At 38.3% G+C, this 72,089-nt stretch overlaps 1 protein-coding gene across 4 annotated transcripts; it reads left to right on the plus strand.

The window, feature by feature from the left end:
- The first annotated feature begins 22,678 nt into the window (after positions 1-22,678).
- On the plus strand, positions 22,679-54,853 carry VRK1 (VRK serine/threonine kinase 1). 4 transcript variants are annotated; one of them, XM_052693366.1, is made up of 13 exons: positions 22,679-22,763; positions 28,353-28,514; positions 30,426-30,481; positions 34,942-35,011; positions 35,429-35,516; positions 36,623-36,731; positions 36,873-36,965; positions 37,945-38,077; positions 39,289-39,409; positions 40,481-40,539; positions 40,724-40,902; positions 46,242-46,335; positions 53,824-54,853. In XM_052693366.1, the coding sequence occupies exons 2-13, from the start codon at positions 28,358-28,360 to the stop codon at positions 53,904-53,906; spliced, it is 1,242 nt and encodes a 413-aa protein (XP_052549326.1). In that variant the 5' UTR covers positions 22,679-22,763; positions 28,353-28,357; the 3' UTR covers positions 53,907-54,853. The 4 variants fall into 4 exon arrangements, with proteins under 4 accessions (XP_052549326.1, XP_052549327.1, XP_052549324.1 ...); XM_052693367.1 differs by having other exon boundaries at positions 40,724-40,893; XM_052693364.1 differs by lacking the exons at positions 46,242-46,335; positions 53,824-54,853 and adding an exon at positions 41,436-41,970.
- Positions 54,854-72,089: the final 17,236 nt, after the last annotated feature.

Below are 72,089 nucleotides of genomic sequence, written 5' to 3' on the forward strand. Positions count from 1 at the left end.
TTCAGCTCCAGCAAGTCTGCCCAGCTTGCTGTGTGGCTGTTTCTGGAGCTCTTAGTGGCCGAGGATGTCTCCAGCTGAGGGGGAGCACTGGCAGTAAATGGCCTACGTGGGCTTCTGGGCAGGCATTGTCTGCAGGGCCCGTGTTCGGGCTCTTTGGGAAGCACGGCTCTCACATAATCACACCAGCAATTGCAATAGCTAGTTTGCAAGCAAGTCAAGAGCTAAAGTGTGTACGTGCAAATTAATCATCATATCACTTTAAATATCAATCAAAACAGAACTCGGAGTTTGTCGTTTGACAATCTGTGTACAACAAAAGAGGCAAAATAATCAAATAAATTAACTGGAGATGCGTAAGTATTCAGCTCCTCTTAATCCCTACAAGACCTGTTTTTGCTGCCTGTTTGCAACCTTTTAAAAATTTATTTAAATAGCATCTGCTAAATTCCACTTGCGATCACTCTCTTGTTTTAATCAGTTTAGTGTTAACTTTGCTAAACTCTTTTTTTATCAGCAGAGCTCTCCGGCTGCTCCCTTTTCAGTGTTCTACTGCTTCTTTTTAAAGCATTCAGATTACATTGTCTGAATTTGGATATCTCCTCCTGTTCAAGGAAGCCAGATTTCACCACCACCAGGACACCTTTGTGAACCAGCATAAAGCTGAGAAAGAATTTTTGTTGCTGGGATTTGTTCTGGGGCTGCCTAGTGACTTCTGCCTGCGGAGCTCGGAAGTAACTGTGTCATGATAGACGAGAGCTGTCCTCCTCCTTCCAGGCCCCTGTACTCTAAAATGCTTCCTGAGCAAGGTAATGACAAAATGGTTAATTTGGTTTGATGGGCAAAGGGACGTCTAATTCCAGGCAGATTTCAGCAGTTCAGCATGCTGAATATTGTCACAGCTGACTTGAATTTTGAGTTTGTTGTCTTAACCCTTTACTCATTTCTGCACTGGGATTTTACACATTGGAAGTTGAGCAAAGGGAAAAAATTGCTTCACATCTTGTAATTTATACATACATATACGTAGGCATCTACATATGCATTTGTAAAATAGAAGACTTTCTAGGATGTGTGTGGGCGATAACCTTTTTGCAGAAGATCTGCTTGCTGAACTGGTTTCAGTCCTTTCTCATTAAAATGATTGAAACAATGGGATTAGGATGTCCAGAAAAATCACTTGTAATGATAAATTATTTCAAGTCTTCTTTTTAGCTTATCTTGATTATCCCCACGTTTGTGGGTGATTTTTTGTTTGCTTTAATTTAAAAACTATGTCGATATCTAAGTTGGAACAATTTTAAAAGGAGAAACTGAAATTTAGGAATTGCACGGGATGGATTGCACACACATGCAACAATAGTTCAGGCAGGCAAGAAGATTATGTGCTTATAGGCACTCACCTACCTGTTTATCAGGAATACAACATTTGAATTTCATGTGATTTCTTTTGTCTTTTGAATTTTTTTTTGTATTTCTGTGCCAAAAAAATACGAACAGAATGTCATACTGCTCTCTTTTAAAAATATTGAAATATGCTTATGTGTCTCTCCTGGGTCTTTGCTTTGCAGCTTCTCTAACTGTTAAATTAACAGGGATTTTTTCAGCATGCACTTGTAGGATTTTAACACATTTCTCCACTGGAAAAGTTATTTCATGGAAATAAAATCTGAAGATAGCTGCACCTTTTTATCCGGTGCTGTGTTTTAAAGAACTTAATAGCCTCTCAGTATTTTTAATGCCTGTGATATTACACAGCTAACAAACAATTTCAGAATTCAGTTACCACAATTAGGAATTTGAAGCAGGTGGCACAATAATGGGGCTTTTTCATTTCATTTATTAGAAGGGGGAGGAAAAAGCCCAGCAACGCAGAGCTTCATTTATTTTCATCAGCTCCACAGTAAGAGCATGGCAATTTGCAACACCAGAATCATTTCAAGTACAGCTTTGCATACATCATTCATTTCTTTAGTTTTAAAAAGCTTCTTATCGCTCAACCAAAATTTGAAAAGATAATTTCCTGTCTAAAGTCCAATATGGTCTGTGCATCCCGCACACTTTTTAACACTGTGTTGGCTTCCTAAGGGAGTAGATGGAGTGCTGTCTTTGCATGACCTCAGGTGTGAGTGACTTTGCTGTGGTGCCCACCTGGAATTGCCCTGAGCAAGGGCTTGTCTTGGCAGCTCCCAGTTCCAAGTCTGCTTCGGCTTCCTGCTTGCTCGGAAGAGAGCTCAAGGTTAATTCTGCTTCAGTTCCAACCTCAATGCAGGAGCAGCACTCTCGTGGCAGGAGCACAAAGGGGATGCAGCAGTGCAGCCCTGAGCACAGCAGGTCCTATTCCTGCTCATGTATTGTGCCAGCTACATGCTACCCTTGCATGCAACCCTGCACAACTTGAATGAGGAGGCAAGGCTGTCTACAGGGTTTTCTATGCATTTTCTTCTATACAGTGTGCTTTCTGTTGTGCATGGCTATATGACTGCTTTGAGCCTTGCCATCTACTGGAACAAGTTGCTCAGAGAGGTGGTGGTTGTCCTGTGCCTTGAGACATTCAAGGTCAGGCTGCAGCAGACTCTGAAAACAACCTGATTTAACTGTGTAGGTGTCCCTGTTCATTGCAGTGGAATTGGACTAGATGGCCTTTATGGGTCCCTTCCAACTCAAAGGATTCTATGATACTCTCACTCAGCCCCAGGCATGGTACTGAACACAGGGTTCTAGAATACAGGAGCCATATTTGGTACCTTTGCTACCATGAGGTTTTTATGGTGCTTTGAGAGCAGCAAGGCTCCATTGCTCTTGTGCCAAAATACAGACATTTATTACACCAAGCAAATCTAGTAATGGAATCATAGAATCATAAATATTGGAAAAGACCTCTAAGGTCATTCAGTCCAACTCCAGCAGCATGGGGCCAAGAGACTTGTTTTCCTGTGTGTTGTGTTACAAGGATGCACAGTTTTAAGGAAAGCCTTAACACGGTGTCGTGGCACTGCTCATGCCCCAACTGACTGCCTCACAGCTCAGAAGTTAATTCAGCGCTTCAACAGCAATCCCTGTCACAGAGCATAAGCGAGCTGGATCTTCCCACTGTCCATTTGGAAGTGTGTAGCCACTTCTGCCCACTGGAAATTCTTGATAGGAGATGTATGCAGAGTCTTAGTATTCTGCTACAGTTCTGGCTGCACATTCAGCTGGTTTCAGCCTTCTCGGTATGACTTTGTACAAACATGTTCAACATCATGCACAAATTTGGTAATTCTTAATCTGCAATACTGAAAAGATTTTCTGTTTGCCCAGACCTTTTTACTTCTGAAGAAAGGAAGAAATACCGGTGATAATATAAAAAGGAGGACAAGTACAGGGTCCTTATCTTACCCTCAGAAGCCCTCTTGTGCAGAGGCACGGGAGGCTAACTCTCACAAATAGGAGTTGCCTATATAATAGGTATGTACAGCCGTGTATATTTATATCAAAATTCCCACCATTTTTCAATTTGCAAGTAGCTTCAGTGATTTCCCTGTCTTTTTGTGGCAATTCTTTAGAATCATGATAACATTCTAAAGACCCAAATGGATTCCTCCTCCAGAACACAGTACTGTGCAATTGCACAAGGACAGCAAGGAGGGTTGATGCCTTCCAGCAATGTGTCAGCTGCAGGCACCAGGCTCTGTAGGCAGAGATACGGTCATGGGTGAAGGAAAGCTGGGCTGTTATGATAAAGGGAACTGACACAGCAAGCTTCAGCCCTAAGCTGAAGGAAGACCCCAGGCCTCATTTCATTGCCCGTTTATAAGCAGAGACGATTTTACCAGCTATCTAATGTATTATTGAAATTAAGGGATATGTTTCTAAGACAGACGAATGGACAGATGGCTCACAGTGTCATCCTGCCCACCTGTTGCAGAACGTAACTGAGCTACTACAGTTGTGTTGAATTAGTTGCAAAGTATGAAAACTGCTGAGCCTACAAACCCCTGGTGAAAATGCAATGACACCAGTAATTAAGGTACCTCATGCATTTGCACAACAGTCATATTTCTGAGGAGCTGGCAACTATTTCAAAGAGCTGTAGGTATATTTCACTGATGGAAAATGAAAGCTCAGTTGTAAGAGCTTCTGAAACCCTGGCGTGCTCTTTGCCACCAGTCCCCTCAAAACCTCGATTGCCTCCATAAGAAAAAGCAGACTTCAGGATTGTATGTTGTGAGGTGTAGTACACCTACATCACCGTCTGCACATTGTATTGATTTGCTGCCTTCACTTTAGAAAGGGACTGTTGATTCAAGATTAACCAGTCCCCAAAACAGAACTATTTCTTTCTCTTTTGCATCTTTCACTCTTTATGATGCTCTGGTTACAGTGAGATTCTGCAATGCTCTGTCAACACTGAGCACTGAATCAGTATTGGCATCCCATAAAGTCTGAAATGGTTCTTAATTATTTATATGTTGAAGGCTTCTAGTGTTATTTATAGTGTTTGCAGTGATTGCCAAGATGAATTACAAAGTTTGATCGGACAAAGTAGATCCTAATGTTATTCAAAATTTGCTTTTTACAGTAAATGTTTTCCCTGAAACTAGTGAGCATTATGTTTTATCATAGAATAACTCCTTTTCATTATTCTGAAATTAAATCTATCCTCAATTTCTTGAAAAAATAAGTCTGGATAAGACAGGGCTTTACTCCCTTTGAAAAACACCTTCAGAAAAAATTAGGCCTATGTGTGTTTTAGGTACGGCTGATTGTACTTTCATATTCTCTCATATAATGTGTAGGTGAGCAGTACTTGTCAGTAAGGGTGGGCAAACTGTAACCACAGCTTTATCTTCTTCTAGAGGAATTTTACTAGAATGATAGATGACTTTCATTGTTTTTGTGATCAATGAAACATTTCCTTATTAACCACTGATACCAGATGCTTTTAGCCCTGTCCATTGCTAAGTTAGTGCAAAATACTGTTCCTTCATACATAGTTTTTCATAGCACTGTCAGTGCTTCTTTTCTGGCTGTTTTCTTATAAACTCTCAAAAAGTTTAGAGGAGGAGCATCATTGCAGCCTCATGTTTATCAGTGAGAGCTGATGCATGTTGATGCTATGCAGAGGGGCTGGTTTTATTTAGGCATTCAGAAGTGGATATTTAATTAAATTTTGAAATGAAATGTTAAAACCAGTGGGTGACAGACTGTCTGTAGGCGTGTCCCCTGAGGTGCTCCCTCTTTTATTTGCTAATGATCTGTCTTCTTTGCCCATGCTAAGCCAAGCTCTACTCACTACTGCTATAGCACCATTATTCAACAATTGATTTGCTCACAATCTTTTAAAATATAAAACCTACTCACACTATACTTAATTATTGCTCTCACTGGGGATGTGACAGTGACATTAAACCCATCATTGGTTGGATCTCTGCTTCTGTGTGTAGATACTTCTGCTATTTAAAATTCTTAAGTATTGTTTTGCAGTTGGAAGACCATAACACTGACAAAGGTAATCTGAAACAAATTAAGCAAACCATTATAGCAACAATTTGCAGAACATCAAGGACTGACATCTGATATTAACCAATGTAGGTAGAGAAGCATGGATGTGTAAAGAGATGGTTTAAGGGCAGATGCACGACCTAAACATTGAATTTGAAAATTGGGCTTCTTGGAATTTTTCATCCAAAATTTGCTTTATATCTATTATTGTGACAAAGATGTCACATCAGGAGTACTTACAGATTAATAAGTAGATGGGCATTGATGAAGCTTGGAAAACCCCTGAGTCTCTTTTCTGTAGGACTGACCTGAGGCCACAGCCCTGCTGAAGCTAGTGCAGATCTGGGTGGAGTAAGGGCACCCCATGCGAAGCAAAATTGCCATAGGGATTCACTTGATTGGAATCAGATTATGTGCAGACAACAGCAAAGACTTCTTGAAACTGTTCCTTGATCATATTATATTATGCTATTTCAACTTGTTTGTTTTTGCTTTAAATTATATTCAGTGCTACCATGATGAAAAAGGTAAGAGAATACTCTGTGGATAAGAACAAATGGGTGACTACAGGAAGTCAGATGAAAAAAAATTGCAAAATGAAGTTGAGATATGCTTCTCTGAAGTTAGAGAAGAAAATACTATTTAATTCCAGATGGGGTGAACCTCACAGACACACAGAAGAAAGACAAACTAAGTCAGAGGATTTCAGAATATTAGTTAAACCTAAATAAATTTTATTCTAGTCAGAGGTAACAGAATGGACCAGGATGCTGCCTGCTGCCATATCATGACTTAAAAGCCTATTTTCTTCCTTTTTTCCCAATCTTCTTCTCTATTAAATCAATGTCAGGAGACTACTGCTGTTCAACTGTAAATGATTAGAAATTTTTATTCCCTTCAGTTCAGGATACAGTAATCACTAGACTGATATTTTATTGTTGTGGTTATTTTTTTTTTCTTTTCATAGTCACTAATATAAATCTCATATAAGGAAACGACTGCAGAAATGTATTAACAAGCACATGTAGTAGTTTGTTTCAATCTGTGCCACTGGATGGCTCAATGTGTCAGAAAAGAAATCTCTGCTAGTAGTTTAAGTTAAGTGTAAGTGGGGTTGTGAGGAAGCTGTTCCTCAAGGAGGATTTGAATATATTCTGCTATGGATACGAAGTGGCCATGATGGTCATGCTATTGAGATGTGTGAAGGTTTCTCTGGATACAGTTCTGTAACATTGCTTTTAAAGACTCTGTAAAAGATGGAAGTAAATTGTTTGCTGTAGAGAGCAAAAATGGCTTTGAGCAGCTCCATGATGACTGTGAAACTGAAAACAGGGAAATGCAAATTTTGTCATTGCTACCTCAGAATCTGCATTATCTCTGATGTGTTAAGGAGCAGCTGAGGGCTGTGGCTACTCCTTACCACTAGCTTAACCAGATCAGGACGTGTGCATATGCTGGAGTAGTGTCTCTATGTGAAATTAAAACAAAAATAAGTAGATGCCTGAAATTTTTACCTGTTATAATTCTGTGCATGATGAAAAAGCAAGTCTTTGCTAATGGAGCTGGTTTGTGTTGGGTTCTGAGTCAAAAATGTTTGGGAACTGATATAATGGGCTGTGCCATGCTACAGGTGTGTCATAGTTCAGCACTGACTGAGCAGCTGCTCTAAAGAGAGGTGGCACTGTACAGTACTTCAAGACAAATTTAAAGTGCCTGCTTTTCTGTATAGACTTAATTGTATGAGTATGATTCACTTTTTTTTTTTTCAAGAAATTGCGGCTTCACCATATAACCTTCTAAATTAGATGCTGACCATAAGTGTCCCAAGATCATCTCATGCAGTGAGAAGGAAAGGAGTGCAGTTGTGAACCATCACAAATGGTCAGCTCAGCAGGTGCCAGCCATAGCATGCACAGCCATGCTAAACAAACTTGGCTGGGAGATTGAAGCTGGCAAGGATCTTCTGCCTGCTGCCTTGTCTGCTTTAGTTTCCCTCCTTCCTCAGCTGGAGAAATTCATACTTGCTAGAGTGGTGGAAGACCTCTGAGACAGCTACATCATACTCTTCTCCTCCTACTGTCTGTCCTTCTTTGATTTATGATGATTTGAAAAGGCTTTCCAGTTGGCCAGCCCTTCTCTCCAGCATTTTGAGCTCAATTCTCCTTGCCCTCTTCTGTCTGGATTCTCTGCCCTCACTCAATGCTTTACCTGCTTCCCACCAACATGAGTGCCCAGAAACACCAGGTGCAGTGCTTCTCTCCCTGCCACAAGACCAAACCTCTCAGCTGCCCACTCCTACCTGCTGTCACTGCTGTCACTCGTCTGTTAAATCCCCAGGATTCCTGTATTTCTAGGCAAATGTCCCTTCTGGTTCTTTCTTGGAACAACTTCAGTGGGTTTTGTGAATCTTTCTATGTGTTACTTTTCATGATAGTTTTAGTTTTTTGTGTGTGCTATTTCATCTGTTGGAATACAGTAGGAAGTTGAATTATTTTCATGTTCTATTTTGTTTAAACTCACAATTCACAGTGAATTGAAAGGGCATAAAATATTATTAGATTACACCTTTAATGATTTGTATTCACTCTGCATTCACATTGCCTTGGTAAAAATGACCACGTTAAAGACAGACAAATTGGTTTTTATGATGCTAGATTGTTAATTAAAAAAAAAAAAAAGCAACAAAAATCCAAACACCTAAATTTGGTGTTTTGTAAAAAGTTGTTCCTATGCCTTATAATACCTTGCAGCCTTCGTCTTACATTTAGATTTTCAGTGGTGGGATGGATGATGAAATTTATTTAATCTATCTGGCAGAAGTTCTGGTAATGTAAAGAAGCGAGAAAAAAACATTTGAATGAAAAGGTTTTATATCTTATTTGACAAAGTATACAAAAAGGAATGGCAAGATCTTGATGAAGATCTAGAAGCAAGGTAGCATCTATGTTTGATAGGCTCTCTGTGGCTAATGACTACAAGAAGTGAGATTTTCATGCTTGAATGAGGGTCTGGGTAATAGTCTGCATGAGAGACAGCAAGATCTGGTGTCTGCACTTGGGCTAGTTTAGCTATCCCTGCATGCAGTGTTGAGTAAATGGGGCCAACAAACCCATTCCTGAAGCAGGCAGACCTGGCCTCTTGCTCAGGAAACCATAGAAACACAAATCAACAGCAAACACTTAGGAAACATTTTCAGCTTTAAAGAAACTTAGTAAAAGGTGTTAAACACCTGATGAAGTAATCAAATCCATTAATAAGTTGTTCCCTCTTGAGTTTCCTGAACTAGAAATGCAGGCAAAGCAAGCTCTATTTTGGGGGCTTTGCAGATAAATTATGTATTAAAAATATGCTATTACTTTAATGATCATTCTCAAAAGACTCTTAGAAAATGAAGCAAAAGCAAAGTTTACAATTGTGAAGGACACAGGACACAATTCTAAGAAATATTTAAGAATGAGTTATGCAAGATTCATGAATCTGGAAGATTTACTCATTTACCCATCAATTTTGGTCCAGCTCCGTTACTTTCATCAAGAGCTGGAATGCTTTATACTTACAGCCTTTCTAGCAGTCAATATAGTATTGACTGTATTGCAGCCAAAGTAGCCAGTGTGGTGATGAGATACTGTACTTTTCACAAGCTTTCACTAAGTTTGCTGTGAAATGCCATGTTCTCATTTTAGTCATCCTCCCTGCTTTATATCTTAGAAGATGCATTTCAAACTGTTTTTAAAGTACATCATTATTCTGCTGTTCACAAAAAGTAGACCAATATACATTATAATATGTTTACGAGGTGGCAGTCTTACAATTCAACAATTTAAAAGTTACATTCCATCGAAGATAGCTACAAAATTGTTTCAAATGGCGGTGCTTACTTTCTGGAGCAAGTAGTTCTAAATGAAAAGGTCGATGGCTGCAATTTGATTATTAGCAAGTAAAAGAACACAGATAGAAAGATTGCAGTCAGTATGTTGATATTCCATTGAGAATGAAAAATGTTTAGTGGACAGTTTAGAATATTGTCAGTATATGGTGTCATAAAACTGCTGAACTTGCTTCTTTATTTATATCGAGGTAGGTTTAATACCATTTGAATATCTTCAAAGCCAGGTTTTTACTGATAAAATTAGCTGTTTCAACAATAGATAGCAAACACTTTTCTCCCAACATTTTATAATTTAATACAAGCTATAAGCAACTGGAGAATGACAAAGCTTGGCATCTCCTGCCAAAAAGCTGCCAGTCTGCAGTGAATGCAGAACATGGAACATGCACTGTGTCACAGAATCACAGAATCACAGAATCGTGGGGGTTGGAAGGGATCTCCAGAGATCATAGAGTCCAACTCCTCTGCCAAAGCAGGTTCCCTACACCAGCTCGCACAAGAAGGTGTCCAGGCAGGTTTTGAACATCTCCAGAGAAGGAGACTCCACCACCTCCCTGGGCAGCCTGTTCCAGTGCTCTGTCACCCTCACTGTAAAGTTCTTGAGCACATTTATGCAGAACTTCCTATACTGCAGTTTCTGGCTGTTTTCCCTTGTCCTGTCTCCATGCACTGCTGAAAACAGTCTGGCCTCGCCACTCTGCCCCCCACACCTTAGATATTTATAGACCTGGATCAGGTCCCCTCTCAGTCTTCTTTTCTCAAGGCTGAACAGACCCAGTTCACTCAGCCTTTCCTCATAGGGGAGATGCTCCAGGCCCTTCACCATCTTTGTGGCCCTCTGCTGGACTCTTTCCAAGAGATCCCTGTCTTTTTTGTACTGGGGTGCCCAGAACTGAACGCAGCACTCCAGTTGAGGCCTGACCAGGGCAGAGTAGAGGGGGAAGATCACCTCCCTCGACCTGCTGGCCACGCTCTTTTTAATGCATCCCAGGATGCCATTGGCCTTTTTGGCCACAAGGGCACACTGCTGGCTCATGGCCAACCTGTCGTCCACCAGGACACCCAGGTCCCTCTCCACAGAGCTCCTCTCCAGCAGCTCATCCCCCAATCTGTACTGGTGCATGCAATTATTCCTTCCTAGATGCAAGACACTACACTTGCTTTTGTTAAACCTCATCTGGTTTCTTACTGCTTACCAGCTCTCCAGCCTGTCCAGGTCTTGCTGAATGGCAGCACAGCCTTCAGGCGTGTCAGCCAATCCTCCCAACTTCGTATCATCAGCAAACTTGCTGAGGGTGGCCATTATCCCCTCATCAAGGTCATTGATGAAGATGTTGAACAAGGCTGGACCCAGCACAGACCCCTGAGGAACTCCACTAGTTACAGGTCTCCAACTGGACTCTGCACCGCCAACGACCCTCTCTGCTTTGCCAATCAGCCAGTTTTCAACCCACCTCAGTGTCCACTCGTCTGTCCCACACTTCTCAGCTTTGTTATAAGGATACAGATGCCTTGCTGAAATCAAGGTAGACTACATCCACTGCTCTCCCCCCGTCCACCCATCCAGAGACAACATCATTGAAGGCTACCAGGTTGGTCAAGCACGAACTCCCCCTGGTGAACCCATGCTGACTACTCTTGATAACCTCCTTCTCTTCCAGTTGTCTGGAGATGGCATCCAGCACCAGCTGTTCCATCACCTTTCCAGGGACAGATATGAGGCTGACTGGCCTGTAATTACCTGGATCTTCCTTCTTGACCTTTTTGAAGACTGGAGTGACATTGGCTATCCTCCAGTCTTCAAACACCTCCCCCATTCCCCAAGACCTCTCAAAGATGACAGAGGGTGGTTCAGCAATCACCTCTGCCAGCTCTCTCAGCACCGGTGGATGCATCCCATTGGGTCCCATGGATTTATGAACATTGTTGTTGCCTAGGCTATCTCGGATCACCTCTTGCCTGACTAAAGGAAAGTCTCCCATTCCCCAGATCCTCTCACTCACCTCCAGGGTCCGGGATTCCCGAGGGAGAGCTTTTTCTCTGAAGACGGAAGCAAAGAGGGCATTCAGTATCTCCGCCTTCTCAGCATCCCCCGTTACCAGAACACCCCCCTCACTTAGGGAGCCACATTCTCCCTAGTCTTCCTTTTACTGTTAACATACTTTAAAAAGCCTTTTTTATTATCCTTTATCACCTTTGCCACATTCAATTCCAGGTGGGCTTTAGCCTTCCTCGTCGCATCCATGCAGGCCCTGACAGCATTTCTATATTTTTCGCACGTGGTCAGACCCTTTTTCCACATTTCATGGACTTTTTTCTTTCCTTTGGGTTTGTGCACGAGCTTCTTGCTCATCCACACAGGTCTCCTGCCACCTTTTTCTGATTTCTTGCTCACAGGGACACACTGATCCTGAGCTTAGAAGAAGAGCTGCTTAAATGCTGACCAGCTTTCTCAGGCCCCCTTACCTTCTCACATCCTAGCCCAAGGGATAGCTCCAAATAGGTCCCAAAAGAGATCAAAGTTGGCTCTCCTAAAGTCCAGGGTAGCAATCCTGCTTTTCACTTTGCTTCTTCCACTCAAGATCATTAACTCCACCTTCTCGTGGTCACTACAACCCAAGCTGTCCCTGACTTTTACCTCATAGACAAGCCCCTCCTTATTAGTGAGAATAAGTGTCTTTCATACATGTACATGGAGCCAGGCTTAGGTGTTTAAAGGGAAAGAGTTAATGGGCTGAAAAGGAAGAAATAGAACATATTTTTAAGAGTGAGGCATAAAACAGAGAGAGAGACCGTATCAATTCAGCTTCTCTTAGTGCCCTGATAAGTTCATTGTGGCAGAGGACAAAGCTCATTAAACATATTTTCTTAGTTGCTACTAGTACATTAATTAATTCAATGCTTTCAACAGATGTCTGCATGAAAATACAGGAACTCGGCTAGAAAAAAAAAAACACAGATCTCATAAACAGAGATCTCAGGAGCTGTGATAATACCCAACTAAAACAGTACTTCTCTGAATAACAGGGCCAGTTCCAATTTATGTAAAATAAGCAAATGAGACCCTGAGGACAGATTGAATGTGGAGAGAAGGAGCACATTTGTAGTGTACCTCTTGAGGTCGAGGTTGGAAAAATGCTGGGATTTTGTGTGAAGTTACATGTGTGCTTCTATAACTTCTTAAAAGCCTTACATATGTCTCCACTGCAAAATTTGTTTGGAGTTAACCTCACCCATCATCAGAAAGGAAGAAATGCATTATCAACTTGCTATTGGATAAAAGATTGTCTTAAGCTATCTAAGTACAATTATATCAAATTACCCTAGTTTTGAAATATCCGAAAAAGTCGCTTTAAAACCAAAAATCACTGGTCATTTGAAAGATGCTCAAATTAACAGCTCTGTCCATGCTATAGCAAACCTCCCATCCTCAGCTCTCCCCTTAGTGCCAGTAGAACACTCTGCTGCTTCCAGCCCATTCATTCAGAGCCCTTGCTGCTGCCAGCATGTGTGACAACCATTGCCAATTGTGACAGTTGTTTTTGTGAAGGGAGACATCTGTCTACATCAAATCAGGCAGGGGTCTGTAAAGTCATCCACAGAGGCCATGAAATAGTCATCAGATGGTAAAAAATTACCTCCTTGGTTAAAAGACAAACCACTGTCCCAAAAGTAAGAGAAACCGTGTCATTTCTGTACTCACATAAGACAGACAGCAGCCTGTGTTGTGCAGTCAGGCGAGCCTTTGTAATTGCTGGCAGATTGGTGCCCATCTAAAGAGCTTTCAACCTCTATATGCATCTTGAGTGTTCTGAAGTGCTAACATCAAAAGTATTCTCCCCACCGTACACCAAAAAGTAAGAACATGGAATTAAAGCAGGAATATGGAATTTGGGAAGATGATGTCACTTTGTCCAATGGATGTCTCATCATAAATGTAAGCTGTTTGCAACCTTGAATGGGAGCCCTGGGGCTGTTCAGCCTGGGGAAGAGAAGGCTGAGAGGGGATCTCATGAATGCTTATAAATACCTAAAGGGTGGGAGGCAATTGGATGAGGCAGGACTCTTTTCAGTGGTGCGTAGTTATAGGTCAAGGGACAGTGGCCAAAAACTGGTATGTAGGAAGTTCCACGCAAATAAGCAGAACAGCTTCTTTACAGTGAGGGTGATGGAGCACTGGAACAGGCTACTCAGCGAGGCTGTGGAGACTCCATCTTTGGAGATATTCAAGACCTGTCTTGATCCCTACCCGTACAGCTTGCTTTGGGGAACCTGCATTAGCAGGGGGGTTGGACTTGATGATTTCTAGAGGTCCCTTCCAGCCCCTGTGATTCTGTGGTGCTGTGAATGCCCCAATAGTTTTGTAGACTCCCACAAATGGGACTGTCCACGAGCCCAGATGTATTCTTGGTATCTTATTTCTTTGCTGGTTGGTTCTCTAAATCACTTGTTTATCTTTCAGGCTGCACACCCAAAAGCTAAAAAAGCCCCTCACAGTTGACACCAACAAAGCAAATTAAAGATATAGGTTTTTAAACAAAAATAAAAATGACACGGACAACATTTAAGCATTTAAAACATGACAAGAATTAGTATGTTATTTAGTGAATGGGAAGGCAGTTCCATTAACTCTTGACATTCTAACTGATGCAATGTATTTGCAGAGTATATGCATTAGCAGTTCAGTGTTTCTTTAATTTTTGCACAGAAGCATATATTTTTTTTTTTGTCAGATCACATTCTGTAACAATATCAATCTTGCCATATCCATGTTCTAGACGGGCTTTCGGGATTCTGCTGTAATTATGTAAAAAAATGAAATATTTCAAAATCTGATTGACAGCTTGATTACAATAATGCATGTGATTAAATTCAGGGTGTGCTGGTGTAACGAAGGAGGGAATGTCAGTGGTAATTAACTGTATTTTTGTTAAATTTTGTCGAGCGTTTCTTGCTCTTGGGTTAGAGTATACTGAAACCAATGAGACACCTAGTGGTAGCAACTTTTTAGAGCTTCTCTACCATTAGGGACTAGGATAAAACAAGTTCTTATGCAAATCATATATTTTGTTACATGTCATGTAAATTTTATGTAGATTAGTGTGGTCATGAACACCAAGAGTATACTGTGCAGCAGCATGACAGGAAGAATTCCATACTATGTCTGCATACAGAAGAGCTGCAGTCAGTGTTTTTTCTTCTCCAGACAGCTAGTTCTGGATAAAACAGCTTGCCAGAAGACAGAAAAGTGTGGATTATAATAATATGCAATAGTTCATTTTTAATTTTTATGATATGGTACCTTCTCCTAAATTACTTTTGCCACTTCTCCTCACTTATCCTTAATGAAAGAATGTATGAGGCAATTAATCCATCAAATACTTATGTATGTGAATGGAGATTAAAATTTCATATGAAAAAGCATATAATACGCTGTTTTTGTTTTTAGTTTTGTTCTTGTTTTGCTTTTTTTTTTTTCTCCAAACAATAAACTTTTTGGATAAAAACAGTAAAAACTTGTGTCCAATCTTATGAAAGATCTCGGGTATTTAGGATGTTGTTTGGATGTAAAAGAAAAGGGTTACCTATAAGTTAAATCTTCTCCTTGTAGCTCTACTCTTCCTCCATGTTTCAGATAAAAGTAGAGATAGGAATCTGTTATTTCCTTGATCCAAACAATTCCAGGTTCTGTGCAACAACACAAGGAGAGGAATGGAGCAGAGCCACAGCCGTGCGGCCTCCCTGCTCCACTGGTATTGCTGACATTGCTATTTTGCTGCCCATCTCATTTACTTTGAAATGCCTTCTTTACTACTGCAACATTTATTCCAGGCCACTATCTTTCTCCTTTCTCCAGGTTTTATTCCCTTTTAGAAGCTGCTGATGTGTCAGAAACCAGGTTACCTGTATTCCATCTACTATTTGGGGAGCAAAGAACAGGTTAGAGCTAATAGAAAGTTTTAGAATATATTTGGTATCTACTGACTGTAAACTCTTTCAACAGCTGTAACATTACTCTCTGTACCTGGGTACCATTCAGTAAACTTTGCTTTCTATAGTAAAAATACATAAATGCAATGCGATGCAATACAACAAAATGAAATATAAGTATGTAAACGGACATCCTCATTTATTTTATGCAAAAGAGAATGCCAAGGAGATTGCTAGAGAAGGTAACGGATTTATGGATGTGGTAAATGATTTGTTATCTTTCCCACCATACAAAATTATTTTGAAAAAGTGGAGAAAAAAATATATATATTGATATTTTCAAGCCACAGAGTTATTGCTGCAGTTGTTTAAAAATTCACTGTGGAAAACCTATGCTAACCTAGTGATCTTGGAAGCAATGGCAATGTCTTTAAGCAGTGGGAAATACGGAACTGCAGATCAGGAGTAATTACACAAGGTCTTGCAAAGCATGGAGCTCTGCCTATTTGCATCAAAAGAGAGTTTTAAAAATACATAGCCTCATTCTTCCCTGCATTTTGCTAGAGCATAGTCACCTTAAGAAAGCATTATTTGATCAGTAAGTCTATTGCTAAGGGTAAACTCACTTCATTCAAGAGTTTTGTATCCTCTGAGTTACAAAGGATAACAAATAATAAGTTTATACATTCCTGGTTTCTTATTTAAATAGCACGCAGTGAGAACACCACTGCAATTTAGCAGAGAAGTGTTTGGAGGTATGCTAATGACCAGAAGAAAATTTCAAACCTCCATAATGTGCTTTAATCACCAGCTGGAGATCAAAAGCCACCATGTGATTTTATACAGCATGGGCAGCTTCCAGAACTGCCTTACATGGAAAGAGATCAATGGTAAAATTGGTAGATACAGCAAAGCTTTTGCAATAAAAGCGTTTTATGTATCTTGTTCAAAGCATTTAAGTGCCTTTTAGATCACTGATTGAACCATAGACATTATAAAGTGGAACCTTTTAATACCAAAATAAATTTGCAGAGTAAAATTCCATTATAGGAAAAAGCATTGCACTGCAACAGGATAGATAATAATTCTTTCACATGTAATGTTTGATGATAAACAGAAGTTCTTTGTATTATTATAGTTAGGCTCCATGTACTGTTGTTTGTCTGCATGTGAATGTATCTACATTGTAGGATATCCACTGTTACCCAGATAAAATGTGTGTGTACCTATAAATATAGCTTCTAAGATGGATGAAGACGCTTACATCCAAGACAGTCTGGTTGTTTATTTTTAAGCAAAAAAGAACTGCCCATGCCTCTGAGTTTTGGACCTTGACCAAAGAAAACATAGTTTAGAAACTCATGGAAGTCCTTTAATTGCGATTAATTTAACGTGCTTCAAACAACATTTAGTCTTAGAAGCTTCAAGTTATTTAAAATGATTCTCTTTAACAGCTTCAAATTACATGTCTGTTAGCATCAGAAAACTTTAGGAAACAAAGTGAAACTTCCAACAGATCTGACTATGTCGCTTTCCTTCCACAACATTTCATTAACTCCTCTAATACTCCATCCCTTCTTTATTAAATTTGGGGTTAATCTGTAGAGTTTGGACCTCTTCTTTCCTATATTCAATTTCTTCTTTGACAATTTAGCTAATGTGGGGAATGAATACAGAGAATATTTTCAAAAAGCTGCAAGATTTACAAACACATTTCTTCCCTCTGCATATTAATTTTGAATTTAGTATGTTTTGAATAGTGTAATTAAGAGTGGCCTTGTAATTTGTAATACTGAATTAGAAGTCAGGAAATCCAAGTCTGTGGCATTTATTAAAAATCTCCTTTGTTGCATCCAGCTAAACGAACTACAGTCAACATCTGTAAGTCTGATTCTTCATTTTTATAGGGGGTAAACAAGTATTTGTTTTATTAAGTTCTTTCATTTCATGCTATTATGAAACAACATTTATTATACCTTCCTTGAGTGAGAAAAACTTTGGTTTTGGCCCTATCTCACATAGAATTTTTTAGATAGAGGTGTAATATCTTTATTGATCAGATCAGTTTTCTCATCAAATGGATTGAAAATAAAAATTATAGCTGATTCTCTCCGGTTTCTTATTCATTGCATACTCGAGGAATTCATAAGCAAAAATTTAAACGCCTACCTAATCAAGTACAAAAAGAGTCCAACTTGTAAAAATAACTGGAAAGATCTTAAACCTGTTAAAACCAATTTTATTTCCAACTAACTTTTAATAGAACTCCATACAGAAGTACATTGTACTGCTCTCCTACAATAAACATTGCTCTGAGGTAACTTAGAAGATCTTCTTAAGTGCTCTTAGAATGTATAGTAAGGGGTGAACAAACACAACTCTGGAGTGTTCTACTGCTCTTCTTAGTAAACAGCAACTTGCCTTTTAAATATAAGTAAGGGTACATTAAAGCAAAAAAAAAAAAACAAAAACCCACATCTTTTGTTTTATTTGTACATGTTTTTCCACTACGGAAAATACCCTGAAACATGAATGAGAGAAAAAAAAGGAAATAAATTTGCAGTAACCACATTTTTCCCTGGTGTCAGTATAGTCACACTGCAAGATAAATCTTTGATGTGATTGGAAGCATAATTCCAGGGAACTATAGGCCTGTTAGCCTGATCTCGGTACCAGGAAAGCAATGGAACAAATCATCTTGGGTGAGATCACATGGCACATGCATGGTGTCCAGGGGATCAGGCCCAGCCAGCACAGGTTTGTGAAAGGCAGGTCGTGACTGACCAACCGCATCTCCTTCTATGACTGGGTGACCAGTCTGGTAGATGAGGGAAGGGCTGTTGATGCAGTCAGCCAGACTTCAGCAAAGCCTTTGACACAGTCTCTCACAGGCTTCTTCTGGGAAAACTGGTTCCCCTTGGCCTGGCCAGGTATACACTCCTTTGGGTAAGAAACTGGCTAGAGGGCCATGCCCAGCGGGTAGTGGTGAATGGAGTTAAGTCCAGCTGGCAACCAGTTTCAAATGGTGTCCCCCAGGGGTTGGTATTGGGGCCCATCTTGTTAAATAGATTTATTGATGACCTAGATGAGGGGATTGAGTGTACCCTCAGTAAGTTTGCAGATGACACCAAGTTGGGAGGTGGTGTCGATCTGCCTGAGGGTAGGGAGGCCCTGCAGAGGGATCTAGATAAGCTGGATTGCTGGGCTGAGGTGAATGGGATGAGGTTCAACAAGGCCAAGTGCCGGGTCCTGCACTTTGGCCACAACAACCCCATGCAGAGCTATAGGCTTGGGGATGAGTGGCTGAATGAGTGTAAAGAAGAGAAGGACCTGGGGGTGTTGGTTGACGCTCGGCTGAATGTAAGCCGACAGTGTGCCCAGGTGGCCAAGAGGGCCAATGGCATCCTGGCCTGCATTAGAAATAGTGTGGCCAGCAGGAGCAGGGAGGTGATCATCCCCCTCTACTGGGGGTTGAGGCTCTACTGGTGAGGCTGCACCTTGAGTATTGTGTTCAGTTTTGGGCTCCTCATTACAGGAAAGACATTGAGATCCTGGAGTGTGTTCAGAGAAGGGCGACGAAACTGGTGAGGGGTCTGGAGCACAAGACTTATGAGGAGCAGCTAAGGGAGCTGGGATTGTTCAGTCTGGAGAAGAGAAGGCTCAGGGGAGACCTCATTGCACTGTACAACTTGTTGGAGGTTGTGGTGAAGAGGGGTTTGGCCTCTTCTCCCAGGCAATGAATAGAACCCAGGGAAATGGCCACAAGTTGTGTCAGAAGAGGTTTAGGTTGGACATGAGGAAAAATCTTTTCTCTCAGAGAGTGGCTAGGCACTGGAATGGCTGCCCAAGGAGGTGGTGGAGTCGCCGTCCCTGGCAGTGTTCAAGAGGCATCTGGATGAGGAGCTGTGAGATTTGGTTTAGTGCTTGTGGTAGCAGTGTAATGAGAAGATGGTTGGACTGGATGATCTTATAGGTCGTTTCCAACCTTGTGATTCTATGACTCCATGATTCTATGATTCTTTGTGCACTGTGGTGGATGGCAACACAAGGAAGGCTAAGTCAGGATTTGCTTCTCAGTAATTAATCACGCCACTGTTTCTTCTCAAGCAGTTTGTGACCTCTAACCATATTTTTAGCAAAATGTTTTTGGACTAATACTTTAGAAGGATTGCAATTTGAAGCAAATATCATAATGATTTTTAAAAACTCTTGTCTGTGCTCCTCAAACCCACACGAAGAAATGTGAAGAACACAATGTAAAAATACTATTGTGGCATTTAATAACTTTTTAAATTCAAAGGTCACTTAGTCTTTTTATAAAGATGTAAATGACAACTTTGTGAAGTTTTATGGCAATTATTTTCAAGAAGAATATTTACTGGCAATATATGCCTTTTACATTTCTGGATTGTAGCTTGGACATTTGAATTTGTATGTGGAAATGTACGTGTGCATCTTTTACTCCACTATGCCCTTCTGATATCTTGGAGACCTGTGGCCCATGAATCACAGCCTGACAAGAGCTACAGTAAAGCAGAAATTATCCCAACTAAAGTGTAAATAGTATATCTCCCTAGCTCTCACAATCTCTCTAGCTGCAGACAATCATCATTTTCTTATTTGGTGTTTTTCCCGCAACCTTCATATCCTTGCATTCCTATATTGCATTCTATTCAGCTTTGTGACAAAGCACTGAACTAACTTAAGACATATGAGCTAGACTTTTATTTAACATTGCCTAAAATTCCCTGTTTTCTTACTGTAGAATAAAAATGAGAAGACAAATTATTCGGAACACTTTTTTTGTTGGTGGTGATTTTTTATTTTTTTATTTTTTTGGTGATGCAGGTAGTTTCAAATTTTTTGTGCTTAAAAAATGTTTTTTGCTCTGTTTAAAAACAGTTTGGATGTGGTGCTCAGGGACATGATTTAGTGGAGGTTTGTAAGAGTTAGGGTAGTATGGTTAGGTTGTGGTTGGACTCAATGACCTTCAGGTCTTTTCCAACCTGATTCCTTGATTCTATGATTCTATTCTATGATTGTATGAATGTGGAAATGTAACACACATTTCTTTTAGAACTAATGAATACGTGCAGCTCTCCTCAAAGAATAGCCAGTTGAGGACAAACTTACTCTGGAGATTCATCAGTCTTCTGACAACTTTCAAAGTTAATCAACCCAATATTAATCAGTATTTTATGATATGCCAGCTTAGAAGAATTCATGCTATAGTTTGATCTCTATCACTTCAGACATTCTTGTAAAACCATATTTGAGATGTGATTCTTTATCTTTCGTATTAAAGTATCCAACTGCTTATACATTATAGTACAATATATATTGGATATTTAATGCTATTCCAAAGCTGCATTTGACCCCTTAACTGCTGTACTTGTAGTGCACACATACATTGGATTGTTCATTTTGCTTAAGATTAGAGAGCTTCTATTGAAAATATTGGATATCCTTTCTGTGGAGAGGAATCGAACACAATTACCAAACCTAAGATAAATTTTAAAGCATATTTAAAAGTTGTAGTCAGTACATTCCAGGAATTTGCTTACTCTACAATACAGCAAAGGATGATGAGAAACCCATACAATGTTTTGATAGTTTGGTCAATACCTGCTTTTTCTGAAATCTAGTAAAAAAATTAATAGTATGTAGTGGTCATCCAAGAAAAAGTTGTGGGCACTATGCATTTGGTTAACTCTTGAAGAATCTCCAGTTATAGCAGTATTAAAGCAAACGCTTTCACACTGGCTAAACAAAAGCCCAAACCTTAGTGTACGGAAACATAAGAAAAGTCTCAGCTCTAAGAAAAAGAACCAGGATTTGTGTATCATAAATGTAACTTTTGCTTAAAACTGAACAGATTTTTCTGGCCAAACAGAAAAATCAGAGGTCCAGGCTTCTCTCTTCATGTGAGAAAGTTTTCTGGACCATCTTTAGATGGGATAACATGAATTACTTCAGGTCTCTATGGCCTTGTTCTCAAGATTGTTTCCAGAATGTCATTCTGAAGATCAGCTTTTCTTTGTAGTTCTGATAATTTTATTTTGGAACAAGAGTACTAAGTCATATTAAATTAAAAAGGGATTAGTGTGTAAAATTTGAATATTTATTAAATATCTCATTTTATTTTCCATATTGGCATCTAAAATGTTTTTATGACTCTAGTAGTCTGATATTAACTAGGAAGGATGGTCCTTTGACTGAAACACTGTCACAGAAGGTGACTGGAAGAGACCTATGAAAATCATCTAGTCCAACCGTTCCACTACAGCAGGTTCCACAGGAAAGTGTCTGAGTGGGTTTTGAATGTCTCCAGAGAAGTCCACAACCTCTCTGGGCAGCTTGTTCCAGTGTTCTGCCACCATCAAAGTAAAGAAATTCTTTCTCATGTTCAGATGGAATATCTTGTGTTCCAGTTTGTGCCCACTGCCTCTAGTCCCGTTGCTGCACACCATGGAAAAGAGCCTGGCTCCATCTAGTTGACATCCATCCTTCTGGGTAAGTGTTGGTAAGGTCTTATCTCAGTCTTCTCTAGACATATGTGGTAGCATCTTCCACTATTTCTGAGCAGTCTTTTTAGTGCAGTAAGATTTGACAGCATTCAGAATGGCTCAGATCCTTAAATTTCTTCAGGATCCCTAGTCTAGATTTGTATTATTCATAATTTAGCCTAAGCTTTCAAAAGAATCATCTGTTTACTCTTATGCTGAACATACTGTGTAATGATAGCTTTTGGTTTAAGCAGTATGCACTAAGATTGTGCCACGTGGAGATGGTGGTCTGTCCTTTTATTTTCTGCCTCATCCCGTGTTCCTTGTTGGGAATGCCTCTAAGCATTGTTATGTGCCTGTTTCCAGCTACACAGCTTGGCAGACCAGGTGTGGGAGTGCATGAATTTGTAGCCAAAGAACAGCAGGTGACAAGCAAGTCAGCCCCACTACGTAAATCAGCACTTGGTGATTAGACTCAGACGCAAGAAATGGGGACAAGTTGGGAAAACGGAGCAGATCCACACTGGTCCGATGTGCGCACTGGGTCACGGATGATTCCCTCTCGTCCAACCCCTCTGTTACAGAGGACCAGAGAGATGGCTGCCAAGGGCTACTCCGCGCTGCTGTGCAACTGTCCCACACTGGCTTCTGTCCACACTGGCACCGCCGCGCGGCATCAGCCTGACAGAGCCATTCTCCCGCCTTGTCTCAGCTTGAAACTCTTGACAAAAATGCCAGTCTCAGAGCCGCGAGCCCAGCAATCTCACAGACTGCACCTCCCAGCATGCCCCGCGCCCCAGGAGGGGCGGGCCGGGCGAGCGGCAGCATCCAATGGGAGCGAGCGATACTGGGACGTGAGCGCCGGGGCGGGCGGGCCGCTGGAGAACCGCGAGCAGTGCGGGAATTTCGGACGGCGCGGGAGGAGCGGGAGCTGGGCCCGGGGCGCGGCGGAGGTACTGGGAGCGGCGGCTGCTTCTGGGGATGCTGCGTTTTCTTCTTCCTTTTACTTTCTTTCTTTCTTTTTTTTTTTTTTTCTTTTTCTTTTTTTTTTTTTTTTAGGCTCTGAGATCTGCTGCGCCTTCCCGCTTCGCTTTCGGCCTTGCCTTGCGTCCTCCGCCGTTCTGGCAGGCTGCGGCCGGGCTCTCCAGGGAGAGTTCCTTCTCCGGGGAGTTCGCGCGGTGCTGATCCTTCGCCATTCCTCCCGGGGCAGCCTGCCCGGGCCGACAGGGCGAGGTGAGCGGAGGCTTCCAGCTCCGCAGCTTCCCTGTGGCCTGTGCTGCTTCCACTTTTGGCGGCAGGGCCTAAATGGCTTTCTTTCACGTTTGTTTTTTAGTGCAGAGGTGAGAGAGGAGTAAAAGTGTCACCGGCAGCTCCATCACCCGCAGGAAGATCCCTGTGTGACCGACGCACAAAACGCTGCCGTGGCTGCGAAGCAGTCCTGAATTTTGCCTTTTAGTAAGCATAGGAGAGCCGCTTCGAAAGTAATGCCTCCTATTTTATTACGTTGGTCTCTGACGTCAGAATGTCGGTGGCATGGCAGCAGTGGTTGAACCTTCCCACCAACGTGCCATTCCATTTTATAGACGTGTGACAAACGGCAGCAGGGGGCGGTCTGACAAAATAAGGTGTGTGAATGGAGCAAAGGTGTGTCACTGAATCCTTCCACGCGGAAAAAGTGGCACCCTCTAACATTCACTGATGTTTGCTGAAACCAAACAGTGGGTAAGAGCACAGCAAGGCGGTGGGTAGTGCGTTTCAGCAGTGGGTCACCTCCACTGGTGCAAATTGTTGGCAGCGTGACATGCAGGCTCTTGTTCATTGCTGGCGAAAATGCGTAGCTCATGGTAATGACTATGTTGAGAAGCAGGCTTTTGGAGCTGAGCTTCTGCTCTTTTGACTGAGTGGTATGGTGCTCTTTGTGTCTGAAGTTTCTGAGGAAATAAATAGGAGGCGTTACTTTCAGAGTTATCTAGGTAGTATTCCTCTTATATACAAACCTCCAAGTCACTGTTCGTCAGTTTTAGGATCAGGGTAGTTGTGCAACAACTGGACCAAGCTGGTTCTGGCAGTGGTTGTGGTTTTCATTCCCTGTGTCTTGCCCTTTGCATTTCTTTTTGAGATGCAATAGCAGACGTGTCTAACTTGTCTTCGGTTTTCAGCTTGTGCTTTAGGTTTTTTTAATTTAATTTTATTTTTTTATTATTTCATGGTGATACGTAGTCCTTTTGTATCAATAACAATAATATAAAAACTTCCTGTGTGAGATTTCCTGTAGTTATTGCTGTGTCAAAAGACTGGCGCCCTCTTTGTAGGGATAAATTATCTCCTTAGTTCTCAAGGATGATCCCACAGTTATGTTGTCTGTTTTCTTTTTCGCAGGCAGACGTAGATGTCTTGCCGTGACTGATGAACATTATTAATAAACACGCACGTTAAAGGTGTTGCTGGAATTGCCTGTTCATGAACTGGAGCACAGGTCACCAGCATGCCTTCATACTATTGGGAGTGAAAATGGGCCCTGTTGAGATCAACAACAATAAAAAAGACAATTTCTAGAGAGTAAAAGGAAGATCATGAAGAAACTGGTCTGAATTGCCACACAGCAGAAGTACATCCTTCAAAATAAATCTGATTTACGTTAATTACAAAGTTTGATTGTGAATGGACGCTGACACAAATCGAGAAGTGGCTGTTCATGTTTCTTCTAAGAGTTTAATTATATCTAGAATTGCAGCTGCTGCAGACAGCATTTATAAAGATAACAGTACTAATAGCACTACTGGTGCAAAATTGTCTGTGTATCTCAGGCACAGGTTTTTTTTTTTTTTTTTTTTTTTTCTCTTTCCAAGATGCTTCTTTAGGGAGAAGAAGAAATAGTTTGTGTATTACTGAGAATGTTTCAGTGAGAACTTAGGCAAATAGACTTTTGCTGTTTACATTTGTTGGAAGTCAGGTCTTTGTCTAGAACATAGAGTAACCACATAAAATGCTGCAATTTACAGTCATGTACCTTGTTCTTATCGGATAACTTAGCTAAGTGGGATCCTATCTATCTGATGCTTGTCTAATAGTGTAGTACTTGGCATCTATGGCAACCTTTTCAGGGAATTCAGATAGTAGCAGACACAAATGAACTGAGCTTCACAATGCCTGTTAAATAGAAAATATTTCCATTTACTGATGGGGAAGAGTAATTGAGATGCAGGAAAGGTAAAGGTAATTTTTTAAAATGTAATTTTAAAGATAATTCTAGGGAAGAGTAGATGACTCTATTCCAGCTGTTCAAAGTACAGGTAGGCAGTTCTACATTAGGTTTGCAGGTTTATAAGTTTCCTGACAAACACCTCATATTTGCTGTTTTGGGAAGAACATGTAGAATGGCAGAATTTGTACTACAATTTCAGAATCTGATTTTTGTTTTTATTTTTGCTATCAGTTTTGTTTTTGTTTTCTACTTCAGTGTGGAAAGATTTTGCAGCCTGAAGGTCTTTCAGCTTTCAATCAGTGGAGTGTCTTTGAGTTGATCTATCCAAATAAATGTGTGGTCATTGCTTAAATATTTCAATGGATAACAGCTTTTTTTTTTTTCTTTTTTTTTTTTTTTTTTTTGTAAAAGAGAGCTTGCATAGTCTTGTGGATGCTGCCATTGAAAGTGATCAGTGTTTGGCACCTCTGGCCTACTGATAGTTTGACCAACTTGTAAGTAGGCACACTGCCATCCTAACAGATGGATATGAATATAGACAGCCAAGAAACCATGTATGTGTATCTACTGTACTTGTTAAGGACAGAGATCCCAGCTGGGGATGCTCAAACTTATGTCCATTTTCAATTTTTGTTTTTATGGGTAAAGGGAAGTCATTGTTAATTTTTTTTTTTTTTTTTTAACTAAATACCTTCAGGCTTTTAATTATTGACTGCATTGAATGATGACAATAACCAAAAAGAGAAATGCCAGCTCCTTCCTTAACACTTTTGTGGACCTATTTCAAGTAAACTTAATTCTCTTCAAAGGGAATCCACTATCGACAGAATCACTGTGAAAGTCAAGGATACTAAATGTATCAGTACTTTAGTTTGACTGGTTTGCTGGCTTTATTGAAGAAGATGCTGTGAATTTTGCTTTTACTGTACAGTGGTCTGTCCAGCATTCAGGCACCCTAATTCCATCTATCCAAGTCTCTCTAGAATTATTTGCAGTAACTCTGAGGTCATGTTGCAGTCTTTCCACTCCTCTTTATGTCCTCTTCATATCTCTCAAATTGTTATCTTGAGACCTATTTTCTCACTTGATATGGCGTTTTTTGTATCCTCTAGAATATGATAGTGATCAGAATCTTCATGTGTATCTGAGTCCATTGGGTAACTGCTAATTCCTGCAGTTTTTTTCCTTACCTGTGTTAGTTCAAGAGTTCCAAACTTTTCTTATTTTCCCCTTACCTCTTTTAATGGCTTCAGTCAGTGCTTTCTGATAATTTTCCTTCCTGATTTGGATGTCCTGAGAAGCTGCTTGCCTTGTAGGCCAGTATTAATACATTGCCATTCCTACCTCTGTTTCTTCTGGTGCTTGGACTGCATCACTTCCCCATTTTCCTGGTCTTAATTGAATTTGCATTTGATGCTTGGAAGTCTCATTTTTCTTCTGTAGAATAGCTGGAGGATCTTCCTCTAAGACAGTATGGTATATATCCCATTGAAAATGGAGAAGAAAAAAAAAAAAGACAAGAGGATAGGGGTGAAATTATGAGCAAAGTTAGTTCTAAATTTTAAGTGTTGAACGTCAAAGTTGTTTCTTGACTATGGGGAAAAATGTTACTGTATTTAAATAAATGGAAATGTGGAAAAGTGATGCTGATTAAAACATCCTATGATGAGGAATCAAGTGCAGTGTAGGTATCAGTAGACACCAGTCTGTTCCTGTGGTGTGGGTGTTCCACAATACTGCTTTGTTGCAGTTACTTGTTTCATCCATGTAGATATTCAGGAGTGGCTCTCAGGTTAAAAAGGACCCTGAAGAAGCAATACATTTCTTTCGCCTAGAATCATTTGCCTTTTCACTTTGTTCCTATGTTGAATGGCTACAGTATCTGCAGATTTAGGCAGCATTTCTGGAAATACAAGAGCTAATCTTGTATTCAACATGGCTTGGACTATTCTCTTTGGATGTTGTGTGGTGGACATTATTTGGGGAAGGAAAATTCCTGAAGGTATAAATAATTGAGAAAAGGTCCTTTTAGAGGGTGGAATGCTTTCAGAACAGCTGCTACAGTTATGTGATTTTTTTTATTATTATTATTTGGAAAATTGAAAGAAGATCTTTAGGACTGCAAGAAAAAAGTCCAATAGAACTAAAAGAAGAAAACTGATGTTAAGAAATGCATCTGGGTTAGGGTTGTTGTATTGATTACCTAAACTAATAAGGAAAATTAATTACATAGTCTTTTCTATCCAAAAGTTTCCTGAATTGTGTATTAATATTCCTTCCTGCTTTCGAGCAGAACAAAATGAAAGTCCCAACAGTCAGAACTACACCTTTTATGAAATAACTGGGGCTGTTAGCATACCTTTCATCTTCATCAGGTAGTGGGAAAGGTCATGTCTTTGTAAAAACAAATTAAAGTACTTTCAAGTAATTTGAGCTTGTGTGCACCTTACCTTGGTGCGCCCATGCATTCAGCACATTTTTTTTACTGACTCAAAAGCTGGCTTTGTGAAAGAGCCCAAACATGCATTTACTCATAGTGAGGTCTGTTTTGCCCTGTTGGTTCCGATGAGCTGTTACGTTACTTCTAGAAATGCTGCTTGTCTGGAACCTGAGGTTGGAAAGTTGCAGCAACGTTAATTTTACATCTGTAGTCTCCAGACATGTAGTTAGGTGTAGCTTTTTGGTGATCTATTAAGTTCTGTCCTGTGAATAAGTAGATGCCCTCCTGTTGCTTGCAGTTATGTAGCAGAATAAAATAATTAACAATTTGAATTTTTTTCTGATATTTTCATTCAGATAGAAGGAATCTCTGAGAAATGTAAATGTTCCTGGTTTGCTTGCTGTGGTGTAAATATTAATACCTGTCCCTATTATTACTGAAAACTTGGACTATTTGACATTTCTTTGCTAAGCAAATTAAACTCCTGGAAAACTGATGAGCTTTGTTTCATTAGTTTACTTTTTTCTAAGTTCAGAATGAAAATCAGTTGTGATCAATTTAGTATAACAGATTCTGAAGTTTTCCTACTGTGTGTTATACAAAATCTTTTAATAGTTTTCTCATGTGAAATTTTTGCTTTCAGGTGTTTTTTTTTTTTCTGAAGCCTGGAAAAATTTGCCGGTTTTGTTTAGAATTCATGCAAATGAAAATACTTACTGTATTTCTTGTAAAGTATCTTCGTGGCAACAAATTAAACAATCTATGTAGAAAGCTATCAGAAGTGAAAGCAAGCATAAAGCACTGTCACGCAAAATAACATGAAAATAATTCTTGTCAGCACGTAATCCTTGCTTTTGTCTATTTTTCTTTCCCTTCATCCCTATTCCCCCTCTGCAGTGAAGATGCCATATATTAAGAAGACAGCTGGAAAAAAGGCCCCTGCAAAAAGGAAACTTGCTGAAGTATTTGCTCTGGGGGAGGTTCTAACGGACACATCAAGGAAAGAATGGAAATTAGGTGTTCCTATAGGGCAAGGAGGCTTTGGACGCCTGTACCTTGGTAAGTCTGTTGACCTTTGGTATTAAAGTGAGATGTTTATGCTTGTTCAAAACAAGGAATAACTGTCCCTAAGTTAGAAACCCAGAGAATCTTCAACTTACATTTTTGGCTAGAACCATGGCTTAGTTCACGTTCTTGGAAAAAACTGACAGGAGTGGGGAAATGGTCATTGTAAACACTGAGTTTTAAGAGATTCCAGTGGTAATTATTTTTTCTTTTTTCTTTTCCTTTAGTTGTGAAAAGATAGTTGAATATTTGTTTTAAGTAAAGTTTTGGTCAGTCTGGAAGAAGGGATACTTATGTGAGTGTACTTATCTCGTGGACCAAAACCTCCGAAGCATGTTCTGTGAAGGCTACTGATAGCAATTTGGCCGTTTTTGACTTCTGCGTTGATACTGACTTCTTCACTGCATTCTAACCTTCTGATGCGAGTCATGTACTCGCATGACATACTTTGTCATGTGCTCAATGTTCAGAACAGATTGTAGTGTTGGATCTTACTGTTTAAAGCATCAGAACACCCTGTTTTACAGTGTTGTTTATTGAATTCAGTGTAAACTTTTGAGTGTTCCGTAATTGGTATATCTGTGTTTTGAACAAATGAGTAGAATTCTCAAGGATAACTCAGAGAATCAAAAAACCTTGTTTTGCTCTTAGTCATTTTCTGAACAATTGTGAAGGGATAAAATATAAGGTGATTCACAGAATCACAGAATGGCCAGGGTTGGAAGGAACCTCAAGGATCATGAGTCTCCAACCCCCCTGCCACATGCAGGGCCACCAACCTCCCCATTTAATGCTAGACCAGACTGCCCAGGGCCCCATCCAATCTGGCCTTGAACACCTCCATGGACAGCAGTGTGCTCTTGCAGCTCGGAAAGCAAATGGTATCCTGGGCTCCATCAGATGAGGGGTGGCCAGCAGGGACAGGGAGGTGATTGTCCCTCTCTATTCTGTTCTTGTGAGGCCCCACCTGGAGTACTGTGTCCAGGTCTGGAGCCCTCAGTACAAGAAAGACAGGGATCTGTTGGAGAGGGTTCAGAGGAGAGCCAAAAAGGTGATTAGGGGACTGGAGCACCTCCCCTACAAAGATAGGCTGAGGGAGCTGGGCTTGTTCAGCTTGGGGAAAAGAAGGCTGCGGGGTGACCTCATTGCAGCCTTTCAGTACCTAAAGGGAGCCTACAAACAAGAGGGGAATCAACTGTTTGAAAGGGTTGATAACAGCAGGACAAGGGGAAATGGTTTTAAATTGAGGGAGGGAAGATTTAGGTTGGATTTCAGGGGGAAGTTCTTTACGAGAGAGTGGTGAGGTGTTGAAACAGGTTGCCCAGAAAGGTTGTGGATGCCCCATCCCTAGAGACTTTCAAGGCCAGATTGGATGAGGCCCTGGGCAGCCTTGTCTAGCATTAAAAGGGGTGGATAGTGGTCCTGCATGTGGCAGGGGGGTTGGAGATTTCATGATCCTTGAGGTCCCTTCCAACCCGGGCCATTCTGTGATTCTTTCTCCTTTTGTGACAGCTATCAACAGCTTTGTGCCCACAGTCACTTTTGGAAAGGTACCATGACAAAAAAGTAGAGACAAGGTTTTTTTTAATGTTTATGCTCTTGACTCTGTGTTCATCACAGTCCTAGAAAGTGAAGGAAGTGCTATTGACTGGGAAAAAGTTTTTAAATAATAGATGAAGAAAGCCTTTATTTAGTAAACTGCCATTTCTCAAATAGAAGGGAGTATGGACCATGTCCATACAAAGTAGTCTTGCCATATATAGTAGTTCATTTGCCCAAGTCTAAGGTACTGATACATGCTTATGTCAGTACTTAATTGCTCAGTCATTTCTTCCTGCATAGCAAATAAGTACATGTTTTGTGACAGCTTCCTCTCATATTACTAATATACTTTCTTTTTAACAGCTGATGTTAATTCTTCAAAGTCGGTTGGCAGTGATGCACCTTATGTTGTGAAAGTGGTAAGAGAACATTTGAATCTTTACTTCACAAATTGAAAATGCTTCAAATAACATGTAATTTAAAACATCTTCTCACTAAAAATAATACAGTTTCACAGTGTATTGTTGAAATGTGCGTTGTTTAAGTCTAAACCAGAACTGTGGTGATACAGAGGAATTCTGAGATACAGAATTCTTGTGTATAGGAGCTGAACAGTGGAACATCAACAGAGTTGAAGAGTTCATGAAATGGGTCAGATTCTGTTTTGTTTGCTGCTTATTGTAAATAGCCCAAATAAAAAAAAAAATAATTAAAAAAACCTGAAATCTGGATAGCTTTTGGACAATTTCTGTGATTCAACAGTGAGTCTGTGTGAACTGTTGCTCACTGGATGTTGGTAAGCTGACAGATGGCTTGGGAGTGGAAACAGCAAAACGTTGATTCCCAGTGTCCCCACAGATATAAAGTTGTTTAAACATCTTATGATAAAACACATACGTATTCTATTTTCTAGTGAATTAAAATGTATGGAGGCATGATTTTTTTAACCTAGCAGTTAGAAGAAACAGTAGTGTTGGCTGGTAGCTCATATTTTAGTCCTCTGAAGTAAATCTGCAGGTCCTTTTTATTAGATAAAATAGTCTTTTGTTTTAATATTAAGGTAACAAACTTAAGTTAAACTTAAGGTTTAACTTGATTTAACTATAATGCTGTTTTTCCTACAGTAAATATGTAAATTTTTTTTTCCTTGAATTTTGCTGGATTATTTTGTATAGATCCTGCTGTTATAAAATAATATTGTAAAATCAATGTAAAAAGAAAAGAAAGGAATGTGGAAATGGTCATAATGAATGGTCTGGATCTGCTGTCTTGGTAGTTTTTGGCCCTATGATGAGAGTAGGCATCAGAAAACTCTACAAGAACTTCTCTGTGAAAAGTTTGTGTTTCAGCACAGTTCAGAAGTGTGGCAGTTTCATCTGAAATACTTTACTGTGATAGCTTGCCACTTATGCAAAGATGTTATATTCCTAACTTTTTCCCCTCAGAATTAAAATATGGGGCTAATTAAAAATAGTTACATTTCAGTTGTTATTTGCCTTTAATCTTGATATTAATATAAGTTGTCTACACAGAAATTGTAGGGTACTTTGACAGCACAAGACACAGTTGGTGGTGACTCTTTCTGAAATGTTGCCTCTTATTTAAAGGAAAAAAAAAAAACAAACTCTGCATACAGTGCAAGTGTCAAACTACAGTGCATTCAGTGTCCCAAGGAGGGCTACAAATATGGTGAAAGGTCTAGAGGATCTATGAGGAGCAGCTGAGGGCCTTTGCTGTGTTCAGCCCAGAGCAGAGGAGCTGAGGGGAGGTCTCATGGTGGCCTACAGCCCAGAGCAGGGAGCAAAGAGGCAGCGCTGAGCTCTGCTCTGTGTGACAGTGATGTGGAGCTGCATCAAGGCAGGGCTTGGTATAGGTTAGGGAAAGGTGGTTCCCAAAAGGGTGGTTGGGCACTGGAAGCTCTTGGGCTGTTGTATGGTGGTGTCCTACCTTCTACCACTGTCAAAGCAAGGAGCATCCATTCTGCCTATTCTGCTCCAAGGAGCAGACGCTCAAGTTATCATCAGCATTTTGCATCTGAGGGGCAGTGGCTCCAAACACCAGGCTCATGCTGAGCTTCGACAGTTGAAACTGATGAAGTAGAGAACCAGTTTGACTTGCTTGTAAAATCATCGGAGATATGTTATTTTATGTTGTGCATCATTTCTGACACCTTCTTTCCCCAAGGTTCATCTGCTTTTCTTCCTTCTACTTTGGGCTTTGACAATAAGAAGAGTTATGAAAACTTTTGCTTTGATTTTATGCTGGATACACTTTGTTGCAGCCATTTGTAAATATCCCCATTTCTAATCTCCCTATTGACCACTTGCTTTTAATTTGCGTTTTATAATTTTGTGTTGATGGCAATAAAGAGTAGCCCAGTTTTGTACTGCCCTCACAAATGACCCATGACGTATTATGCCTCTACAGTGTAGTATTACATGACTATGGAAAAGGGTCTATTTTCTAATGCCTGGCTGATTCCTAGTTGATCCAAAGCGGAGTGGTTAACAGCTTTGAACAATTATTAGTGTTTAGCAAAATATGTGCTTCTGTAATAATGTTCTTCAAATTAAGCTATTAAAGTTGGATGGAAATTGGCTTAGTCTTTGACATATCCTCATAGTATTGATGTCTGAGCAGTACAAAATGAATTATAGCTTTTATTTAAAAAGAAATGCTTTTTAAACATGTGGACCTTTCAGATGTCATTGTTCAGGAGTGGATGCAGAGTTTAATAATGCTCAATTAAATTGCTGACTTACAGAGATCGGAATTCTTAAAATACTACCTGAAGAAACTTGTTGAGTTTTGACTTGTTCTCTGTAATCTCTTCCATTATATCTTTTCTAATTAGAACTTAATTTCAGTTTTACAAGTGGTGTGTTTAGAGTGATTGTGGGCATAAGTTGTAGAAATTTGTGTTTAAAGTCTTTCTGATCTTAGTGTGTTGTAAGATAAGTAGTATGGAGACAGTGGATATAATCATGTGGTCCTTTTTAATACGTTTGCTTGTCTTAATATAGAACTAATGATGTTATAGGGAACAGCATAATAGTCAACATAAATGTCTCTTTTATGGTTAAATAATTTCCTCAAGTATGACAAGATTCCATACTTTCAGCATTTATTCTGACTAGAGAATTTTTTTTCAGCAGACATGAGATTTGATAATTTATTTAAAGATAACTGTTTTAAGAATTGTTAACACCTACAGTTTTTCCCTGAATTTTATTAACGATAGCATTCTTCGAACATAGATAAATCAAATCAAAAACATATGTAGACTTTATGTTCTCATTTAGAGTACTAATGGAAGATGCTATGTGGAAACAAGTGAATAGGTCAGGTAACATTCATCCAATATAACCAAAATAAAAGAATTCAAATGTTAAACCCTTCTCCATGATGTATAAACTACTTATAATTGATATGTATCCATAGTAGATAAGTTGAAGCAGTTATGCATGCTCCAAAGTTTCTGTGCATATATCAATAGATTGTATTGTTTTGGTTTTTTTTCTGGTTCATGGCTCAGGTCTAAAGCTTGGTTGCACAAGAAGGGGTCGGAAAATGGTTGTCTTGGTTCTGCTGTTTGTCAGAGCAATGTGTAGCAGAAAGTGAGGTGAAGATAGGCTTTTTAACCATGTCCAGGTCTAGGACTTGTGCCTAAGCTTTATATTTGGTCTCATTGTGACTGGTTTTCTTACTCTACCCGTAAACCAATAAATCAGATGCACGTTGAAGGCCTTGTTCATCAGCGTGTTTGATCTCTTTGCATTACATTCTAAATGTTAGACAGCAGTAAACCTTTAGTCGCTGTGGTGTAGTCTGACATTTAACAGTTTTCTGGATTGCTGCGTCTACATTTAAAAATTACACTCTTAACCATTTGAGATCAGTGTTGTATATCTTGAAAAGTTTGTTTGTCATACGATTGTAGACTTTCTGTTTGTCATTGCTGGTAATCACATAATTTGGGTTGTTTTTTTTTTTTTAATGTTTGATGTTTCAAAATGGATGTTTTCACTGTGAAGGAATGAGTTTGGGCATAGGAGTAACCAGACTAACATAACTTGCTGAAGCTTATCTCAGAATCAGTCACTTAAGTTGAAGAGTTGAAGTCATTTTTCCTCTTTTTCTTCACTAACTTTTGAAAATGTACAGTTAAGGTACTTAGATACCTGCAGTTCTTGAAGTATTTCAAAGCTTTGGTGTTTTCAGACCAGTTTCGCACTTGCACTTCACATGTAATATTTAGCTACTATAGCCTGTCCAAAGAAGATTAAACTGAAATTCATTGCATAAGGGTCTACCTTGCATTTAAGCTAAAATCAAAATAAGTGTAGATCTTCAGTTAGAGAGAACTCATGAAATCTTACGTGACTTTTACCTTGATCACCTAAGGTACAAAAGGCACAAAATACCTCATGTTCAGCAAGAATTTAACTTTTGTTGAGGTTTTTCTTTCCAGTCATTTCAGGTGTTATTTAAGCTCAGTAAAAATTATTGCAGCTGTGGCAATCTGACTTTAATTTGGGAAATCTGAGATAATAAATGTTGCTTAATGTCTTTTCCTAAACTGTTACTGCCAATTACTGGTAATATTTCTATATGTTTCAGTTGTTATTTTTTTATTCTTCCTTGTTATAGGAAAGAATTTTGATACCTTTACTGTTAAGTAATTTGTAATAGAAATAACTTTCTAGAGCCAATCTTACTTTATTAAAAAAATCATTCTATTGAATTCAATATTAATATGCTTTTAGAGGGTGAAGATAGTGGGTTTTTTTTTTTTGTTTTTTTTTTTTCTTTTCCTAGCTCTTAGTGCTAATGCCTAATAATTACAGCAGTTTTTAACTAATTTTAAATTGTCTTAAAGGAACCCAGCCAGAATGGACCTCTTTTTACTGAGTTAAAGTTCTACATGCGAGCTGCTAAGCCAGATGAAAGTAAGCAGTCTATTAAAATGTTTTTAATGAACAACAAGCACTTAGGGAAATGGACTGTACAGGAGTAATGTTGATCTTTAAAACAATCCTTTTAGATAATTTTCAAAATTATTTTTAAATGATTAAAAACACATAGGCATGCAATTTCCAGGCATATAGTAAATGCATATAGTAGAACTAGAGGGTCTGGTAATGCATTCTTTATAATGGTATCAATGGCATTGTCTAAATTGAAACCTTAGTTGTATCTCTGTCCCTATAAATGATGCATCGTTCATTTTCCAGTACAACTGGCACAGTAGTTTCCATAAAATAAGCAGCTCACATGTATACAGAAACTGTAAGTGATGAGTACCCTCCTTCTGTGTAAACTCTTCTGATGCAAATTCATGAACTTACTTTTATTTGTATTTTCAGTTCAGAAGTGGACTAAGTCCCATAAACTGAAATATTTAGGTGTGCCAAGATATTGGGGTTCTGGCTTGCATGAAAAAAGTGGAAACAGGTGACTATATCTTTTGTTGGCGTATACGAGGATTTATTTTATCAACACCCACCATCTGTTTTAACCTGATTTGGTTTAAGATGTATTTTTCACTTATCTTAGTATTATTCACTTCCAAAATAAAAATTCATGACAGGGTATGTGTAAGGAATGGATGAATAGATACACAAATGAATGAGAAACAGTATAGAGTATATCTTAGTTTTCATTTGTCTCAAATATTGCTGGAAACAGTAAGGCTACATATATGTGTATGTGAATTAGAAGCTGTTCATATGTGAATTAAAATAAAATTTTATTTTGTATATCCATGATTATTATGACTAAAATTCTTCAGGAATAGTTTTTAGCATTCTTTCTCACAACGAGTATTTATTATTTGGTATTGAATGATCTGCCTCTTTATAAAACCTGGCTTCCTAGTGAGCTTTCCTTTTATTGCTATGCCATGAAGTTTTACTAGTTCTCTGGCAGTATGTTAGATTTTATCTTATGTAAAAATTACTGAATTTTGGAAGACAAAAGTAAATATAATAATGTCTTTTTAGAGCAAATTTTTGATTATATTCACAGTTGAGTATGTAAAGCTCTTTTGTGACTGTGAGCTCTTACATTAACCACTTTGGCTGTAGTGAGTAATGTCAGTGCATCTTTGGCAAAAGAGACTTATTTTTTGTGGTAGGCCAAAAGAAAGGTGGTAATAGATTCTAAGAAACTAACTTCTTGAAGTAACAATGTTAAATCACTTGGTTGTTTAGAAAGCAAAAAAAAAAAATTGTTTCTGTAAGTACTTGGTGCTTGGTTTTACCTATGGTGAATTGCGATATTTTCCTGTCTGAGTATGGTATCGTGTAACCAGCTGGGCATAAGAACAGACACTGTTCTTTTAAATGGGCAGACGTGATTAGCTCATGCAGAAAAGCTAGTAGTATATATCACTGTATAAAAGAAATAAAAAGATGTATTTCCTGTAAATGTGCTTTCTTTGAACTTGCAGCTTATCTTCTGAGATGCTTTCATTCAGTCATTTGTACAATTAACACATAGATAAAATGCTTTACAAAGATCAACTTATTAACTTTGCTGTTTTTTTTCCTTGCACTTAGCTATCGGTTTATGATAATGGATCGTTTTGGAAGAGATCTTCAGAAGGTGTATGAAGAGAACGCAAAGCGATTTGCTCATAAAACTGTACTTCAGTTAGGCTTGAGAATAGTAAGTTAAAATTTCTTTTTATTTTTAACAATCTGGCTTCCTTGTGTAGCTCTTTCAGTTAAATCACATTTTTGTGCTGAGTACAGGTCCTCTGCTGGGTGGAGCTGGGTACTGCATTTATATTACTTTTTGTTTTGTTAGCTTGATATCCTGGAATACATCCATGAGCATGAATATGTGCATGGAGACATCAAGGCCTCAAACCTTCTTCAGAGTTACAAGAACCCTAGTCAGGTATTTCTGATGCATTTTATTCCTCATGTTTTAAACCTTCTGTTTGACAACACGTGGAAGTGCTTTGAACCGGTGAAATCTAGCAGAAGCTCATTTTTAAGAATGTATGTAGTAACATTATTTCTGCTTGACATTTATACCTAGTTAATATTCTACGATTTTTTAATGCAGTTTGCTAGACAGTTATCAAATTGACTATTTGCCCTAAATAATAATCTAGAGAAGCTCTCAAGACTAAAAAAAAAAAATTTGACTCTCAAATAGGTATTTGCAGGTGGAAGCTTAAAATTATATAGCACACCAGTAAATTATGTTTGCCTGTCTGCATTGTTACTTTGTTCCTTTGTTCAAGAAATCCATCAGATAAGTGTTCTGTTAGTTGGAAAAATTGGTCTTTAAAGTGTCGATTGTTCCACTTGATTTACAGAAATCTCATTTTCCTGCATTTGTAACTTTCTTCACTATTCAAAAAATGTGTATTAGAATTTCAGAGTTGAGTGTTTCTTGCCCAAATTTTAACTCAGGTAATAAATAAAATGATATCAGTTCTCCTAAAGTCACTGATGTCAGTGAGGGATAATGTGAGAGGTATATAGTAGTCAGTATTGTTTAAATAGGGTCAACTTACTTAAAAGGAGGTAGGACAGTAAGTGAGAGAGGCAGAATAACTTTGAACACTGAGATTTGGTAGAGTTTTTTTGTTTGTTTGAAATGAAATGAAACTTGTTGGTTATAACTGACTGTTTTGCTGTCATTGGCAAGAAATGCTCTTCAGATCAAACTTCAATAGGAAAAAAAGAACTTGGCATTGTTTAAAATCACATGTAGTGATCTCAACAAAATGAGGATCACTTAAATGAACAAAGAGATAATTCTTCAGTCTTTTTAAGAACTGAGAATAGTTGGGATTTAATTTATTATTTTTATATTTTTGTATTTATAATTCTTTAACCTTAGAATTCTTTGTGGAAATTACTAGGTGTATTTGGTGGATTATGGGCTTGCCTACCGCTACTGTCCTGAAGGAGTTCACAAAGCATATAAGGAAGATCCTAAAAGGTGTCATGACGGCACTATTGAGTACACCAGTATAGATGCACACAAGGGTGTGGGTAAGGATATAAAACTTTCTTCTCAGTGATAAACGCTTGTGCATCCTTTTAAAAAGAAATACTTAAGATTTTGCTGCATTGCTTTTAAATGACCAGGTTTCTGGAGCTATTAAAAATTCTCTGTGGGCTATATGAACATACTCCTTTTGCTAAGCTTATTGACATTTGCTTTGAAGGTAGTTTTCTGTAGTTTTAAAAGCAGCTTTCTTAAACAGATTCCCTTAATTTATGAGGTCAGTTAAGATATTTAGTGTACTGCTTTTTAACAACTAGGAAGAAATGGAATAGTGGTTATGAGATCTTGATAGACAAACCGTTCCTGTTTTCAGGAGAAAAATCCTTTATGAGTGTGAGCATTGTTCCTTCGTATTTGATAGAGATGCACAGTATTCTTCACAGATTAATTTTTAGATGATGTTTTAACAAAGCTCTTTTATTATGGATATTAATAATTGTGCCTATAGTCACTGAAAATCAGAAGACAAGAATTTAAAAAATGTTGACTATTGAAACATTTGTGTGAATATATCTTGTTTATTTCTAGTGGATATCAGTTTTATTTTCTTCATTCTTATTTTTTAATTAGCATCAAAATATGTCTTGCAAAAATGTCAGATTTTGAAAATTACCTCAAGTCGTTTTGTCCATGTTCAGTTTCAAGCACAGAACAGTTAATCCTGAATTGCTTATTTATCCTTTTAAAGTGTAATTTATATCCAGTATATGAGGTGTTTTTGTTTTGATGAGACTTAAGAATCCAGTATCTTTTTGTTCTATATTTGGTTTTCAGGCCGCTTAAAGTATTTCAGCACTATTATAGAGAGGGAAGTAAAAACTGTTTTGAACAGAAAGTCAGTCACTTCAGTAGCTTGTTCAATTTTTTTCCACAATCTGAGTACTTAAAAAGCTTCCCAAATTGGGATAACTGCAGCATGTCATATCCTTCAGTAGAAAAAGGAGGTTGATAAAGGACTTGAAAATGAATCCTTCCAGATGCAGAAGCAGTGTTTTTTTTTTTTTTTTTTCCTTTCTTACTTTTGCACACTTAAAATAAATAACAGATTCAGTAGCATTACACTGTTAGCAGTGGCTTTCTATTGTCTTAATGCATATACGAATTTTAACTCATTCAACTCTGCATGATTTTTCATTTCTTTTTTAGCTACCTTTACAGATTACAGATCTTTTTTAATCTATGTGTATCTATTTAGCGCCATCGAGACGTGGGGATCTGGAGATCTTAGGTTACTGTATGGTTCATTGGCTTAGTGGCCATCTACCATGGGAGGATAATTTGAAAGATCCAAATTTTGTCAGAGACTCAAAGATCAGGTGAGAAACTGCTTCCCCCCTTCTCCCCCCCTTTTTGAAATAGAAATCAAAATATTTTAGTGTAGAAATGTTTTGTGCTTTTGGAATATTCCCTTTTGCTCAGTGTGCTGTTTTGTATATGCCTCAACTTCTTTTTGTTGCATACAATGCATCCTTGATTTATAGTAAAATTTTATTTGTACTGTTATGCTGTTTATTCGAACTGTTATGCTGTTGTATTTTGCAAGCAAGATGCTTACTTATCCCCCAGTACTGTTGCTTTAGAAGACAACCATGGTAATAGCATAAAGCACTCTTATCAGTATGCAGGTGACCATTAATTATGCTTTAGAAAAAGAGAACTGAAGCATGATGTATGAATAGCCTTAACAGCATCATACATTGAAGTCAGTGGCAGAAATGAGACCTAAAAATGGATCTTTGACATCTTTGAGCATCACTCCAGTTACAGGACTACTAAGTGGTGGTGTTTTTTTGGTTTTTTTTTTTGCCTTTCTCCCTCACTCTTTTTAATAGTTTTTCACTTTCCCCACTAATCTTCCACTCAAACTTCTCATATAAAGAAGGTTGACCCAGCACAGCAGTTTCTGTCCTATAAAGAAGTATTTGTTACTTGGCTTTCTTCCCCAATTTTCACACTTTTTCTTCCATCAATGTTAGCGATGTTTATTTTTGTCTTCCTCTGCAGTTCTGCCCCCCTTTTCATTATTGCTTTGGCCCAGAATCTGCTCGAATAATGTAGCTAGAGAAATAGTCCTCCAGCAAGAAGAAATAAAGGCACTGGTATGTGAGATTTTGAAGTGGAACAGTGCTTTTATAGCAGTCTTCTACTTGCTGACTTTTGTAAGAATTGAAACTGGTGAACAAAAACTGGCCATATTTCTGGCAGCCTTTGTGGCACTCTTTAGGTTCTCAAGCCTGCACTCCTGAAAACGGCTATACTAAGTCAGGCCAAAGATTTATCTAGTAGTGTTTCCCGTCTCTGACAGTGGAGCATCATAAAGAGTGTCAGTACGCTGTAAGTTTTGAAACTTGAAAGAAATAATAGTTTTGAATAATTTCTTTTTTCAGATGTAGAGATAACATTTCAGAGTTGATGGACAAATGCTTTCCTGGGAAAAATAAACCAGGTAAGAGGAGCTATTTTAAATTACAGAGCTTAATTTTTTTCTAAAATGTTTTGTAATAAAGTCATAATGAGTTTATAAAAGCAACTTCAAGTAAGCAGCATAACTAATGCATGTGTAACTTCTCATACTTCATGGTAGAAATACAGAAACATACAGAAATTAACCAGAAGTACTATTTCTCTAGATGAAATAAGGAAATATATGGAAAAGGTGAAGCAACTGAGCTATGAGGAGAAACCTGTGTATCCACATTTCCGAGAAATACTTCTGCAAGGACTCAAGTCCATTGGGCAAAAAGATGATGGAGTACTTGAATTTGGCTTGTCAGAAAACGGAGACGTGCAAACGAACCCTGTACAAAAGGTTTTTGTTTTCTTAAGAATTTGACAATTTTTAATGCATCTTATGAGCTAAATGGAAAACTAGTTATATTGGAAGTAGATGTCATTACTGCATCAAGTAGGAAATAAGAGAGTAGTGAAATGTTTATTCGAGTTATACTCATTTCCCTGACTTAACTACACTAATTGTTGTGAAAAATTAATCCAGAATGATGTTTGTAGGTGTACTTTCATATTAGATAGTGGACAAGGATAACTTCTGCTATACCAGGTTGCCCTGATCTTGAACACCTCTTCTCTGTTAAATCTATTCCAGTGCCTCGTAGTAAATCTACTCTCTTTGAGTTTAAAATCATTACTGATATCACTGCATGCCATTCTAAAAAGTTTCTCCGTTATTCTCATAAGCCCCCTTAAGTATGAGGGCTGCTCTGAAAGTAATGCCTCCTATGTTATTGTGTTGGCCCATGACATTAGGGGTGGATGTTGGTGGTTTGACGGTAGAGGTTGAACTTTCCCACCAGTATTCCGTTACATTTTGTTGCCATGTGACAGATGGCAGCAGAGGGGCAGTCTGACATAATGGCATTTGTCATGGAAGCGCGTATGAAGCAACGGTGCATAATTGAATTCCTTCATGCGGAAAAAATTGCACCTATTGACATTCATCAACGCTTGCTGAACGTTTATGGAGACCAAACAGTGGACGTGAACACAGTGAGGCGGTGGGTGGTGAGTTTCAGCAGTGGTGACAATGACCTGAAAGACAAGCCACGTTCCGGACGGCCATGCACAGCTGTCACACCAAGAAATGAACAGTGTCTCAATCAGCTCATCCACTCAAATCTGTGGATTACAGCCAGAGAACTCTGTACGGAGCTGAATATTGGCTTCAGTGCATTGGCAACGATGGTATGTAGCTGAGAACTTGCTCTATCAAATAGTGTTAATTGTGCTCTCTGTATTTTTGTAGTTTCAGTGGAAATAAATAGGAGGCATTACTTTCAGAACAAGCTGTTTAAAGGCTGCATTAAGGTCTCTCTGCAGCCTTCTTCAGGCTAAAAAAAAAAAAAAATAAAAAAATCAAAGCTCTTTCACATCTGTTCATAGGAATAGGAGATGTGCTCCAGACTTCTAGTCATCGTCCTAGCCCTCCTCTGGGCCTGCTCCACAGCTCTGCATTCTTTTTGAGATGGAGGCCCAAGAGCTGAATGTATTGTTCCAAGTGGGGTCAAAAAATGGCAGAGGGTGAGAATCACTTCCCTTGACCTGCCACACCTTCTGTTTTTCTTTTTTTTTTTTTTTTTTTTTTGGTTGTAGCCCAGGATACATGTGGCTTTCCAGCTTGCAGATGTGTGCTGTTAGTCAGTTTTTCTTCCACTGGAACCCCCAAGTCCTTTTCCTCAAGGCTGCTCTCAGTTTATTCATCACTCAGTCTGTACTCATGGCTAGGATTACTCTGACCAGGATGCAGCACTGTGTGCACTTGTTGAAGTTCATGATAGTAGATTCCTTTCCAATTGCTTACATATTGAAGTCACAATGATGTAATGTTATTTATGAACCCAAATTATAACGGTAGCTTGGTAGTATTTTGTTTCTCGCGTTTAAGAAGCCTTCAAGCTCCAGACATGGACTTAAATTTGAATGCAGTGTAAAAGCTTTTTAGAATACAACTTGCATAAGATATAAAATGATTTTTAATAACAATAAAAAAAGGGCAAGCAGTTGAATAATAAATATCCTCTACTTCAAACTGATAATAAATACCCTCTATTTCAAACTGTATTTATTACCTAACTACATATTTTAAAAAGTGGAGAGTTCATTGGTTTCTTTAGCATGAACCAGCGAGTTGAGAATTAAGAGAGCTGCTGTGAAAGTAATGCCTCCTATTTTATTATATTGGCCCATGACTCCAGAGGGAGATGGTGGTGGTATGGTAGTACAGGTTGAACCTTCCCACCAGTATTCCATTACATTTTGTTGTTGCCATGTGACAGATGGCAGCAGAGTGGCAGTCTGACAAAATGGAGTCTGACGTTGAAGTATGAAGCAAAAGTGTGGAATTGAATTCCTTCATGCAGAAAAGTGGAATCCATTGACATTCACTGATACTTGCTGAACATTTCTGGAGACCAAACTGTGAGAGCTCTGAGAGCAATGAGGCAGTGGCTGGTGATTTCAACAGTGGTGGCAGTGACATGGAAGCCAAGCTGCGTTCTGGATGGCTATGCAGCTTTTACACCATGATATGAAGAGCATCTCAATCAGCTCATCTACACGAATCAGCTAATGTTGGTGACGATGTTGAAAAATAGTGCTTTGTAGCCAAGAATTTGCTCTATCAAGTAGTGTTATTGTGCTCTGTGCACCTGTAGTTTCCATGAAAATAAATAGGAGGCATTACCTTTGGAGCGACCTAAATACAAAATTTCTGCCCGTTTACTGTTGTGATTGGGGAAGAAAATGTTGTTGGTTCTTGGTTTTCTAAGGATGTATCTCCATATTTTCTTTCTTCGTTTTTGCCCAGTGAACTGCTCAGTTTCCTCTGGCTGAACTTCTGTGGCTTTGGTCTCATTTTCTGTGGAATTAAGTGTAAACATTTGTCCAAAAGAAGAATTTATTAGCATAAATTCTTTTTTGTTTGTGGATCAACATGACTTGAATGTTTTGGAAAAGCAAGCAAACAAAAAAAAAAAAAACAAACCTGTTTAATGGTTGACTGGGTTATTTGCTGAATAAGTTGGCTTGCTGCAGAGCCAACATCTGTGACCTTTAATATCCTTGTCAAGCAGAGATGGCTGGTGAACGTTTCCATTGGAATAAAACTACCCAAGTCTTATTTCTGTAACCAATATCAGTCAAGACCAAAGTGTATAGTAATAGTTCTCCATGGGTTCTTTTGTGCTAGCATTGGTTAGTTTTTACACTTGGACCTCTTTCTGTACTTTCCCCCACTCCCCACCTTTCCCTCACAAAAAAAATCTGTGCTAGTTGACAGAGATCTGAACTACAGAATTGCTGAACAATTAGGTAGACAGAGGGAAAAAGGAAGAACATAATATACTAATTAAAAATATTTGGTTTTTTAACAGTGACAAGAAGCTTAGCTTGATGACTTTTTGAAAGATGAGCACTCTCTGTGATCCAAACTGTTAGAAGCTACTTTCTGTAAAGATAATTTACCATTGATTAGTAGCATCTTGCCTCAGAAAACCAGTATCTTTCACCACATTCTGAATTTCTTTTGGCGTGATTGAAGTCTAATTTGGAAAAGAAAAATGGGAGTCTGGCTTCCACTTTTGAAAAGATGTTGACCTGTATAACATGGAGTGTTTGTGACGTTTTGGCTGTACCGATCATTCAGTTCTGCTAAGTCTTCAAATACCTACTCTTCAATTCCTTTAGGGCAATCTACTGTAATGCTGTCTTGAGTGTCATTTGGTGTTCTGAAACTTTGGTATTTCCTAACTAGATGAGAATTTCTAGCTTCAGTCTAATTGTTAGGATGTAGGATTCTCTTGTGTATTCAGGTTATGTAAGTAATTGAGCCATGATGTGCATTGTTCATTGCATATAAGCGTGGAATCTCTTTCTTCAGCACTGGTATCTGGCTAAAATGCACAGATGCCTGCTATGTTAAAGGTTAACATTTTGTTTTCAGTATCATGACTAATGACTCAAGTTTTCCCAGATGCTTAAGTAAATGAAACACAGTCCACAGTTCTGCTGGTGGATTTTTTTTTTTTTTTTTTTTTTTTTCATTTCTTTAAAATACATGCATGTTGGTTTGATTGTGTGGTATTTTGTGATAGTTCTGGCTGAAAGAAAACTTGCAATCCTTTGTATTGAACAAAATATCTGGAACTCTATACTAAATTATTCAGGGCAGGGACTGCATGTTACTTTTGTTTGGTACCGAAGAGTTGCTGGGAAATACTGGGAACCAACTGGGAAATGTGGTTTTTAATTTAATGATGGGCCTCAGATACACAGGTGTAGCTATTGTTAGATGAATGCAGCCTGATTTCTATTACTATGTAATTCACCTGCATCGAGATTAAGAAACCATTTTTATTAAATAAGCTTGGAAACAAGATAAATGTATTTTGCTTTTGTGTGGCATATATTGGATATCCGTTTTTCTGATGAGCATTTAAAATGTTTTCTAGTACAATTGCGAGGAATGTATTATCTCTCACATAAAAGCAGTGCAGCACTGAAATAGTCTTCCTTAATTTTGGTCAGAATGAACAAAAGTGTCTGTGTTTATTCCTGCCTAATGCATCACAAATCTGCTGACATGCTAACCTTGGAGTCTTGGCTGGCGGTAATCAGGCCTGTGCACCGGCAGGAAAGATGTACCTAATGCACTCCATCAGTGCAGTTTGCATATGGAAGTTCTCACAGGGGAGCTGCCCTGTGCCAGCTGAGGGTTACCTGCCCACTGCAGTTATTGTATGTAATTATCGAACCAATCTGTTCAGCCCAGCAGGGTTTAGATGGTAATCATGAAGCAACACTTTGGAAAGGAAAGATGTAATGCACTCTCCCCTTCTCTCAGGAGCCACGTGAAGTTGTAACCACTTAAGAAGCTGTATTAGTAAAGCTATAGTCTTACACAGTTTGGGGGGAAAAAATAAGTAAACTCTTTTAGTGTTCCTCAACTGTTGTTAAATCTCTGCTACAAATATAGGGCAGCTAATCCTTTGCAGAAATGATACAGGTTTTGAATGAAATATTTTTGTAACTACCTTATGAATAGTTTGCTAAAATAAGATTAATTGTACTACACAGATAATAAGGTTACTATCAATTTAGGGATTTTAAGATAAGGTACGTTGAGTAGAGTTGTACTTCTCTTCGGAATAGAACTTATCATTGCTATTAGGTAAAAATAATAACATACTGTTAGCAGGCGTTATCAACTTTTAAGCTGTGCAAAGCAAGCTTTCAGAAGCCAGAATCCAGATAAACTTGAATTTAGTGATGTATAATTGCTTAAGGAAAAGCCATTAACATAAACTTGGGGTAAAATGTTTTTCTGGGTTCTTCGAGATGCTTTTTCAGATGAATCCATTTGTAACCATTTAGCCAATGTAAATAAAATAGATGTTTATCATAAAACCTTACTTTTCCATACATGAAAATTCCAACTGATGTGATTTGTAAACAGGAGAACTGAACTTTTAAACTGTTTGTTGCTTAGTACTGGTATTCTTACATTGATAAATGAATAGGTGTCCTCTACAACTGATAGCTTGAACTATAGGAGGAAATGATGGTTAAAATTGTAGAATATCTTGTGAGGATAATGCGTCTTATACTTTCTGAGTTCAATTGCCACTTCATTTACAGAAAAAAAGAAAGGCAGCAGCTGCAGCCAATGAGAGCAGTGAAGCAGAAATGGAAGATGCAGGAAGTCCAGAAAAAAAGAAACGTACTTCTTCCAGTAAGTCAAAAAATCATTCTAGTACTCTAAAAATAAAGCGATTGTAATAGACTCTACCTCAAAACAAATCTCCATATTTAAAAAAATAATTGATGAAGGTGTATGGCAGAATGGAAAAATAAAACATTTCAGAAGCAGTGATATCGTTAAGTTATGGAATTACTCCAGTGTATTTACTCAATGTGGTACAAAGTACAAGTAATTAAGCTAGTGTTGTTCCAGAAGGTGACACTGCTCTGTTCATTTTCAGCTGTTCACATTATGGAACAGCAATCATTAAAATCTCTGATTATTTCTCTTACTTGAATGCCTTTTGAATTGTTGATCTCAATTTATTAAGAACTTTCTAGTCTGTCAGAGGCTGAAATAATGTTAATTAGCTAGATTATACTTTCTTTGAAGGAAATAGTAATTTGACATGATGCTGACTTTAATTGTTTGCTTTAACATTTTATTGAAGGCCTTGAAACAATTTTTTAGTTTAAATTCTGTTGACTACTTGCTACTTATGATTTGGTGCATGTGAGCAGAACATACACTTTTGAAGTGTGGTAGTATATGTTGACTTTAAACTCCCCTGTGATTGTGGATTGAGATTTTCATAGATTGAAATGAAAAAAGGCTTCAGAAATTGCAATCCAAATCTCATCAACTATATAAGTGCTAAGATTTTTCAGACTAATTGAAGTTATTTGGGAGGGGATGGGTAATTTTAGCATCCTGTAGTTAAAACAAGTGATGGACGTCAATTTATGTTTATACCTTCTCTTGGTAGCCTTATAGGTGAAATGGTTCTAGTTTCACGTTTTTGTGCTACTCAATTTAATGAATACTAAGCGGGGGTGGGGTGACTTCTGATGAAAAAGATACACATGCACTTACTCATTTTGTTCTCTTGGCATTAAAAACTCACTTTAAAAGTGATTCATAAATCTGTATTGAAAGAAAAGGCGGCTGTTTCATAATCCTAGAACTGATGCTTTTGTCAGATTGAAAATAGCTGATTACAGAAATATTTAGAACTGTATTTCCTAATCGGACTAATTTTACTTTAATATGGACTTGTTTCTCTTATGTGTTTAGTCTTGTGACTAAAAGATACCTTAAAGTTTACTATCCATTAACATGGGTAAGTTCTTGATGCATTCTTAGAAATTAAAGTTTAGTCATGCAAGAACATTCAAAAATTTTTTTAATACTGTTTGACTGGTTTCTAACATGTGGTAGGTATGTGTATTATGGCATTACTCATAACAGGGGTTACTCCTAAGGTGTTCAAATGTTTCCTGAGTATTTGGACTTAAGAGTAGCAAGAAGAGTCATGCAGCTTTTTTCTGTATAGCTAATTAATGCTATCTGCATCCAGCTACTTAGAAAACCTTAGTTGTCTAATCCAGTCCCAAAAGGTCCCAGTCCAGCTGTGCAGCAGTTTGAGTGCACCACGGTGCTCAGAGGTCTGTAAGGGATTCTGCCAGTAAAGAAATCTGGTACTGTGATCAGAGAGCCTCAAGCTTGGTGGAGCAATAGGAAAGAGCAGAAGAAATTCTGTTTTTTTTCATCTGTTCCTTTTGGCTCTCGCTGTAAGAGCGGTCACTTCAGATAAGTACAGTAAGCGCCATCTTGCTTAATACGTCTGCTGTCGGTCTTTCTGAAACTGTCAAGCAGGAGCGTTAGACTCTTCAGCAGCTGAATTTCAGAAAGGCCTCAAGAAGCGAGCTGTTTACTTAAATGAATAATGAAAAGTGTTTTCAAAAAAAGTTAAAATTAGCATATTGGAATCAGTTTATTCTTTCTTTTCTGTAACGAGAGCTCATATCCTTCCATATCCTTTCCTGAAAGCCAGAATTTCAAGATACTATGGATGATAATAAATTAATCTATTAGTTGATCTCTTTCCACCAGTAAAAATAAAACTTAACTTCAATTTAAAAGAAAAGCTTTTTTTACATTCTGCTATAGTTTTTTTTGAGTGTTAGCTACTTTCATGTATGATATAAAATATGCAGACTTATAAGTAATAATGCTGTTAGAGCAAAAAAGCAAATTTTGCCATGCAGTGAATCCACCAACGCTTCTGCAGGGGTGTATTGCATAATATTAATAGTTCTAGTATGTTGTTTTTTTTTTTAAAGTCAATGTGTGTGAATTAGGCAGCTACCATAGAGAACTTCTGTGAAAGTAGCATAAATAAGAGTTTTATGAGAATCTGTAAACAGTCCTAGGTTCAAAGCAACCTGTAGAGTTCAAAGCTACTATCTCTGGGAGTTTTAATCTTGGGTGTGATAAAGATTGGATTGTATCAAATAGATACTTTTTTTTTTATACAATACCTTTCATTTCCTTTTTTTTATTATTTTTAAAATAATTTTGGATTGTATTATTTGGAGTAGAGTGAAATAGAGTGAAATTTTAAAGTAGGCCTGAAATGGAAAGTACTTTTTAAATGGGACTTTTTTAATAAGTAGCACTGCCAGAGGTAGGAATTGTGCATGGCTATATTGCTACACAAAATCTAACATTGTAAGGCCGTAGCTGGAGTCTTCAGCTACTCTTGCAGTGTATTAAAAAAACAAAACAACAACAACAAAAAAAACGTGAGGGTTTAGTAGCAATTCTTAATTAATAGATACTTAGCTTTGTGCTTATTTACGTTCCATAGCTTTGCATAAATCAGAATCTCAGTTTTTGTCTTAGAAATCTTTTCTTTATTCCAGCAAGATTGCTTACTTAATGTTAGATTAAATCTATACTTGGATTCCATTTTATATTTAAGGGATTGTTGGTCTTGTCATCAAGTTTTAGGAGTAAGCAAATAATAGGATTTTTTTGAGCTTGTCTGTGGCACTACTTGTTACTTATCTTTGTACTTCACACCTAAGCACACATTCCTGTTAGGTTTCTACCCCTTAATCTTACACCTTAGTATAAGCATTTTCAGCAAAAACCTTTTCTGTACAGTAGTTCTGATTATCTATTGTTCTTCTCTTCTTTCACTTTTACTATCATGCTCGTCATAATAAGTGCCTATTTTCAATTTCCTATATGTAAAATAAGGAATACTCCTGTATATTCCTGTCTGCTTGGAACAGTTTCTTTCTTATCTTAAGCTTATTTCTGTGCAGTCTCTCCAGACTCCTAAGACTATAAACACCTTTATAATATAAAATACGTTAATGTCCCCTATTGTGTCTCACAGAACTTTCTTTCATTTGCTGCTAATGAAAAGCATTAAATGTAAAGTGTTTTAAAAGCGTTGAAAAAAATCTGAAGAAAATGTGTATAGCTATCTCATTTAAGAGTAAAAGAGATGTTTGCTTTTTTCTTGTTCTGTGACCTGAAGATGCTGTGCAGTGTTTTGAACACATGTTGCAATTTAAACTCAGATACAAATCCTGGAAGTAAATTTTTTTCTCCAGAAAAGATAGAAAAAAACCATTTAGTGACCCAGAGTCATACAGGAAGCAGTCTCCTTTTCAAGGTTTAAGGTACTTGTTTAACCTAAATTTTATTCCTCCTGCAAACTGCTGTATGGTGAAGAGGAAGGCTGTTTTTAAACACGTGCTACATGTGACTACTGTTTTATATAAGTTTGTACAGTTATGTTTTGGAACCTCTTCAGCAAGTAGGAGTAAATAAGTCTTTCAGTTTTATCTGGAGCAATTTTATATTACTTTTTTTTTTCAGAGCGCTCGGAGTCAATGATATCTTTAGGAAACAAGTAGGCATAAAAGTAGTGAAATTATATGTTCTTGTGTCCTTATGTGTTTCCATATTTTTCCTATGAAAATGAATTGATTTCATTTATTATAGCAAACATCATTGAGCAACAGGACTCATAACAGGGTACTGACATTCAAACCACATCCTACAGCTCTGACACCCTTCTTCCTTCTCTCTTTTCTCCCCTAGTGTTTTCATGTTTACTGGAATTCAAGCCCGTCTTTCAGTTCTTCTGGTCTATTTCTTTTGCTGAAGTGTTTCAATTTCTTTGTTGTTGTTGTTAGACAAAAAAAAAAATGCTAAGAGGGAACAAGCCAACTAAGTAAAACTTCTAGTTCCTCTTGCAGTCACTTCAGTAGTCTTCCAAGTACCAAAAAATTCTTGTTTCAGAAGATTTACTCTACAGGTCTTTATTAGCTATGCAGAGTTCTGTGAAGGAGTTGGGAAAGGGCATGTCAGAGGACTACATGCTTCCTTATTTCTCCTTTTCAAAGGAGAAGGGGGGGGGGGGCAAAAATAAAAGGAAACCTTATGTCTGATCAGTGTGCTCAATTGCTTGTGCTTCTTTTGAGGGCAGAAGGTGATAGCTATACTGTTTAACGATGAATCACTACAAGAGCTTGTATAGACTGTAATTTTTCTGGCACCATTATACAGAAACTTGCATGGACTCCGTCTTGTTTCAGTGTAAATTCAGCATATGCAAGTGATGAGCTGCTAACTGGCAGCATGCATGCTTCTATATATTTTTCACTTACCAGGTATTTTCTTGGAGTCTAAAATTTGTATGTGGTTGTGTTCTAAAATATTCTACCTGTGATGTAGTTTTCAGTCTCTTTTGATACCTACGTTGTAATAGATTTCTGCTTAGGAGCTGTGATTTCACTATTGGAATCTCTCACTGTCGTTCATAGAAACGTCATTTTTGGACTCGTGTTATTTTATTTCTCATACTTCATGTAGAACTGGAAAACATCATCAAAAGATGATCTGGTTGATCTGTTCCATACACCAGTCTAAAAACAAGTTATTTACCTACAACTGTGTTAATACTGATGCATCCATAATTTTCTTCTAAAACTTCAAGGGTGAACATTCTGAAACAGTACTGGTCAATGCCTCGTCTGACACTTAACAATCCTTACTACTGCAAATGGCTTTGTGAGAAGCAGTATTATCTTTTGATAATTTCAGTATTTAATATGAATTTTTCCTCTTGACATTTTAAGCTTATAAGTCATCATATTCACCATGGATGTGAAAATGGCTCAATTTTTTTGCAGCATTGCTTTGCGCAATTGAAAAATACTGAAGGCTGCACTTTCACATCTCCTTTTATTTCCCTCTGTTCAGTTCATTTTATTTTTTGCTGAGTCCGTGATTACTACACTTTTTCCCCCCATTTTTCTCATTTTTCTGCTTTCTTGAAGAGCAGAACCCAAAAGTTCATACAGTGCTGCTGGATTTCTTTTGTGTATTACTGTTTATGCAGAGAGGATCAGATACCATAGTAAACATATCTAATAATTCCTCTAGAGCCTGTGGGACTCTTTATGCCACTACTGAACTTTGTTGCAGTCTCAAAACAAGTTGTGTAGTGACACCATCTGGTTTATTTTTTGCCTATATAATTCTTCCTCATTTAAATTGCTGTTTGAACCTAATTCAGTTTAATCTACTTTATAAGAACCCTCTCTTTCAGTTGTAATAGCTTTGTTTGCATCCTCATTTGGTGCTGCCCACACGGGACTGTTTCTATATTTGTAAACTGTGGATGGAAAATTTGTGGGGAGGCAATATATGTTACTGGACTAACTAATTTTGAAAAAGCAGGTGGGCTTCTTGGTACAGATCTTCAGATAGTCTGAAATAGCTGCAAACTTTGAAGCTAAAGATGTTTTATGTTTAACGTAAGTTAATCAGATAGTTTAAGCCAATACTGCTGTTATTTAAACTTGAAATTATGAATAAAAGGACCTTGACAAGGATTGTTTTTTGTTTTGTTATGAACCTTTTGGAGATTCTCCATGAGCATGTTTATTTAGAAAAGCTTTGAGATTAATGCATTAATGCAATAAAAATAAAGGAAAAATCGGAGGTAGGGTGGCTGTTATCTTCGCCTTTTTGGTGTTGCAAGAGCAATTAAAAATGGGCAAGCTCTTATCGTAGAATCCTTAGAGTTGGAAGGAACCTTTAAAGGTCATCTAGTCCAATTCCCCTGCAGTGATCAAGGACATCCACAGCTAGATCAGATTGCCCAGGTCCTGATCCAGGTATGGCCTTGAAAGTGTCCAGGGATGGGACACTTCACCACATCACTGGGCAACCTGTTCCAATAATTTAGCCTACATGCCACTGAAGCTACTCAGTTTAAAAACTCAGGTATTTCTGTTGCTTGCTAGAATTTACACTTGTAGTTGCTGAAATCTTAACTTTGAAAAATATGAACTAATACTTGAGAATATGAGGCGATATATCTCAGAAAAGGAATGTTTTACGTAGTTGAGTTGCTATTTTAATTTGATACCTGTTTACATTGCTTTCAGTTACTCCAGTATTTGTAAGTATTTTACCAAAATAGATTTGATTTTTAAATAGCAGTCGTGATTGGAGGGTGTATGTTGTTTTGCCAGAGTAGGTCTTTCATTGATAAAGCTACTCTCTTCAATGACAAGAAACCATCATCAGAACTGTCAGTTTTTTTCTGAGGTGCAGAGAGACCTGTGCCCTGGGAAAGGGGAAGTGGGGGGAAAAAAGGTGAAAGGGGAGGGAGGTGGGCTTGAAAACCAAACAGCAGTGATCTGAGGAAGAAAGTTAATTTAGTAAATACGATGTTGGAATGCAGAATTACACGATGTAATACAACATAATTGGAATTGAGGCTAATAAATAAAATGAGAGTCTCCAAAGCTGAAGGCCTTACTCTAATGCTGAAGGTGAGACAGCAAGAGCGCATGCATGCAGAGAGGAGCAATAAAAGAAGAGGACTTTTCATAACTTGCAAGCAGTTTTATCTTTCCCTCTAAACAGAAAATGGAAATAAACAGTGAAGGACTTCTGGGAGATGTAGTTCTTCTCTTCTGAGAGCCAGCTACCCAGAACTATTGACAGTCTGTTAACTCTTTAACTCTCAGTGCTCCACGTGATGTTATGATGACCAAATACAAAAATCATAAAACCATGACAGATTTAAATTTGAAGGCCAAGTTGCACTGATAGCTGAGCTGACTTAACAGCTCAACGCTGCCAAACAAGTCTTGCTCTTTCCTACCTGTGTGCCTTTCTCGTGTATACTCTTAGTTCAGAGCAATCTAAGCTGCTGCAACTCGTTTAAGCTTTCAGAGTACGGAGACCCCAGAAAAGTTCTTTACCAGGTTAAACAGCTTGATCAGCTTAGCACAAGATCCAGAGAGCACCAAAAATGACTCAACACTGGGACGCATCTCAACTGTGATTTAGCACATGGGGAGAAAGGAGGAATTTAGGATTTGAATGTTTCTTCATCTTTTGCTGAAGGTGGGCTTTTAAATTTGCTAACCTGTATGTAATTGGTTTGAAAAACTGAAGTGTATGATGTGTTGCTTTCAGGATAATGTTGGTTCCCAGAAATTGTTAAATTCCTGTTTTCTTTTTCCATCCTCTCATAAATCAAAACCAAACGAGTAATTTGAGTTGATCTATCCTCTTAAAATGCAGCAACGTAATTTATTATGATTCATTCCTGTTATTTTACAGATGATCTTTTTTCTTTTTTTTATTAAATTACAGAAGCAGTAGCTACCAGAACACGAAAAATGGTGTCACCAAAAACCAAGAAAAGCGCAGCAACCAGGAAGAGAGTTCAGAAGTAAATAATGAATGCAACAACAACTTAAGTTGCTCTTCAGCTCATCTCTGTTGGTGTTTTTTTTTTTTTTTTTTTTTTTTTTCAATTACTGTAACACTGGAATTTATTTCATTCCCTTTTTTACATAATAATTCCTGTTTAAAAAAAAAACAAACTTGGACTGCTGCTTGTACTTGTTTTTCGAAGAATAAATGTTTTAGTAAAATATTTGCATAAGTTATGTCTGCTGTAGTAACAATGAAAAATTTTGCCAACTTTGGAGTGAAGGTGCATTTTTATTTTTTAAGATGAATTTGTGTATATAAATGCAAACTAAAAGAGAGTGGTGTTTTTTTTTTTTTTTTTCCTGCTTTATGATGTAGTTTTGTTGTGGTTCTTTTTTAAGGAGCAATAGTGTGGCATCTGATTTCTTTTAATTTTGAATAAATTTGAAAGATATCACTTAAATGTACCCTGAGATGATTGAAGTCAGGAGACTGAAATAATAGGTGTTTTAAATATTTCTCAAGTATTTTAATAGAGTTAACAAAATAGTAAAATACATATTGTACATATTCAGAGTTCTTCTGGAATAAAGAAACCAGAATTTCAGATAGAAGGGCCCAGAGCTTTAAAAAAAAAAAAAAAGGGGAGGGGGAAGGGAAGAAAGAAAGAAAGAGAACTAGTACTCCTCAACTCACCTCTCAGGGTTTTGTTTTATATCAGTGAAGAGCCTGAAGAAGTTAACAAATGTGAATTATAACTTTTTAAGGTATCTAATTCCAGTGAAAGCTTGACTTACGTGCACTTCTCATAACAAAATAATGGTTTTCCTTTTTTTAATAGCTAAGAAACATATAAGCTTCCTAAATCTCTTTAAAGCACTTCTTTGCTTGGCTTTGAGTCTTTTTTTTGGTGTTGTAAGTTCAAAACAAAACAAAAAAAAACCCAGTATGTAATTTCAGTGTGAAATACCTCTACTTTTTGTTTACGTACCACAGAAATGCATATAATTAGGGCATGAACATAATTCTTATTGGAGAGAGTGCACTGTGAAGTTTGACAAACCAAAAGGAATCAATTTGAGCCAATGGGTAGTGGTTTTTGTGTGGGTGTCCAGTGTACTGCCTGCTTGATAGTATAATGTTTGAGTAGCTACACACTGAAAAAATGCTCTAGCATAAAATGCTGAATGAATAATGAGGTAATGTTTTGAAAACAAGGGGATTTTTTGTTTTCAAATAAAACTGGAAACTCATATTCAAAAGGTCTAGCATCTTGTCGTTTTTGTTTAGACTACTGTATGGGCTCATTTTCCTAGATATTACTAAAGTGTGGCTGAAGTCTCTTAAGTGTAGCATTCTATTTCGGAAACAAAAGTAGGATTGCTGAAGTCCCTCATGTGAATCTCCTCAAATCAAGCTATTATTTTAGTGAACTCATTTAATGTATTTTTTTCAAAAAGCTTTAAGCTGTTCTTGATAACTGTTGTTAAGAAAGCATATTTTATTCTCTTATCTTGCATATATCAATTTCTTTGTACTTTAGTTGTTTCAGATTTTAGTATTTTTAGTGACTTATTTACTGATAAATTTGCTTTCTTTCCTGTCAAGTTTTTAGGAGTGTGTTTTGTTTTGACGCTACCAAAACCAATTGAAATAAACAGATTTCTGTATCTTTGAAAGTAATGTTTTGAGCAGTAGATTTCATAAACTGCCCCTACCGTTTCCCACCCAAAATGTCTTGAAAAAAGTTTTTACTGAGAAGTGCTTTCTGTTCTAGGCAGGTTTTGTCTCCTTTTCATATCAAAAAACAAACAAACAAACAAAAAACCCTGCAAATCTGCAATCTTCGTAGGTAAGAATTTCTCTGGCTTGCTGTAAAATCTTTAAACTTTGGGGTGGTCAAGGATGGACCAAGTGAAAGGCTGTGATCAGATCCTGAATTACTGCTGTATGTATTGCATATTGCATGTGTTTGTACATGTGTTCTCACTGTTTTGCAAAACAGTGATGGGGGAATGCATCACTTTATAAGAGAAGCGTGTAGTAGATTTTTGTTGACATCCCATTTGAAAGTAAAGCCCCTCACACAAAAGAAGCAAGCTGCCTTTAGACTGCATTTACTGCTCTTGATGACTCCAGTTGTGTGTAAATATTAGAAAACAGCAGGGTCCTGCATTCCAAGCATCACTTGAGCAGTGCCATGAAGACAAGTGTCCTTACTGGTATTGTAGTCATACTCCCAAGCTCTCCTGCTGTTTCTAATCTGTGTGCACAGCCGTGAAAAAACTGGACTGACATTTACAGGCACAGCAGGGAGACACTTGAGTAGGGAATGTTAAAGACTCTGCTACCTATGTTTCAAAGTGGCCACCATACATGATAAATCTTCACAGGAGAACTAGTTGGCACTTCAACTGATGGTGTAATGAGGATATTGATAATGAAGCAGAGAATGCTTCTTTTAGTGCTTGAACATTTAGCAGACAGATTGTATTTTTTTTTCTCTAAAATATATGGAGAGAGAATCAAATTCAGCATAGGTATATTTTTCAGATGGTACTGGTTTTTTTTTTTTTTTTTTTTGGATAATTTTTTCAAGACTATTTCTTGTTAAGTTCAAATAATTCCTTGTAACCATTGCAGCTGGCATTAAGGGAGGGGGTCAGTTGCTTTCCTGAGTAGTTTGACAGACTTTACTCACTGTTTTGTCCCAGTGAGCTGACAGATTTGGGATGCTATAATACCAGTAATGCAATTAGGTTTTCTGCACGTTGTCTGGTTGACTTCTCAGTTAAGAGTTTCTTTCCCTTTGGGAATAAGACTAGACAGACTGTCATTTGCTATTACTAATTCTGCTTAGCATTATCACTGGAGCTTTTTTGTAATTAGCTATCTTAGTTGGCTCTTAAATTTTAATAGCCAATTGAAGCTACATTTTAGCCAAGTTCCATATCTAAATTGCATTCAGTCCATTAACAAAGTTGGTTAAAAGGCTATTAAAACAAAAGCCAATATATGGTGGTTAGCACTTACATGTTTCTAGCAGTAGCAATACCAGCCTCCAATGAATATTTTCAAGAAATGGTACTTCCTTCTAGCAAAGGAAGTGCACAAAGAATGACCAAACAGCGTTTTGGAAACAAAGGCTGATTATGCAGAATACTTACAGGAAAAAAATAAATTGAAGCATGTCTTTTCTTGAAGAAAGTGGGAAAGGCTGGTGGGTGATGCATAAGGGGGCAATTAATAGCTCTGCTCAGATTTGACAGGTTCTGGAAAAGCCAAATAAAGTGATGTTTTTCTCCATTTCAGCTGATCAAAATTATTAGCAAAACCATCTGAAGCACCTTCTGGTGGAATTGTCATCTTGCTGAGTTTAGTTTGTAAAACATCCTGCCAGACATTAAAAAAACTGTAAGCATGCCAGCACATAGGCTCAGAGCACTGCTTCTCTAATTGATAGACCCTATAATTTTCTTTTTTCTGAAGATCGTGGCTGGATACCTCAGCCTCCTGAGTAATTTAATGTAACACCAACCTGAATTTTTTTATTCCTAGTAGCACATGTTTAAATTAGATTTTTCTGCTTTTTTTTTTCATTCTTAAGGTGTAGGCAGATTAACAGTCTTTGGAACATCCTATAACAAATAATATTTTAGACATTTCTGTGTCTTAAGAAAAAATGTATCTTTACTGTTTTGAGGATGCTAGACTGATACAGGCTACAGTTTTAATAGAGAGTCTACCAGATGATATTTGCTTAAAGGGTGATTTGCAGTACCCTGTGTGGGTGATGATACATTAGTACCAGTTGCTTCATTGTGAGTGATGTGGGGCAAACTTCAGACAACATTTGAAGAACCAGTTTAGGTTACTCTTTTTCTAGCATATGCAGCGTGACATCTAAGTTAGAGTTTCCATAGTGCACCAGCTGCTGTTAAACAAGACATAGAGCTGGTACTCAATTAAGAGAGATTCTGCTGCCTGTAGCTGGACTGGAGGATCAAACTGGTTTGAAAAGCTCCTGCCCCTTCACCTACTGTGCTGGTTGTTAGTGTTGGGCTTTTTGCATCAAAATAGTCAAAAGGAGAAGGAGTCTGTTCTATCTGATTTTCTTGAGACCTTTTTCAATAGACAAGAAGAAAGCAGGGTATAATGGAATTTAAAGTTCTAATTTCTAGATTCCTTCTCAGGATCTCATAGAAAGCTTTAGGCAGCTGCATGCTAATTCATGATCACTTTGATATTCTTCCGTGGTGTTTTCTAGATTGAGTTGCTGAAGATGTAAGAGGAGGATTCCTTAAATTCTTTGCTTCATTTTAGGCCTTCTTTATCTCTGGATGACATCTCTATATCAATGTTTCGTTTGTTTTTCTCTTTTCTCTTGAAGGAATACATAGCAGAGGGAATATATTATTTCTGTGAATGGAATTTTTCCTTAATGCAGAGCATGCTATACTTAAAAAATGAAACAGCTCTAACTGGATAGTACAGACCAGTTTTCTCTATGCTGACATGCCACACTTTTAAACATGAACTCACCAGAGTATCATCTGTACTTCTTATTTCTGTTTTCTCTCATGCCAACCTAAACCTGATTCTTTTCAAATTGGAGTCTATCTTTCCCATGTTGGCTTCCACACTAGATTTTAAACATTTTTAAATTCATTTCTTGCACCTAGCTCAACTGCTCAAATACTTCAAGTATTTTTGTAATGAACCTCAAGTTCCACAACTGCCCAAGCTGCCAACTGGTGAATCCAGACAGCTTTTCTCCACCATTGTGAATACTTTAATTGCTACATTGAGGGTTTGCATTTCCTCGTAGATACACTAAAAGGTGAAAGAGTTGTGGAGGAATTGTCAGTTGATAGGACCCATATTTCTACACCCTGTCTTGGAAGGTCAGCTTTCCAGTTCTTCAGACGCTAGCAGCGGTGGTAGGTTTCATAAAAGTGATGTTTGAAAGAAAACTGATGAGAACACAAAGAGACAGCTGTGACGTATGGTAGAAGTGAAAAGAAAATACGCATTTTTATGAATGTGAACTTTCCTCAACTAATTCTTTTTGCCAGAGCATTCCAGACAGGAAGAAGCCAGCACAGTGGTAGTCTGCATCTGCAGCTTTGGAGAGAAGAAAAATGCTTCTTTGGCAAATGGAACAAAAACCCTAGAAAATTAAGGATTAATATGTTCATTTATACAGAAGCAGTGTGAACAGACTAACATGAAATACAACCAACAAGGATTCATTTAGAAGACAAAAGAACCCTGGAAGGGAAGGTACTTAGCTTTGTTCAGAATGCAAACTATAACATGCAGTTCTGGGAATTGCTGAATTGCACAGCAGAATGTTGAAAGAAATTACTTGATAGCACAAGAAGTGCACATTCGTGAGATCCTGAAGGTACTTTCCTTTTCCTTTCTGCCAGAAGAGTGGAACACTGGATCTACATGAAAGTAAGTAACCCTCCAGTTAATTTTTTCGATCTGCTGCTAAGCCTGAACAAAAATAGTTTTAATAACAAACCAAATTCCTTTCTGAAAACAAATATATCCATAAAAAATAGAAATGCCTTTATCCTTCCAATTCACTACTCTCTATTATAGGGCTGTTTACTTAGAACAGCAAGAGTTGGTCTGATAGCAAATGTGCAAACCCTGACTTGTAGTAATGCTTGGTGGTAGCCATAGTGAGCAGCATAGAGTAAACAAACTACCATACTTAGGAGAACAATATGGTGATGAAAATATCAGGACATGATCTAACAGTTACTTCCTTCTGTCAGTCATGGCCCTGGTAATCAGTAATTTAAATGTTTTTGGTTTGTTTTGTTTTGTTGTTTAAATTGGTGTTTCCAGACCCGGAAGGAGGTGAAACCTGGAACTCATCCAGACCCTGGTAACACTTGATATACCACTTGACAGATTTGACCATTTGCCTGTTACCTTCATGCATTAGCTAGTTCTATGTGTGGCAGTGAGTTAACTTACTGATTGCTTCTTTTACTTTCTCAAGCCAAACTCCTCCTAAAAAGAATTTTTGAAACTTGTCATCCATTTCTGGCATAAGCACAACACATTTTCTCTCTATCCTGCATTTAACTTAGCAATAGGTACTGAAAAGAACAGGAAGGAACATGTACATGTATTTCAAAAGGAAGGGTAAAAAACAAGTTGGATTTTTAGAGCCTTTGTGAGATGATATGCCTTCCCTGCAGAACTATTAAAATCAGAGCAGATAAAATGTAGATATGCACCTGAATGCCATTTTATCCCTTCACTAGAGGAATCTCTCCGTTTATTAAGAGTAGGTAGATTTAGGTAATTTCTTACCAGAATACTTTTTCTTCTTATTATTTTTTCATGTGGAAACTGTTCTGGGAGTGAACAACAGAAAGGAGAATGCTAAAGTACACAACAACTTTTTTTGCCTCACTCTTCACTAGTGACTACTCAACACGTAGCCCTCAAGCAGATGGTTTAAAGGTGGGAACTGGGAGAGTGATGCCCCTCCTACTTTATGCGAAGATCAGGCTCACGACCACCTGAGGTGTCTGAGCTTCCCTAAGTCTATGGGTCCCAACAAGATGCATCTGCGTCCTGAGAGAATTAGCTGACATAGTCACCAGGCCACTCTCGTGATATTTGAAAAGTCATGGTGGTTGGGTGAAATTCCTGGTGACTGGAACAAAGGCAATGTCAGACCTGTCTTTAAGAAGGTAGAAAGTATTTCGTCATAAGAGCAGTGAAGCACTGCAATGGGTTGTCCAGAGAGGTGGTGAATCTCCTGTGCTTGGAGACATCCAAGGTCAGACTGGAGTGGGCTCTGAGCAACCTATCTAGCTATCGGTGTCCCTGTTCATTGCAGGGGACTTGGACTATGTGACCTTAAAGGGTCCCTTCCAAATCAAACTATTCTATGAATATGCTAATGCTAAGCTGGCTCACAGAACTTATATTTGAGCTGAACTTAACATCATTGATTAACTAAGGGTACCATAATGAAGGTAATGAGGAATCACAGGAGTAAGAAACAAAGATATTGAAATGTGTTTTCTTTTTACTGTGTTCTTCACAGATTTTGCTTGCTGGCTTGCTTTGTTTTAAGCTCTTTCGCAAAGGTCCTTGTTTTCCTACTCATATGCATAGCACATAGTGTATTAGAACGTGAGATTTGGAGTGCTGGATGAATTTTCTATTTATTATTTTCCTTACCTCATGTCAGTCAATATGCTTTGTCCTTTTGCTTTCCAAGGGAATTTTTGGGTTATTCCAAGAAGTAGTTTAGCTTTATTAGACTAATTATTTAACTTCATTAGTGTAATTATTAGCCTCATTGAAATGTACATTGCCCTGAAGAGCAATGAAAAAGAGAAGCCTGAACGGATCTGAGGTATTGGCAGGCACTGGTGCAGGCCAGCACAAACAGATTGTTGTGCACGTAGATGAGGAAATGGGATTGCTGCTCTGGACAGGCTCTCTTGCCTAGGGTTGGAGATTCAAAATGTGAACCTTTCCTACAATAGCAGTTGTAGGTCTCATTGCCTTCTCTTCATCATATCTCCCTGGCAAAGCAAGATAAAGCCATCCACCCTGGGTCTTCCCTTCATCTGTTTCTTTCAGTCTTACTTGATCTGATTTCTTCCTGTTTTAAGTGAAGAGACCTCTAAATGATATCAGAAGCACTACTTTCATTAGAGCCATGCGTACAGTGTTCAAAGCCCTGGAACCAGAAGAGTCTTGTATGGCTACTGGTGAACTCATTAAATCGTTGTGAGTCAGCTGGATTTCACTGCTTGCTAAGGTCTGTGATATTGCAGAGAACCCTCAAGAAGTCAGGTGTAGTACTGGTGCTTTGCCTTAGTTTCTGTCCTACTCTTCGGTTCCACTCCAGCATCTCCTCTGTCCATCTTTTTGCAGCACCTGCAGACACTGCTTTTCCCTCTTCCATCCATCTTTCCTCTACTTCTCACTCACAGTCACATCTGAAGACTCATCTAAGAAGCCTACAGTTCACTGTTTTTACATCATGGAATTTCTGCAATCCCATTAGTTTTTCTAAAAGGCACTCAAACTGGGAATGAAAGAATTGTACCAAAGAAGTGATTTCTTCTGGAAAACAGTTTTATCCAGTTGCTGATTGCCATATTGTTGTCTAACGTTAAATCACCAGAGTATTCCTTCAGTTTGTAGGCATGATAATTTTTCGTGTGGATGTATTGTCTTGATATGACTTCTCAGGAGTGTTTGTAAACCTTCATGTCTTTATACTCCCCAGGGGAGAGGCAACACAGATTATAAGTCCCTTATTATTTCATGAGTTCTGAAGTATCTACACTGGAAGATGGACAAATATTTTTGTATACAATCTCATATTCTACTGGGACCTTATTTACTGCGAAAATCAGCCGAATGCACGAATAGCCCATGTAGGTCAGCAGCAAGCAATGGAGGGTATCCAACATCTTAAAACTGCAGTTTTTATTGTCTAAGTGTAAGAGTTCTTCAGAGCAGTGCCAGGGGATATTGTACCCAACAGTTGATCAGTCTAGTAGAACAACAACGAAACAAGGATCTGAACCTCTGGTGGCAAAGGGACTTGCATCATTTTCTGTCTTGAGAATGACTGCCTGTTCATGAAGGGGGGCTTTAATGGAGAAACAGCATAAACATGCATAAAATAGATTGTTCATACAGAATAGAAATGAATCTCTATTAAGTTATTTGCATTCTTTCTTTGTCACAACCTGAAGAAGATATCCTTCTCTGAGCTGATATGCTTCAAACTCTGCCCTAAACATGGCATTCCAGTTACGAGCAAGAACACACCTACTGTTATATCATAAGCAGGAACAGGTTTTTAGTGTATGATTTGCTAACAGGTTATTTAAGCCATCAGCCCACTTTCAGAATAGTGGGCTTTCAGAATTGTGTACTTTCAGAATTGTGTACTTACATACCTTGTAGCAGAGTTCAGTGCAGGTGTAGTCTGTTGTTTCCCAGTTCCCAGAGACATTCCAATGGATGAAGAAGATTATCATCATGGAAAAGCTTAGGGAACATCTGAGAAATGGATGGTTGGGAAAAAGGGATACCAACATATCTGTTCCACAGAATTCAGAATTCCAAGCTCTTCCATGCAGACATCTATGTCATCACCTCTGTCTTTCATAATAATCTTGTACTTGGTGAGTCCAGTCTACTTGGCCAAAGGAAAATGAAGAAATATAAATGATATTTATCACCATCCTCTTTGTCCCCTTTGCAGATAAGTCCAATTTATTGCCACCAACACTATCATAGGATGTTCTAGAATTTTTTTTAATCCCTGTCCTAGCTTCTTCCAGATCTTATTAACAAATCTGGATTTCTTGCCTTGCATTTCTTCAGAAGATGATCAATGCTGAATGTTATACATGAGATTTCAGTGATGGGATACTCCTGGTAATTAAAGAAGCAATTTCAGATGTAGTAAGGCAGACTTTTCTAACCTTTCCAATGGAGCCCTTCTTCCCCTACAGAAGGTTCTTTTTTGATCTTTCTAGAGTATCAGTCCAGTCTGATCAATGAAACAATGTGGGAGGATAAAAACTCAGTGTATCTTTTATCATTTTAGACTCTGGAGAAATTCGGAGCAAATCATTGCTGCTTCTTTCTATTTTCAGAACAAGCTTTCTGATAGGAGTTCAGCATTTACTGTTGTGGAGATTTAAACAGATCACTAAAATACATTCATCTTTTTGCTTCCTCCTCATCAAAACATTTGATTACCATTTGATGGCTGGAGGATATCACAGTCAAAAACCCTTTGCTTTCCACTATTGTATCCTTAGCAAAGGAAAAGCTGAGTTCAAGACTTGCCCCAGAATTCATACCTACTTTCTACCTCTTTTTGAGAGGTTGAGGGGTGTTAAGAGTTGTACATAACTGAGGGCACATCCACAAGTGATACAAAATGGAATTGAACTAGTTCTGAAATGTTTGAGAGCATCTCTGGTGGGAAGCACAGTTCTTTTAAGAATTAGGGCATACAGTTCCTATACAGTTCTTTGCTATGGCAAAATTGAGTAAGTCAGTATATTAAATATGTAAAACTTGTATTTAGTTCTGCTTCTCATTAGCAATGAAGATATCCTGCTTAGGAATTTTTTACATCCAGGGTTTCTTGCAGAAGGCCTGTTTTAGAAGAGTTAAAATTCAACCCATTCTCTTTCTGACTTTCGTGTCCTTATCACCAATCCTGACATTTTACTGATGAAATATAAGTATGAAAGTCTACAAGCTTAAATTCCATAAAAGAGCTTTTTTAAGGCTTTTTTTTTTCCCCCACCATTAAACTGTTCTGTCCTCCTTACCCTACAAAACAAGCAAGCACTAGAAGAGAAGAATTAATCAACAGCAAACCAAGTAATATAAAGAGAGATGTTATTTTTCGCCTGTCCTTTTCAGAAGGGTAATTGAAAGTGACAGAAGTCAACTATATTTAGTACACTAAAACAATGTACAGTACTGTGAGTTCCCAAACCTAATGGATCAACTATAGTTATTTAAACCCTTCCTGTTGCAAATCCAAGGAGCAACAGTAAACAAGGGCTTTATGTCTAGAGTCGTTATTCAGTAAACTGTAAAATAATTTCCAAAGATAAAAGGATGTCTTTAATGCTCTATACATTGTGACTTCAGGTTGGATTTTTTCTGTTGTTCAAAAAGTTTTCATCACCAGAATTTCTTTCCTTCATTGTTCAAGCATTTAAAATGCACATTCAGACCTGTCAAGTCCTATACTCAGTGAATGAGAATCCTTCAGTTGATTCCTGTCTCGCACATTTTTATAGATAGTCATAGAGTAAATTCACATTGCAGCTGAACCAATCTAATGGTTGCATGGGGTCTGTAGAGGAGTCCCAGTTCCTTTACTGTGCCAGTATTATCCATTTGTTCACTAGCATCTGGTGAGGTAGCTAAACCTGCAGAGTACAACCTTTCTGAAAAATCAGGGTTTCTGTTTTTTCTGCTTGTTTATTTTTGGGCAGAAATTATAAAGCCCCATTTCATTTAAGAAATAACTTTTTTTTTTTTTTCTTTTTTTTTTTCCTGACCTGTATTACTTTAATTTCATTTGTTACTGGGTTGGGTGGAAATCATGCAGGCACTGGTCAAAAGGATTTGGGCAGCTCTGCATATCCCTCCCGTCTTATGAGTCATATACTGCTTTCTAAAAAATTCACTTCTGCTTTCAGACTAACCAAGTACATGACCAAGTCGCATCAACGATATTTTCCTATTGAGAAATATACATAAGTAGCATGTGGAAGTCAATTATGGAAAGAAGACTTTCACAGGCTGAGAGGAGAAATGAAGAACTACAACAATCTCAGTTTTCCCATATTGCTTCTACTAGTGGAGCCTCAAGCATTGCTAGGTGCTGTCACTCGGACTTGCACTTGCGCTGCATTTTTATGTTCTTCTTATCACCAATTAAATCAGTCATAGTGTTAATTCTAGAATGTCCATTTCAAGCTATTAACTTTGTAATGAAAAGAAGTGTTGGGTTGGAATGCGATGAACTGATTTAGAATAGTTTGTAGAGTTGGCGAAATGCATGTGCTAGCCCTGTGAATCCAAAAGGCATGCACTGGAAGCTGTTTATATGGAAGGAACAATCACTGTGCTTGTAGGCCATTCTTTATGGGCTCTTGTATTCTAATAAAATTGCACTCATGCAATAGGTGGTTTTGATTGTTCATGAAATGAACAGCTAGTAAGCCTATGAGATGGTCATGACATTGTCTTTCACTGTAAAATTGAAAGAAAACAAAATACACATCTTTCCATACAAAAGCAGTGGCCCCCAGGAAAATATCTTTGTGTTGGAAAGATAATGAGAGCCTTCAGAAATTGAGGCCTTCATCTACAATGTGCATCTCTGAAGCTTTGTGTGTTATAATTATGAAGGGAAGGTATTCTTCCTACAAGGGTATTACCTGTTTGAGAGAAATTACAAAGAATATGGAAGATAAAATCAGTCTTGATGTTTTAACTAGTATTGATTAGGGTTTCTAAAGATTTCCATGGACTGCTTGATAAAGTAGAAAGAGACAAAGGAGAATTTTCTACATGCTGGCTTTGCAGAAACATGTTCTATATTTGATTGTGCTATTGAGTGCAGCAACATAGTGTACAAAACATTTGGGATCAATAATGATTTTGTACGTCTTTCTTCCAAAGAATTCAATCTGTACTACAAACACTGAGCCTCACAGACTTTGTAGGAGGAGTTCATATCTAGAAACTAGGTACTGTCTTCCTTTAAAGACAGGGAAGCAGGACCAGAAACACTGTTCAGCTTGCTCAGCATCACATGCTAAGTCAGGTGCTAAACTGCATATAAAATCCCCAACCATTGCATGTCACTTTCTCTCCTGGTCCCTCACCCAAGTCTTGAAAAGCTCCTGATTCATGATACAGCTAAATAATTTAGGGGCAATGTTAATATCCTATGGAGGCCCTGTGAAGTAAAATAGCCTCAGTCAATTCAGTCAAATGTAAGGATTGGTCTGTAGTGAGATTTATACAGTATAGTCTGTAAACCTTTTTGCCTGCCAGAAGTGAATGGTGGGATAGGTGCGCATGTCTTGGATTCTCTCTTCTTGGTCAGTTGCCTGTAAGTACCAGTCATGGCAGTGAACCAGTCTGGCCTTTCCTAGGCTGGGAATTACATTAATCACCTTAAGCTGGCAAACTCGCATGGCTGACAATTTACTGGAGCCTTCTAATGTTTAAAATATAATTTCCTAGGTGAACAGGAAATGGTTGACTGAGATTGTGTGTTCACCATAGTTGTAGCTCTGGAACTCCCCAGGTATTATAGAGAGCAGAAGTTACCACATTCCTGTCTCCTTGCCTCTGCTTACAGCAGTGTGCTGGAAGTGAATGTGCTGCTGTGTTTGGTGTCTGTCTGAGACTTGCTTCATTTAGGAGCCTTCTTTTGTACCTCTGCAAAAGGAATTGGGAAAACTTGTAGTCTTCTTCTGTGAGGCTCTTTGTGCTTTATAGATGAAGAATGCAATGAAAATTCTGATTGTTTAACTATTTGCAACTATCAGCACAACCTTTCCCACTGTGTTCCCAAAACCTTCCACTTTGTACAAATAGGGAAAGTGAACTGGTATTTATTTTATTTGCGTTTTGAAGGTCTTTTCAAAATCATACTTGCCAACTTACAGTAAGCTGCTAGTACACTGTGAGTAAAAGACCAAGTATATTTACCTTTTGAAATAATTATTTACATTTTGTTAATTTTTTAGTCACGTCTTGACTGCAATCAGTTCATCAGTTTGTAGTATAAGTGCACAAGTTGTGTATATTCATAGATAGTATTTTCTGAAAATGGGGATATAACTTTCGTTATCTATAAAAGCAGTAGATGATCTGCTGATTTACAAGTTAGGTTTAAAAGGTAGGTGTTTTGTAATGCTAATAAAAAAGCCATGCTTCAAAACTGGTGTCTTCTGAAATTTCAAGTGGGAAATTAGTTTGTCAGGAAATGGTTTGAAAGAGATGCGCAAGTACTGTAAGGAATGCAAACTAGTGTCCAACATTCCTAGATCCATCAGCATTGAATGTAGCCTCTCCAAGAAGACATCCCAGCATTCTTCTGTATTAATTAATTCTGTATTTCATTACAGAAATATGTTCCGTTTTTATCTTCTTTCTGTTTGCTATGTAAAGTTGATCCTTCATGTTACCTTGTGTTTTAATAGCTTTACATGCAAAGGTTCCACTGCTTGTTGGATTGCCTGCTTGAAGCCAGCTATTGCCTCTCATTAAAAGTAATTTCGTAGGTTTCAAGAGCATGTCACAGTGGGGTGGTAAAAGCAGAAGATAGTAGTGACATAATCTTTCTGTACGTAGTAGCCCATGTAGAGACTAATATACAGTTACACAAGATGAGGGATTTTTTAATTAGATGTAAGTTCTAAATCCAGTTGCCAGTTCACCATAGAGTAGAATGTATCACTCATGGCTCAATGTAAGAGCAAGAATGGGAACAGTAGAACCCATGGAAGAATCTGCTGCTCCAGGGAAGTTTGGGGTTGGGATGTGGGACCAAAACCTGAGAAAGATTAACCATGAATTCTGCATCCAAAACAGGATGGGCAGTTGCTGACCATCCCTTCCTCCCCTTCCCAGTGGGAGTCTGTAATGATTCAGGCACTGCAAGGCTGGCATTAAGGTATGCAAAGTACCCTCCCACCTGACTGAGGAAGACCATGGCCATATCACATGCAAAGCAGTGTGGGCTGCAGAGGATCTGAGGTGTCTGGTGACCAAGAATAACACTGGGAAGTGACAGCCTATGTGTCCATTCAGACTGCTGGGAGAGTGTATGGGAGGAGTTCGCTGCCTGAAATCTGGTCATCTAAATGGCTACAGTGAGGCTCAGTCAATATTTTTTTATTGTAGGAAAACCTTGGATTTTACATACAGAAGAAATCCTGTTCACTTGGGTTACAGCTTCTGCTTAACTCTTGCTTGCAAGTCCATAAATGCAGTTGAAACTTCCCAGCATTTTGATCCTTAGCTTAGGTCCCTCTAGACCTACATCACAGCTCTGGCTTACAGACTACCAAACTTTTTAAAATTGTATGAAGATATAAACTTACATAAGCTAGATATTTACGCTAGTAACATTCCAGATGCAAGAAGCATCTGAGAAGGCACGTTGTAAACTCATAGTTACTTTTAAAATATATATCTCAGCTACAGGTTTTCCTTAGAACTACAGAAATCCAGATAGAGATTTTGAGAAGCAGGCTGGTGTGGTGTAAGGGAGACCTATTTCTGTATTGGATAAATGATTTCACAGGTATCTGGGGGAACTTGAGGGAAAGGCAGAAGAGTATTTCATGTTAGCTAAAAGTGCCTCCATGTATCTGAGCTCCTTATACAACCAGCTTCGCTAACTGCATAAAATGCACAGCTACTATGCAGAGCACTGACTGGATCTGAGTATAGCACATGGATTTCCATTTTCCCAACCATGCTCCATCTCTCCTGTTTATAATTTATTTTCCCTTATACATTTATATTCTGCAGCTGCTTGCAAATCCACTAAGTGTGCCCAGTTCAAGTCTCCTTCTCCACAAACAGTATTCAAATAAATGTAGCCATTTTTTTGTGGACTTTTGTCCATCTAAAAGTTGTGGCACCTCAGTTATTGCGGAAGCGTGTATTGGCCTTCAGCATTTAGCCACAATTCAAATAGACCAAGCAATGTATTTATCTAATAAATCTTCACATACATTCAGGGCTTAGAGCCAGGTCCTACAAATAAACAACAGGTCCTGACTGGCTCAGGTGGAGACTGGCAATGTAGAGGAAAAATGTTTTAGTAAGTTGAGGAAAACCCAAAGAGGGCCATTGGGGTTGAGTGATTATATTGAAGGGAGGTCACACAAAACTGCTGAAGAGGAACTTTGCCAATAAGGGAAGTCAGAAAGGAGTTAGAGATTGGATTGGCCTAAGGACCCACATGGGACTGCGGTGAACACTGTGGTAGGGGAGCACATAATTGTGGTCAGGGTTATGGACAGATCTTTAAGATCGGTCAGGATTTGGATGTTTGGTTTTTAAATAATATTTGTGTTCTTAGTTAAAATCCTCAGCTTCTGGCCTTGCTTTTGCATTAGCTCTGAAAGAATTAATAAGGAATGAGCTGCTTGTTAATGAGATGCTAGGAAAGGCTGTGGGGCTGTGGCCTCAGTGCAAGGGCCTGGACAGTCAGAATACAGGATTCTGCTGGCTGAAACAGACACCTGACCGTATGTTGCAGAAGCACTAAGACAGAAATAGTAAGCAGTTGATTATCTTGTACACCCTTCTTTTGCCTTTCCGTGGGGTTCGGAGCCTGAGGACATAGGAGGTGAGTCATCTGTGGCCAAGGGGGTGTCCATGCAGGCATGGGCTGAGCAATGGCCACGAGCATGCCATTGGAGGGCAGCATTGCTCAGACACAAAGCCGGATTCCTTTCAGCTTTGTCCTGCATACCCGTGGAGGGGCTGCTTTTGAAGGCCTCTGGGTGCTACCTGGCCCCTGGTTGCAGTGCCAGGAAGCTTGTGAGGCGCCAGGCTCTGAGGGGATGGCTCAGGGCATAGCTCATGCAGTCAATGCTTCCTGGGAAACTCAGAGGACTCTGCTGTCCTTGAGCTAGTTCATTTGTGCCTTTTGTCTTCCGGTGTCTGAAAAAAGATAATTAGGAGTTGGGGGCCATTTGCTCAAGTTACTTTTAATTCCCATGGTGGCTGTAATGAAGTGTGTTCTGCACATCCATTTTAGTAAAGTAGTGTATAAAGACACACTTGACTTGTTTTTGCTCTGAAGATGAGAAAGGACAGGTTGTTAAGAAAACAAGTATGCTGTTATCTGAACGTTCAAACATATTCCTGAGCCCAACTGACCCTAAATCCTTGGAAATGCTGAATCTTTTAAACCTTCCAAGACCATGGGAATTTGAAGTGGTTCCTTTTCCCCGCTTCAACACCAACCCTGGCATCAAAGCATGGCTGCAGGGTTTCTCTCAGAGCAGATGCATGGCTTGGTTGCTTCCTCAGTCACAGCAGTAAAGGCATGAAAGTAAGCAGGAGAAACTTCCATTAGAGAAAATGAGGTAAAAATTGCCCTTGCCAACAAGCAAATGCATTTAAGATTCCCCCTTTGTAACACTGGAAGTTGCCATTCCCTCATGGCTCAGGTGGGGATTTGGGGGTTTATTTTCGTGTGTTGCCTGGCCTGTCTAATATTTTCTCATATAATTCTTCCTTTTTCCTGATCTTTACTGCATGGAAGGCCCATAGTTGCAGCACACATGCAGATGTTTTTTGTTTTTTTTTTTCTTATTTCTTGAAAAATCAGCACCTCCAAGCTGCAGTCCATGGAATCTTTGTCCCCTATCACTTGCAGAACCACCAACAGGGATTTAAATCAAGCTCTTTCTGTGTGTCAAAAGAGTACATAACTCCCAAGCTAGAGTGTGTTTTGATTCTGAGATTACATTGGAGCTTTCAAGCTAGATATGTTTTATATAAAGTAATTATGCAGTCTTATGTTTAAGATACCCACTCAAGTTTCAGTCTTTGATCTAGGAAATGCTTATTTCCCAAAGTGGAATAGCGTCAGTAGGAGAGATTCATACCTCAAACAGCTTCATTGCTTCAGGGCTGGGGTGCTATCCTGGGAGACTGAAAACAGCGCTGTTCACTTCCAAGTGATCTACCTAAGTGTTGCAGATTTTGAATAAAAGTCAAGGGTGAAAACGAGGAAAGTTGGCAGCGGCACTTTTGTAACAGTTTAGACTTTCATTTTCTCCACATTTTTTGAGAAGTTGCTGAAACAATTTGTTTCAGTACAGAAAAAATGTTTTTTCTTTGTCATGGAAAACTTAGAAATGTACTTGGTCTGGATCAGTTTGGGTTTTTTTTCCTCTTCTTTTATTATGGTTCATGTGGTAAACAATTTTCTCAAAAATGCTCTCAGGGATCTGTGCAGACATTCATTGAGCCGAAAACTGTTTATACTTTTACTAAGCTTTGGTCAGTGGATTTGGCATTGTGTGTCAAAGCTTCGGTAGGCACAACAGCATTATGATACATTTTTGTCCTTGCTGATTGATCCAACATCTTCTGCTAGAAGGAAAGAGAATTAAATTCCTTTTTATATCCAGCAGATATATAGGACACAAAGGGATACAGACACTGGGAAGGAATAGGAATGAATTCTTAATATTTGTGACTCATTTGCCTTTATGTTATTTTTCCATCCTTAACTTTTTCCTCAAGATTTTTTTTTTGTCAGAACTCAGTATGCTCGAAGTATTAGAGCAGAGGTAACTGGGGAGTGGATGCTCTTGCTTATAGTATCAGGGGCATCATTTTAGCGTGAAAGCACCCTACCACTGGTACAGTTTTTCTTCACTGTTTCATAGATCAAGGGAACTTTGAAGCCTACGTATGTAAATGACCAGATTAAATTTTGAATGATCTTTTACTAAATGGAAACCCATTTGCTATTTATCCAGCAGTGCTTTAAATACTAGATATTTCAGAGATGTGAAAAGAGAACACCTCGTCCTTAGTTGTTGCTTCAGTACCTGAGGGAACAGCATGGAGCTGTGCCAAGGGAAGATCAGCTTGGGGGTTAG

This window comes from Tympanuchus pallidicinctus, unplaced genomic scaffold (assembly GCF_026119805.1).
Source record: "Tympanuchus pallidicinctus isolate F22 unplaced genomic scaffold, pur_lepc_1.0 scaffold3, whole genome shotgun sequence".
In the NCBI taxonomy this organism is placed as follows: domain Eukaryota; kingdom Metazoa; phylum Chordata; class Aves; order Galliformes; family Phasianidae; genus Tympanuchus; species Tympanuchus pallidicinctus.

What these genes read in the sequence shown, in the direction of transcription:
- VRK1 (XM_052693364.1), top strand. Translation starts at nt 28,358, where the DNA reads ATGCCATATATTAAGAAGACAGCTGGAAAAAAGGCCCCTGCAAAAAGG. An exon ending in CACCTTATGTTGTGAAAGTG is followed by an intron (nt 30,482 to 34,941) that starts GTAAGAGAACAT and finishes ATTGTCTTAAAG; the next exon opens with GAACCCAGCCAGAATGGACC. An exon ending in TTCAGTTAGGCTTGAGAATA is followed by an intron (nt 36,732 to 36,872) that starts GTAAGTTAAAAT and finishes TTGTTTTGTTAG; the next exon opens with CTTGATATCCTGGAATACAT.